At 46.0% G+C, this 60,948-nt stretch overlaps 1 protein-coding gene across 1 annotated transcript; it reads right to left on the bottom strand.

Annotated features, from left to right (window-relative positions):
- Positions 1-251: 251 nt before the first annotated feature.
- On the bottom strand, positions 252-30,584 carry FRMD1 (FERM domain containing 1). The gene is made up of 13 exons (XM_009480831.2): positions 30,489-30,584; positions 24,826-24,916; positions 15,546-15,625; positions 13,379-13,455; positions 11,540-11,726; positions 8,839-8,994; positions 6,467-6,532; positions 6,190-6,258; positions 5,825-5,999; positions 3,739-4,074; positions 3,470-3,598; positions 2,679-2,758; positions 252-539 (listed from the first exon to the last, which is right to left on the bottom strand). The coding sequence occupies exons 1-13, from the start codon at positions 30,582-30,584 to the stop codon at positions 252-254; spliced, it is 1,830 nt and encodes a 609-aa protein (XP_009479106.2).
- Between the last annotated feature and the right edge of the window lie 30,364 nt (positions 30,585-60,948).

Genomic DNA, 60,948 nt, shown 5'->3' with positions numbered 1-60,948 from the left:
GGTTGTGTCACTGCTAATGGTGCAGGCCACTTCCATTTTCTGCTCAGACAGACACTTCAGATGCCAACATTAAGTGCTACACTCCAGTTGATTTGCCCTGTAGTCAGGTCTGCAGAAGTGATGCCACTTACTGATTGTGGAGCTGAGTAACAAAGCTGCTCACAGTCTCCTGCAGTGTGACATCACATGTGTTAATGAGGTATATATTTCCATGATGAGCTGTTTCCTGGTATGGAAGAGCTCCAATCTCATTACACCACAAACTCCTCTGGGAGCTGGTCCTCTCCCAGAAGATCCAAGGAGAGGCAGTTCATGGACCGCTTCCCATAAAGGGCAGACTTGGTTTTACAGTCCACTGTGGAATAAACGCAGCCATAGATAGACAGCTTATCCTCCAGGCTGCAGCCAAACGTGTAGCTGTGGGATGTGTCCGAGGACAGCGTGGCACTTAGTGGTGGGTGCCGGTGCTTGTAAAGGCGGATGTCATCCAAACTCTGGCTGTGCTGGTCTGTGCAGCTCCTGCTTTTGGGCGATCTGACCTGCCAGTTCAGTAAGACACACACGTATAAAAACGATGAGCTCAGACACAGCCTAACGATGCTGGCTATGCATGCTACAAGTTTTCCTAAATTGTTCTTCCACTCCTTCAAAACAGCCCCACCAGCCTTCTGAAGGACATTGGCTTAATGAAAAAGCTGTGAACCATTAAGAAATGACAAGTGCATTAAGCTGCCCTGCCATGTTGAGCCAGATCCTGATCTCTGTACTGTGTCCTCAGTGTCCAGTAGACGGATGAAACACTTGACAGGTATTGACACCTGAATGACCTGACACTTCTTGGCAGATCCATGCAGCCATCCTCAAAAAGACAAAGTAACGTAACAAAAACCAAAAAAATTACCGCAACTGCTTGAACACACTGAGTTAGTGAAAGCCTAATGAGCTGAAAGGAAGGTTCAGAAAGCAACCACGCAAACTAATAGGTTACCGTGTCCAAAATTCACTAGTGCAACATACAGTTTCATCTACATAACATTGTTCAGCAATGAAGAGAACAGAAGCAACAAACCAGCAGTAATTCCCAGAGGCAGCTTCTTGCTACACAAGCTGTAGTGACTCGGCCTCTGTGGAGGAATTAACTGACCATCTAAGACTTTCCCACCTGTTTTTTCTTACTCTGTCTCTTCATAATCAGCTTTTAAATGCTAGTATTAAAGCTGATTTCAGGAATATCACTTTTAAACCAAGACACTTCTGTTGGCAACACAGAAAACTTGCTCCCAGTATCACTTCTCTCACCTCCATGGGATGGGAATTAAAACAACTACCCTGAGGAAACCCTGCGCTGGCTCAGCTGCACTCCCAGAAACAGGCACATGCTGTACAGTCTCTCCAACACTAATGAAACCCAGTCCTGCAGCATTTAGTTATATGGCTTTGGAAGGAACGTGGTGGTTTTTGTTGGGGTTTTTTGTTTGGTTGGTTGGTTGGTTTGTTTTAAAGATGCACCAAATATTTGATGCATGGAAGTGGCAGCCGGGTCTTTGCAATTGCTTAAACAGTCCTGTGTTGATCAGAAACATTCTTAAAACAGATGCCTCATGATCAATTAATAGCATAGGCATGTGTTGGTAAAAGCATTAATGTAAAAACATTACTTTAAGCAAGATGCCCACTCCTTGCCTTGTACTCTTAAGTCATTCCACTCAAGTATAGCAGTAAGTTCATTATGATTTGTACTGCACAGTCTTCAGCTTTGGAAAAAATAACCAAGATTTTATTTAAATCTCCTATAGCACTTTATGGACTATTTTGCTGATAAGTGAATATTTCTTATCACTTTTGACTGGGTCCAGGAAGAAGCATGAGAAGAAAAGAAAAGTCCTAAGAAGTGATTGAAATCCTTGTTCAGAAGAGTTCAGGGAGCAAAGGGGAAAACTATGAACAGATTTTTTAAATTCTTTTATCAGATAAGGCTAATTGGGATTCAGAGAGAGAAGAAATTGTAGAGACCTTATTTATTTCTTTGTTTTTTTCTTTAAAAACCCACACAATATTTCTACCTGAGTGGGTACAGCTATACTTTAAAAAGTAGTATTGTTTGGCCTTAAAAAGACATTTTAATAAGCTTTTTCCAAGCACAACTTATGATATGACATATTTTACCATATATAGTTGCCTTTTCTCAAGGGTTTGATGAAAATGTTGACAACAAAGACTTGAGCACACACATAGTATAATCACACAAGTGATAGTAATTGGAGCTTGAGCATCTGGTTTTGTTCTGATGTGAGCTCCTTCTGGCTTCAGGAGCAGGAAGATGATCAAGTTTGCAACCCACATCCAAACTGCATGGATGGTCTTGGCTCTATATTGCACTGACAATTTGCATGTGGTTTATTTTCCATTTCCTGTCTGGAAGCCTAAGGCAGACGATAGCTGGTTTGCAAGATTTCCATGCAGATTGCTCCAAAACTCTCTATGCTATTCTGGACCCAAACACTGCTCTCATCCTATTCCTGAGAGCAGTAGCTGGCCAACAGCTGGTTTTGGTTACACCATTTAAAATCAGTCAAATCCAGACCGATCAAGTTCACCTGATTTACAGCTGTCTTCATTACACTAGACCTTAGTTCAGTGCCCACACACAGACCCTCCTGCCGAGCACTCTGCCTTACCTGGTGAAGGGATTCCACACTTTGACCTCTCATTTTTATTAGTGTGACTTGCACCACAGACAGCGATTCCTGATTTATAGCTGCAAAGGAGAAGAAGGAAGTGAACAGCATTGCAGGTTTGAGGTTTTGTGGGCTAGGGAAAAGGGAAGGTGTTCTCACAGGCCACACTCAAGCAGTGCTATACCTGTAAATACAAGTATACATCAGTAAGCATCCTCAATGCTCTGGGAGTTTTGCTCACAAGTACTCCTTTTTGCCCCTAAGGGTCAATGTTTAAAAACTCTCAAGAAAACAGCTTCTCACCAACTTGTCCCACATTCACCCATCTTGCTTTGCTGTAGAGGCTGCATGACCCCATTGTCTGGCATTCCCTGTATCACAAGCCACAAAACTTTACCTATGAATTCCTGCGACCAGCCCATTAATCTGTGGTTGAAACCCTCGGGTGTTTTGTGGCCTACAAGATTTTAAAGCAAATTCCTTCACTACAAAAGGTTTACCTCAGTTATCTTTTTGCCATTGACTGAGTATAAACTTGACAAATTTGGAGAAGGGAGACCTTAAGGAGCACAGAGGAGAGCAGCACTGTACAATATAGGGTGCTGGCCTTTAACCTCCAGATGAGCTGACTTCAAATCCTGTTGCAGTAGGGCAGTAAGTAGCCCTGGCAGTCCTTTGGAAGAAGATACAGCTTTCTTAGATCCCTCAGATTATGCCTGGCTTGCCAAACATATCTTCCTGTTGCTAGAGCCTAAAGAAAAGCACTGAGCAGTAGCAGAAAGCCATCTCACCTTGGCAGCATGCAGCATCTAGAGGAAGAGATTCAACAGATTCGCCCACAGTGGCCTCCTCTAATTGGTCTCCCCCTAAAGGCGCATCTACAGGCACCTCCTCTGGCTCATCTACTGCCAGCTCAAGCTCTAGGAGGAAGAGAGCGATATGAGAAGGGTTAGCATCACACTTCTGCTCCAAGCTGCTTCACATTCTTTTACTCCCCATTCTCCTACAGGAGAAGACAAGAACGGGCTTAGAATTTGCTCCGCATCTCCAAATTCTTTACCATCATCCTGAGAGTCGTCTTCAGCCCGCCCTTTGCTGCCACTGTCAATGCCAGAGCTACCATAGCTGATGGTTGAGCTGCAGGATTTCTCTTTCCTGTGCACCCGGTCAATGCTGAAGGGCTCATCCACTGACATTTCCACTGACACCCGGTGCCTGGAGTCAGCCTCGATGCCTGATGTGTGAGAGCTGCTGTGACTCCCTGTGGACTGGCGCGAGAGACGGTTATCCCTCCGGCTGCCCCCGCTGCTCCCACTGCCGCGCGAGTTCTTATCACAGGGGTCCAGGTCCATGTCTAGCGTGTCGCTGATATAGGACTCCCGGTAGCGCTTCTTCTCTGAGGAAGAAAGATGAGAGAAACCAGGGGGAATTTTAAGCAAGACGGAAGGACAGCAAAAATAATCAGTAAGTTCTGGGACTGGCACAACCCAACAATTAAGAGACAACTGCTGAAGCTACTGAACAAATACAGGGACAGTTCTGTGTTTTGTTTGCTCAACAGATACTGGGATGCCCAGCTGGCTGTAAAAGAATTAGTCAGTTGTACTTGCAGTAAACCCAGCATCTCCTGAATTAGAAGAGGCAGGGAGAGGCAGTTATGATACAGAAAATAGTAGCTTCCAGAATGAAGAAAAGGTCAAAAAAAAAAAAAAAAAGGGAATTACTTAACTAACCTAAGTGCTCAAAAACAGAGTGCATGGCATTGATTGTTTCCTGAAACAGTCACCAGTGTGTGAAAAGGGCTAAGAACAGGATCCCCATGGCTGGCATTTATTAATGATTTATTAATTATTTCTCCCATGGCTTGTATCTGTTATCTAAAGAGAGGTGTGCTGAGGGTGGTCAAGAAATCCACAAGACACTAGTGGACACAAAACAACCTAGGGCCTTTTGCCCACACGCACTTGATCAGTGAGCCTTTCTACAGGTGACTGGCACGTGCCACTGGCTGCACCTGCACAGCTCAAGGGCACTTCTATAACCCCACTGAAGCAAAATACAGAAATAACGAAGCTAGATGAGACCAAGAGCTGCCTTGCCTTGTACACCAATTCCACACAACCAGCGATCACCACTTCAGAGATGAATGTAAGCTCCTTAAGAGTTAGCAGAGATGGCCAATAACCAGAAACAAGTTTCCTCCTGACTTCTCCGTGGAAGGAGTCAGCCTATGTCCTCAGACAAGAGGACCAACTACTGCTGGCTGACTTCTACTGACATTGAAGGTAACAACACAAGGCTTACAAACCCCAGAGAAGATAGAGAAAGTGTGAACGGAGAACACACGGAACAGCAGTCAGGAAAGAAGTAGGGGAAAAAAGTGTTCAGGAGAAGGCTAGAGGGAAGGGGACACAATCCTCTGAAAGAAGACCTATGCAATGCATTAAAAGCAGCCACTGGGGAGAGGTAGGCTGAGAAGTTGTAGGAGACCCAGCATGCAGAGCTGGAAAATGGAAGGGGTAAGCTGAGAGGTGATGAAATAACTGAAGTTTGCCTGGACAGATACCAGGGACTGTCAGAGTTCAAATCACTGTTCCTACAGGGAGGGGACCCCATCAGAAAGAGACAAATTCTGGGAGTTCTGATCTGCTCTCAGGCTGTTTCTGGCACCTGTAACTCCTGGCTCTTAACTGTCTGACACTATAGACTAAATTGTGTGCAGTGTTTAGTAAAGGGCACTAAAACATTAAGACACACGCACACAACCTGTACTGCTGCTTGAACACAGGGAGATCTTATCACAATGGAAAGAAAGCTTTTTATTTAGAATTACTTCCACTTAGAAGCACGTGTCAAACGTGCACAAATTGGGAGCACAGAGAGCGAGGATCTCCTCTTACTTAAAGGGAGATATTCCTCCTCCACTGCTCTCACCCACACTTTCTGATCACAGTCTAGCAATGTGGGAGCCGTAAACACTTGCCAGTAATGGACTTGAAACATATCTAACACCTCTATTTCTCTAACCAGCTTCCTGATAAGGCAGAAACACCATTAATTAGAGAGCAGCCACCATGAAGCAACAGCAAGGCCTAACATGCTGTACTCTTCCCCTTACCAAAGTCACCTGCTCTTTCATCACATACCTTCAGCCTCCTCCAGTTTTTGGATTTGCTTCAACACTGGCTGGATATTCAGAAAGAGCCGGTGGCTGTTGCTCAGGAGCTGCAGCAAGTGCCGCGACCTGAAGGGGCAACCTGTGTAGTAAACCAGTTTCCGTGCAGAGGGCAAACCATCTGGCTGGATCTCAAATTTTTTCCCCTGCATAGAGAGGAGAGATGCTAGTGAAATGACCAAGAGCACATTTTCAGCCACAGTGCTACCAGAGATAGCTGCGGTCTTTTGCGTATGAGTGACAGGACTTGACATGGCAGCACGGGCAGGCCGACAGCTTTGCCAGGTCCCAGGTTGACAGCCCACTGCCAGATGGCCTCCATTCCATCATACTCACCAGAAACGCCAGCTTCCCGATGTGCGACCAGGGAAAGTCGTAGAGGAGCTGGCGAACGTGATTCACCTCCTGCAACACATCAAACTCGGGGTGACACAGGGACTGGCAGGTATGGGGTGGAGTCAGCAATGTACAAAGAATTTGCAAACAACCAAGTATTTGAGATATGTGGAGCCTGGTGCTCGCAGGGGAGGCAGAGGAGCTGCGGTGGGGGGGAGGACAGGGGAGCTGGGCAGAGTTAATGCTACACCAGAAGGCTTTCACGGCAGTCTGTTACCTGATAGATGTGCATTCCTCTCAGGGTCAGGCCCAGGATAACTGTCGGGCGATCCTCCTTCTTATCCTAAAAGAACAGAAGAGCCTGGAGTCAAAGGTTAATCTACAAAGACCATGCTCTTGTTCTGGCACCTACTGCAGGAGAAGTAGCAGGACTGCTCATCAGGCAGATGCCATCAGCTCATTTGGTTTTTATTGTATTTGTAAAGTGCACCTTGCCTTGTTGACCCGTGAAATATCTACACCTAAAATCCCCTCATGGTGGGCGTCTCAAGCATTTCACCAGCAAACACCCTAGCTGCCCTGAACAGGGAGTCCTGGAGCTTTAGTTACTTGAGGGCACAGACAATTACTGCTCTCAGAGGTACCTTGTAACCTCTCATGCTGCCATGCACTGTCTCTGCTGTCCCCATGAACATGCACCACTCTCGCTCTCCAGGTGACAGAGACCCTGAAACAGAAGGGATGCCTGTCCCCTTCTCCTTGCCACAGAATCGCTGTTCCCATCCAGGGACTCGCTAGACTTTTGGTGTCCCTTGGCCAGGAGGGAGCTAATCAATGCCCAGAGTTACAGGGACCTTTTTTATAACCTTTTTATCTCAGTGCTGGAAACAGGTGGTTTTAAATGTTTGCGGCTGGGTTGGAATGCTGCCTTGTTTTTCCTCATGCTGTATCTTGGTATGACATACTCTGTCTCTAATGAGATTCCTTCGATTGAAGACCAAGAAATATCATTAACTAGTTCTTTCAGTCTTTCCTAGCATGGCAGAGTTAGGGAGGGGAACGCATACATTTCTTGCTAGGAGGAGCAGGAGGAAGAAAATTTGGGGGTAAAAATTTATGGGCTCACAGAGCTCAAGTTTTACATCAAAACTGTCTCTCCTCATCTGGCTTGTCAAGACACAAGCTTTATGCCATCACATTACCTCACCCTTTGCCCCTGGTACCATCCATGTCTCCAGTTTAGTCACTAAGAAATGCTTTCTGCCTCCTAAGGGCAAAGAGCTTCGTAAATCAGTATTAGTCTGGAGGAGAGATACAGGGCTCAGTGCTGTGTTTTCTTTCAGAGTTCCCAACCTCAGTAGCAGCCATGAGGACGGTGTAAGACAAAAGTGACTGCTTTTGAAATGTCAGGGCAGCCAGTGCACCGACACCTTCACCTGGCACCCCTCCACACTCAGTCAGGAGCTTTGTGACCCATGTGTCACCTAGGAAAAGGAGATCTCATCATGAGATGAGATAACTGTGTCACACGGCAGGAAGAAGAGCACATGGTGGATCAAACACCACATGAAGGAATCAGCAATGCATAAAATGTAAGTTCAAGTCAGACAGGAATTTGGATATTAAGAGCAACGAATTTCACAGCCCTGGTGCTTTCAGATATAAATTGTATCATATCCTACCAGCTGGATTTCTTATGGCATTCAAGTGTAACCAACCCTCTTATGACTGCATCATTAACAGCACTAGAAATCAAAACAGAGAGGACAGAGGAGAGGTAGGGCAAGCATCTGTGGTTTGCGAGGAACTGAAACTAGGCCTGGGCTACAGACCAAACTAGAACTTGTTTCCTCCAGAAAACGCGTGTTTCTCCAGTAACCAAAGCTGCTAGATCTGGTCAAAAGACACAGATACCCCCCAGACATAGTTTCCACTGAGCACAAACAACTGAGAAGTTTAATTATGAGTCTGACAAATGGCATATCCCCATTTGGGGAAAAAAGGTCCAAGCCATTCCTAATTGCATGAGCAGGTTTCACTCACCTAAGTGGAACAGGAAACTTTTCTTTAGTCCTATTTCTAGACCTAAACTCTCTTAGCATGTGAAAATGAAGCACACTCTGTTAAGCAGGCTTGGATAAGGAGTCTAAGACTCAGGGACAAGCAACAATCCAGGAATCAAAAAACTGACATACAGCTGAAAAAACGGCAACTACTGTGACAGGATTGGAGGGGGAGGTGGGTAAGAAAGTTGGGATGACTCAGTGTCACCTGCAGTTATTACTTGGGATTGGTGTGAAAGCTGGCCAACCTCTTGTCATCATTTCAATGGACTGCAACCAAAAAAAAAAAAGGCTTCTCGGTAATTTCCCTGGTGTGAGCCTACTGACAGGCAGGGACAAAAATTAAATTTTGCCATTCCTGTGGCCACTTTCTTGGCCAAGGAACAAAACTAGATTCCAGCTATACCTGTATATTGGCAACAGATTTTTTCGTGGGAACAGGCCTCCTTGGCTGAACATTCTAGACCTGTTTGGCCTCTCTGAATCAGAGGCAACCGTCTCTCAAATAAACAGAAAGTGAAAAACACAATGGTGTACCCAATTAATGATGGGAGAGAAGTTAAAAATGAGAAGCTCTTTGTTTAACCTTCTGCAGCCTGTAGAAGTGGACGGGCACATCTTCCAGCAGGCAGGACTCCTTAATGAACTTCAGCACTGCTTCCTTAGCACTCAGCCCTTGCTGTTCTCGGTGCATCTCTGGGGCATGTTTCAAGATGTAGTCACTCCCCCTCTTCGCAATTATCTAAACCACAAGGAAAACAAACAGGTCAGCAACTCTTCATCAATCCCCACGGGAGGCAGCTGTGATCAACAGCAAAGCAGAGACTGGAGGTGGAGGAGGTTCATACGGTTCCTCAAGATGTTAGTCCACATTCACGTCTACCTCCCTGGGACAGGCATTTAAAGAAGCCCAGATGATACCAATGTCTCCAAACATATTCTAGATGGCAAAATCATAACAAACCAAGACTACAGAGGTCATGTCAGCTCTTTTAATTTTTAAGGACTGGAATTAGTTTTCCTAACTCTTGGCATCCATAAATGCTTATGGGCAGATAACAAATACTGCTGTGCATGCCAACACAATCAACAGCAACATCCCCAAACACTGCAGAAGTGCTAGGTGGTCCTTTTAAGACCAGAAACTGCACATTAGGCTTATTTAGCACTTCCATCCTCAAAGGGGTGGATAACACTATCTCAAGGTATTTTTTACGTGTCGGGAGTGGTTGACAGGCACATGGCTTTGCTAAGCAGTAAAAAAACCCCACACTGGGCCTTTTGCTCTGGCCGTGTGAGTGCCCAGTTCCCATGCTTGTCCATGTGCCCTCTCTGCACAAGGCTACAGGGCAGCCTGGCCACCTCCTGTGCCAGACTGACCCCTTCCAGGCTGCAAGTGGCAGTGACAGATAAGAGGGGTGTTGGCTGAATTCACTTCACAAAATCCCCGACCACTGGGGGCATTTAAAACTAGATCCCACCAGGTATCCGAGAACATCCTGCCAGGAACAACCTGCCCTGGCTCAAAACAACCAGATCCCATCACCACTCAGTTCCCACTTCCATTTTATATTAAGCCCCTTCTTTACCCTGTTTGGTAACACCTCTGCATGCCTTGCCAGATTAGTTGCCCTCCCACAAGGAAGGCTGGGCTCAGTGGAGGACAACATCGACGCCATCGGCTGCGCAACGTCAGCAGAAAGAGACACGCCAGCTCCACAGTTCAAAGCCGGGTTGACTGCCCCGGGGCAGCACCGCCTCTCCTCGCTAGCACAAGGCTTGGGGCAGCCCTCGGCCAAAAGATCTCAAGCACATGTTGGAGGAAGAGATTGTGTTGGAGGAGGAGATTGCTCAGTATCTCCCCACGGGAGCCTGGGGGCAGGGAGAGAAGCGTCCCCATACCTGCCAGATTTTGCTCTTTGTAATGATGTAATAAATTACCCACATACTTGCTTGGGGTTGTGGCTCAGCACAGGTGAGCCAGCCTTTGCCTTGGCCTTTGCAATGTTTGCCAGATGAGCAATAGTCTGCGATAACACTTTTAACTGCCCCAGAAACAGCACGTGTGAGACCCACCTTTTCCAGCCCTTTGTTAGCTACCTCCTGCCGGGCGCCCCGTAGCAAGGAACAACATGGGATGAAAGCCTGTTGTCTGGGAGAAAGGTGCGTTTCTGCACAGCAAGGCAGGCAGGCTGGGACTCGTGCATAAAGGAGACTCTACCAGCCTTGCCTCCCCGATGCAACCCCATCACTGCTCTGAACCTTCTCCCCAAAGCAGGGGAGAGTGCCACCTTTCAGAGGAGGTGTGACTCATCTGGGGACAAGCAGCCAACTACCAGAGGCATCTGGGCTTTTCAACAGCTATCCCAAAGCACAAGCTGGGCTAAAATCTGCTGTGACAGCAGAGAAGGGGGCTCCAGAACGAAATCAGGTTGCAGGGGAGGGTCTGTCCAGGTCCAAGGGAACAACCTGCTCCAGCAGATGTCATCAGACATTACAATGATGTGTCTGTAGCAAAGCTAGCTTCCCTTTCTATTTTTGTGGACACTAAAGTGTGTATCAACAGTTTTCTTGACATTTCACCACAAGAGAAGAACTCCCTGCAGGTAACCAGCTCTGACAGAGCCTTAGCTTATTTGCCTTCATCTGACAACTAAACCAGCTCTTGGCTTTCTGAGCTGTTTGTAAGTCTTGAAAGGCACAAGCCCACATGCACATGCTTATAAACAAACATGCTAACCCATTTCCAGGCCCTTTTCACTGTTCTCTTATTGCAGCTGAGCCAGAGATTAATGACAAAGCAGGCACCAGAGGCACTGCACAGCAGTACTACCCCTTAGGGTTTGGGTCTATCCATCCTAGAGGTAAGCATTACAGAGATGGGAACAAAGGGCCATGGACTTGGCTTTGTGGCCTTGAGGTTTTCTGTAGAGTTTAGGTTGTGCAGATCTTGCTGATGTACCACTGCAAACACACAACGCTTTAAGCTATAGAAGAATTAAACAAAAACAGCCACACTGTTGGAGTTATTCATTTGACACCAACACATTCCCTCACCGAGGAAGGGTACACACCACCCACCTCACTGATGAGTGAGCCCAGGAGGAACAGGCACCTACATCCCGTGGAAAGAGATCTCCTGAGGGAAATTCAAGGTGACGCTCTACCACTCTGCATGATCATTGCAGCAGGAATCTGGGAATTTGCGTGGCTGCAGTTAGGTACCACCCTGACATAGCTCCTGCTGCATGCGCAATCTGTTGACAGAAAGATCCCCTGAAACTTACCCATTGCGGGAAATAAGCCTGAGGTTCAAAATATTTGCCAGCATGGACCTTCTCCCTGTAGTTGCCCAAGTCTGCCTGTAAGCTGTAGGCAGCCAGCAAGAAGTATATTTCTTCTTTGTGGTTGCACCGAGACATAAGTACTTGCTCTTTGAGATGGCAGTAGTAGAGCTGCCGTGCCACCTTATCACTGCAAGACACAAAGGCAAATTTACTTGAAGAAAGTTCAGGCTCAGATAAGGCCCCTCAAACACATCTTTCTTCTGAGAAGAGGGATTAACTTTGACATCCCTGATATGTGCCAATGCCACCTTGTTACAGTTACGTATGTGTAGGGAGCACCAAGCCAAGATCAAGGTTTCCTCCCACTAAGTGTTGTACAAACATGGGAAATGGTAGCTTCTGTCTTGAGGAGCATGAGATCTAAGAAGTTAGGGCAGAAGGTAGATGAAAGAAAAATCATGTCACACCTGTTTTGGAGACTGACTACATCAAGCACTTCTGTTTCTCTGGAAAGCCTGTAGCAGCCAGGAGAGTCAACTCCCTTGAATCCCAGTTCTGTTTCTTGCACACCTGTCCTCTTTTCCCCTCTAAACTTGGCACTGCTTTTTCATTTCACCTTGCCTTAGGCTCAAGGTACTTTTCAACAGCTAATTCCCTGCAAGGTAGATCAAAAGACACAGGAGCCTTGGGCTTGTTTTTGTCTTCTTCCTCAAGCCGCTAAACCTGATAGTCTGATAAGGCATAACTATCACGTAGCACTGATAACCCACACACCCCCTGCTGTAAGAGCTCATGGGAAGCAGGCTGCTGACATGTATGTGTAGATGAGGTGCTGGACACTACAGTCTACTCATAGAAGTGTGTGTGTGTGTAGTTTGAAGGGGCCACGTTAACTACCCCTGTGTGGCTCCACAAACCTCTCCAATTAAATTACTAGCGCAAGAGAAAGTTGCTTGTGACGCTACAGGATATGTACATCGGGGGTGGTAGAATGATATGCAATCTCCCTTTGTACCTAAAAGCAAAACTAAATACAAACCACTTAATAGTCAAACAGACTCCAGAAGAAAGACTCCCCTATATCCAAAATGAAAGACTATGGAGAGAGAAAAACAAAAAACCACCAAGCTTTGTTCAAGACGAGAACAAATGCCAAAAATTTGGTAAAGATTTTAATCCACCCAAATGATCCCAGCTCTTGGCTTGCCCCGGGGTCACAGCCATGCCAGAAGTGCTGATGCAAATTCAATCTGTCAGTTGTTCATTTTTAACTACCTCATCCTTTGTTCTGTACCGTGGGTGAGGGTGGTGATGTTTTGAGTGCAGCCCATATTCCATGTGAACGGACTACAAATGCAAAACTCTCTAACTTATGAAGTAATTTCTTTTGTCCACTTACAAAATTCCATTTCCAGGAGAAGACTGCACAGAGCACTGCTCAGATACAAAAAAACAGATCCAAAATTATTAGCCTGTGCTCTGGAATATAAATAGCTATTGTTAGTATATTCATCTGATGCTTTTCATACAACCAAAAGATGCAAGCAAAAGAGTGTTAAATATATCTTGATACTGTGATCATTCAACTTGCTCTCTAAATACAGACAGAAAAGTAGTCACAGTTTTCCTAGGGATAAGGAGTGTGATTCAAGGGGAAAACATTCATGGCTGGATGAGGAAGTCTGTGAAGGTCTTCAAAAAAAAAAAATCAAGTGGATTTTTTAAGCTTATTTCTCTGAGCTCACAGAGATGAGCTTAACAAAGAAGCATTATTTTTCCTGCCTTTAAGAACACAGTGAATAATTCAAAATACAGTAACTACCACAGAATGGAACTTACCTTATTACTCTTCCATTTTCTACGTAGTATTGTACTCTAAAGAACGCAACAAAAGGAGGGCTGAATTTCTCTGTTCCCTAGAGCAGAGACAGAAGACAAGTTAAATAACATCCAGCATCCAATATTCCCGTTACCCCGTCTGGTAACATTCTGCTCTCCCAAGCTTGCTCCCCATACTGCTTTTCATTTTCTACTCTTAGCTCTTGGCAAGTTTTGGGGGTGATCTGACAGTCTCGGAGACTCACAACAATGAGGCATCATAAAGCATTTAGACAGGCTGAATGGCAAAACGTCCCTAGGGAGGGCAGATTTTGGATGGGGAGGGGATGAGCAGGTATAAAAGAGTCCCGGCGTAGCCTGGGGATGCCCAGCCTGGCCCAGAGTTACCTAGCTCAGCACCTGGCAGCGCCGCAGATGCATTAGCGCTGAACGCAGCAAGTTTTACACGGCCTCCCTCAAAGCACCAGGCAAGGCAGCAGGGCAGCGTGCCACGCTAGCACGGCTGCCGCGTTTCCAGGGCACACCTAGGAGTAACTAGCTACCTCTGCGCCGCACCACATCACTCAGCAGGGACACACGCGCTGCTGCTGCATTCAGCATTTACTGCCCGAGGCTGAGGCGCACCAGCCTGATATTAACTCCTTGCCTTTTGTTTGGCAGGGCTCATGTTTAGTTATTCACACCTTCCTGCAGCCACAGACCAAAAGGAGACATTGATGTCTGCTTCACACTGAAGGTGTCTGTTAGAAGAAAGCCAGCAAGAGTTCTGTTGTTGTTTTAACTACAGCCTACCTTTCAGACTTACAGGCTTGTTTAAACAGGAGAAACAAGAAAAAAAAAAAAAAAGAAGGGGTGGGGGAAGGAACATCATCTCTTACTAGCTCATTCTCTCATCTTTCCTACTTTGCCACTCCTTTAATGTTCATACAGGTAACTTTGCTCGCACAGGCAGTTCCAAGGCTTTGCTGGTCAGACCCATCTCACTGGGACAAGGCATGTGGCATGCCATGCACATCTGATGCAGACAGCAACTTCTTGATCATCATGCAAATGTTTACATTTTACTTCTGGAACTTGGTCATAGTCACCCTATTTTATCAGCTAGACTGGCCTTTCCACCTGAAACCTCTTCACAGGAATTAAACCCCTGTCCGCTAACCCAGTCCGATAGCCTAACTCCTCTCAGACTTCAGTACTGCCAATGGCAACTCATTCAGCCTTTTATGATTCACCTCACACCAGAGGTTCGACACTTATCCTGACTTCAAATGTTGCAAGAATCCAACCTCAAAGCAACCACAAAGCGTACCCCATCCCGAGGTGACCAGAAACACCTGCCTCAGGAAACCCTCACTGGCTGGACAGACAGCCCTCCACAACACTGGCAGCTGTCTTTGAAGTAACCCTCACTTGTTTGGGAGAAGCCGTATGGGAACCTGAACTTCACTAGTCATCTGCAAGCTTCTCTAAGCAGCAGAAATGGCAAGCGTGCCTACTCTGCAAAAGAAAACCCTTAAGGAAGGTGGAAAAAGTCATAATGAGCTAATTAAGATATCTGAATATAATTGCATACTACACTTTGTTCTAGACTGCGGCTCCTCTAATAATGACACACACAAACAGGTATTATCATGTCTAAATGACCGGCACTAAACAATTACATAGGCTTGTCTTTTTTTCATGTAGCTTTTCCCTCCCTCGACAGGGCTGGCTAGCCTTAAAGAACTAAGACTCTTCTCGACCAAAATATCCTTCCTCTCGCTCCGTGTACTCTGGAAGAGTCACAGCTCCAGCCCTCTCCTTCATACCACGTTCAAGTCACAAAAGGGCATTTTAGGCTATTCTGTTAAGGATAACAATAAGGTCTCCAGACTCTTCACAGGCTTGGCTAAGTTCAAAAGGAAGACTGACCAACTGACCTTCTGCACTCCTGTAGCAGCTAAGCAGCAACCATGTGACTACTGTTGCTCAGGTAAAGTCATGTAAGGGCCTGGTTTAGCTCTTTTAATTAATTGTACAGCTGTACACAGGTCACTGCATCTTGCTACTGAACAGCATTCTGCAGACCATCTTCACGAAATGCTTTATGGACCTTAGTTTAAGAGCTTTCATTTCACTGTGTAGTCCAATACCAAAGCAGTAGCCTCTGAAATTAAACATGTCTTACTTTGGTGGTCTCTTTCTTCCACTCCTTTGAAAAGTATTTGCTAAGCTTCTGCTCCAGGTCTATAAAAACATACTCATTATCTAAAAGACAAGAAAAAAAGGCATTTAATGTTAAAGAATTAGAAATTCTTATCCATGAAATACTTAGATGACTATACAAGTTGTTTCCAAGCAATATGCTTTAAAACAAAGCTGACCAGGGAATAGACAGGGCAGGGAAAAGAGAGGGCACTAAGTCTCTTAAGTACATGTGGTACTCCAGACAGTATGGAAGGAAGGTCAGCTACGCCTTGATTCAAGAGATGCTGAGCTAAAGTTTCCCAAACACCTTAGCCAGAAATGCAGAATTCTTGCTTTATAAGCAAGAAGTCACTTACAGAAGGGAAACACAATCTTACCAAGCTAATTGTACTGTCAGTTTAGCGGACTCAGTTTTTATTATTATTATTAAACAAGCAAGCCCTACCCAAACTTCCACTCTGCCATCATGTAGCACCATGGTCCAACGTGGCATAAGCAAGTGGACAGTCAGGTATTTGACAGGTTTCATCCTCTACATATGAATGGGATCCTCTGAAATGGTGAAAAGGATGAAGACCAAACCCAAATGCCCTCCTCAGAAGGTCTGGCATCTCCTGTTCACACCCATCTTCTTTCATAGAGCAAAAAAATGAATGAAAAGAAGGGAAACCTGGCCTGCCTCAAAGGACCAGGACTTGCTCTCCACCCAGGTGAGGGTGAACAAGAGACAGCCTGAAGAGCACATCATTTTGAAAGAGCTTTGTGCTGCTTTCAAAGCCAGTGTTTTGTAACACTGCTTACCAATTATCAAATCCAAACAGCTCAGCTAGCGAAATATTTTCCCCTGAGTCTTCTCAAGTCTCTTGAAAAAAAGAACTGACGGGTGTTTCAGGCTTCAGCAGCAATGCCAGCTGAGCACATTCACCTGACCAGTCCCTCTACTCTTTGGTCTTGTCCAGGAGAGTGTTTGGACAGGTGACATAAGCGCCAAGTTGAAGAGCTTGTTCCTTAGACATGAAAGGGGTGAGGGGGGAAGGGGGAAAAAGAAAAAGAAAAAACAAAAACAAAAAACAAAACCTGAAACCCTTCACAAAATAACCTTCTGCCCCTGAAGACCAGCCCAGACTTCCCAGCTTTGGCTGTTGCTTTCTGATGTCAAACAGAAAAAAAAGGAAGGGGAGAACAGAGGTGAAATTTTTCTAATAGAGATTTACAACCAAATGAGAGCCTGCACTCGTGTCTGTACAGCAGACGAAGGACTGGCAGAGGCCAGTGTTACAGCAGGTATTCAAGGGGGCTCTGAGCTACCTTGCAGACATTCTCCCAGAGCATTCCAGTTCCTTACAGGGGCAGATACAACAAATACTTCCTTTGCAAGCTTTTAAAAAACAAGCAAGGAAAACAACCCCCTATCACCACCTCCTTCAGCTCCCACCCCAAGTGAGAGAAACCACACCTGGTGCTAGCTAGAATTGGTCCACACACCACACTAACGGGAAGTCTTACGTAAAATACCAGTAACACCGGACACAAAGAGGACAATCACCAAAAAGTCCTGTTTCCTTCTCTATGGTCTTTACTGCATTGTACTAATTGCAGCTGTAATTTTAATATGATTACACTTGTGTTTACCACGTTGCTTGACATGTCACATACATATACAAGACAGTACTTAACAGCACTGTTAAAACTGCTGTACAGAAATCCTGACAATTTTAGTGGTGGGAATTTAAGTGCTGTAGCACACAAGGTGATGTAGAAATTGTTTTGCTATTTTGACAAGGAGAAGAAGAGGTTTTAGTATCACAGAGACTGTATCTTGTACCTGCCTCTTCACTTATGCCTGTAAGATAGGGCAGCTGGGGGGCTATGCCAGCCCCAACCCTTGCTTCTCTAAGTCCATTAAGATCAGATAACGCTGCCTTGAAAAGGCTGATAGAAGTCCCAGTTGGTGAGAGAGATGGATTTGGTCCATCTCTTTGACTCATCTCTGTCCCTTGTCAGCTGTCAAGCTGATAAGCGTCTCTCTGCAAAGCTTTTCTTAAAAAGTAAATAGGAGCTCATTTAGGAAGCAGCTGCATAGCAAGTGACAGGAGTGGGATAACACGAGCACGGCACCCAGTCCCTCCCTGGGCTTCAGCAGTCCCAGGGCAGGGCACTCGCTCCCCTACGGTCTCCTGCAGCGGGACTGGGGCTGCTCCTGATGACGCAGCAGTGTTGGGTAAAGCCTGTATTGCTTCTGCCAGCACCACCGTGTTTAGCTGCCGTCTGTAAAGAGGGTAGGGAACCTGCACGGCTATAACAAGCTGTGGGGTGAGTCTTCCCTTCTTGCTCAGGAATGATCCTGTGTCCAGAGGTGTTTAGGGAAATACGTGAATTATTCCTCAGCCACGAGGGAAAGATGGCAACAGCAAGCGTGGTGATATACTCTAGGCCATCCCACCACACATGGATACTGGGACAGAAAGGGGAAAAGGATGACAGAGCAGTTCCACGGTAGTGAAGTCATTCGTTACCCACATCCCACAGGCCCTATTTGTCTCTGTTGTGTTAATTAGGTTAGAGAGATGACTCTGGGAAGGCCCAGATGCCAAGCCTGAGGACTCCAGGTCATTATCATGCCTACTGAGAGGTGCACAAAAACCCCAAGAACAAGCCAGGCTGAAGGAGGACACCCTGATGTATCAGCTCTCCCTGGGAGTCCTGCTCCTCCCCAGCCCAGCATCCTCCCCATCCTCCCTCCCGTGCAAGAATGCAGCGCTGCATTCCTGCTTTAATGAAGTTAATATTGCTGGAATGTCAACCTGCAGTGTAAGCCTCCATCTACAAAAACAAAGAGGTATTTCCCTCCCCAGCCCTACGTGGCTTGTGGGGTTCCCCCCCCCCCCCCTTAAACTGGATTAGTGGTGAAACTCAGAGATCTTTTGCCAGATGCTAAAACTGTCTCTGTTTTGAAAACAAGCATCTCTAACAGATATGAAGGCACCAAGCTGCAGCACCTCAGAGCAGTGCTGTAAAGGACAGTATAGAAATGCACAGATGGCTGCCTTTCTAGGGATGAACGTGTCTGATCTGGGGATCTGTGGGTCCAAACAGGGCCAGATACTCAGCAGGTATAAACTGTTATTGCTTCACTGGCCTCAGCTGAAGTACAAAAACTGAAAGGTACTAAGAAGCCGGCTTAGAAGCACACACACACACAAACATGCACCTGTCTACCTGCACATACTGAGCACTGTGTTCATGAATCTTGTCTCACCACTGTCAGTAAGCTTAAAAATATATCAGCTCCTCTTAAAAGGTTCCCTTGTATATGTGTGTACAGATACCAAATTAAGCAGTCGCCAGAAATGCAAACATTCAAGTGCTCCTGCTCTGCAAAATTAGCTTAGCATATTTACATATTTAAGCAAATACAGGACAGGCATTGTCACAAAAAAATAATGGGCCAGGTCTCCAGTCAGAAAAAAGTCACACAGTTCCAGTGAGTGATGCAGATTTACAACTGACCATATTTACACTGCAGGAAAAAGGGGAACAGAAGATTATGGCTGTAATACAGGGTCAAATCAGTTCTGAGTCACTGTTACTCTAAAAGCCATTATTTTGCATTAAGCAGTGCCTCCCCATTTTATTTTTTATGAAAGGTAAGTTCCCTGCAGAAAAAGTAAGTAATGGTGAATGCCAATAACCCGTTCTCCTCCTGGGTCCATTTTGGGCTAGGAGCACTGAGAAATTCCACAGCGGTAAGTCCTGTCCTACCAAGAGGCAGAGCCCAGGCCCTGCTAGCAGCCAGGAACATCCCATTAACTCCTTTGGTTGAGTCAAGTATATTTTAATATTATAACTATTTCGACAGTCCAGAAGATTAGGATTCAAATAAAATATAAGTTAGCGCAAAGCCAAACTTCCACATAGCACATAGCAAGCATTTTCTGCCTTAAAGAGAAGGGAAAAAATTATCCTTGGCTATAGCACTTAACTTCTCCCAGATGCTGCAAGAAGCCTCGTGGCAACACCACTATTTCCCTTGAGAGGCAACAGGAAAGAGACCAGGAGCAGAACAGAGGGACGCTGGGGTCAGGGGAGAGCTAAAGCTTAAAAAAACCCCAGTGCTCAAAAATACCTTGCAACCCCTGCTGTAGACCTCATAACCTGTTTAGCTTCCCTGAATACCAGCATGGATTTTTTTTTTTTTTTTCGTTTATTGAAGAAAAGCCAGCTACACACTCTTTTGGCATGTGGACCTCTCCAAGCTTCCAAGTGCTGGTGGCCTGGGAACATCATTATCCACATGGCATCTGTTCCCACCACCTCTACATAACTTCTCGATGCTCCTGGTGTTACCTTTCAAGCCAACAGAAAGCACTCTCATCCACTTTTCGGTACCTGGTTGATTAGTTTACTAAGGGGTCTAGAATAACTTGGTTCAAGATAACCTTGTGTTTTTAGCTTTAGCTGGCAAGTACACGTATCCCAAGGGAAGAAGGAAAGAACCACAACAGAGGCTGGGAGTAAAGCAAGGGAGGTCCTGGCTGAGGTCGCTTTACCTGGGATGGAGAGAAGATATATGGAGGGAAGCATGAAAGGAGGGAACATCAAGAAGCCCAAAGTTGTGTGGCTGTTAGGAATTTTTGAGGTCTGAAGACTCAGATAAAGGCTCAGTCATTCCTGATGATGGATAGATACTGCAGGAATTTTATGTTGGCATCTTACAGTTAGCAACAAGGCAAGCCCAGGCAAAGATCTTCCGACTTTTGGCAGTGTCACAAGGGATTCTTCTGCACAAGAGCTGCAGAACCATTTCCAGCACTGCTCTTCCAGGAGCAAACAAACCCCTTGCAATTCTCAGGCCAGAGAGCATTTGGCTGGATGTTGTACTGATGCTGAAGGAGAACCAACTGACAGCAGGTACAGTCAAAAAAAAAAGCCTTCCTAGGAAGAGACCATGCAAGTACTTCCGGAGTATTATATGCTTTTTGAACACCTGAACCCCCTGCAATTCCCTTTAGGTGGCACATTTCTGCACATGTTTTTCTTACACTGCATTTAACTCATTTGAGGTATCAAAGTCATTATAATAGAGCTGTATCTTAGGTTAAAATACAGAAGAAATTCATAAGGGAGATGCAACTATCCAAGCAGATATAAGGGAGGAGAGGCAGAAGCAGGGATAGTAGGGAAGGACTGGGCAGTAGAAATCATTGGAGGGTATTTTGGAGAACTTGTCATCTCTCTTCTTAAAAGACCCTTTGTTATAATAGATACCTACATTACAAAGATAACATGGTAGCGTATTCCGTTCATGAACTTCCGTACCGAAAGACACACAGATGCAGAAGAGCTAACTGGAGACAGAGTGATCTTGGCAGAGTTAACCACCAAGCTCCTTGTTAAGCGTGCGCTGGGAGGCATGGGTCTGGCCAGGTAAGCAGCCATAGCTGTAATAACTGAAGGATGATCCTTGAGGCAGGAGAGCTGAAGCAAAAGGATTTGGTTTTGTTAGAAAGCCAGCCTGACAAACTGGTAAGAGGACACAGAGAGACAGCGACAGGGTGTGGAAGCTGCAGCCTTGCTCCTTCCCAATCAAAGGCTTCCATCTGCTTGGGTCAAGCAAGGTTTGCTCCTAGAAAGGAGAAGCCTGAGATTCAGGATTGAAGGGCTCTGGGTTATAACAACAAAGGAGGCCTGGCTGTTCTTTGTCTGCTGACAATCAGTTTTGTTTTAGAAGACTGAATTGTGTTGCTGCATACTCTTTCTGATAACAAGAGGGAAACCTGCCGCAGGGCACTAGATAAGGTTGACCCTGCAGGAGGAGCTGCAATGTAAGACCCAGCTGCTGAAGCCTATAGAGCCAGCTTGAAGCTGGCAGGGTTACAGGGTCTTTCACTGAGCAAACTACAAGGAAAAAATGCACTTCAGCAGCAGCAGCACACAAGGTATAGCCTGCTTGATGATCTGTGACAAAACTAGCAGAGCAACATGTTCCAAGCTTTGTACCAGTGTGGCCTCCCATTAATATACACTCCTGAACTCAATTTTCAAAGTGATGACTTCTTATAAATGCAAGGCTTTTTTTCCCCCAAATACAGTTGGTTGAAGAGGTTTTCCTCTTGAGAATAAAAAAAATCTCAAGAGCAGAAAGGGTGAAAAATTCTGTTCTGCCACCATTACTGTTATCTTAAATCCTGAAGCTTGCCCTCAGCATCTGTAACAGCCAGAGGCAAAGGCAACAAATTTAGGCAACGAATGCTGGAAGACACGCTCCAAGATCTCACAGCATTCATGGTTTGCAGTTTGCATGGTGCTTTGTGGTGCCGTTTTCATTTTTGCTACACTTAGGGGTTAAACTTCTGTTTATGATTAAGCACCCCAAGCTCTCCCCCTCACACACATACTTACTATGAGACCAACTGAGCATTAGTCTATCTGTACAATGTCTGCAGGTCAAATGGGCTCCTAATCCAGATAATCCACCCAGTGTGATTGGTTACAGTTCTGTAGAAATCCTTTAATTTTCTCTCTTGCCACTGCTGACAGTCAGGGTTTTGTTGACAAATTAGTAGGAAGGTAATGGACACAGGTGGATTAGAATACCTTGTTTTGCATGTGGCAGCATCAGACTGACAAAAAGAAACACACATTAAGAAACCAGGAAATATACCCTTATTAAAACAGGGCAGTTTCTTAAAAAGCACAGAGGTGAAAGCATGATGCAGAAGAGGAATACTTTGAAATGCAGAAGCTTCCTCTCCAAGTTTTCAGACATCTAACCCACTCTTGCCTCACAGACCAGCCCCATGCCTTCCCTTTGCAGCCTCTACAGAACCTATACCAACTTGCTGCCTGGCCAAGGCAGTTGACTTAAGTACCCACAAGACAACCCTGGGCAATGCAAAACTTACCCAGGCCTCCCCACAACCTGACCAGGCTGCTTCCCTTTCTTGAGATGATAGCTTGCCATGAAACCAAAAATCCCTGAAAAGCAGGCAATGCCTTAAAGGCTGCTTTCAAATCCTGGAGATGGAGAGTGCTACGTTTGCAATAGAAGCAAGGCCTCACTTACGACTGGCAGCAGGGAGTATGATCACCAGTCTGTTGGCCAAAACAGGGGGGCAGGAAATCAAGTTGGGGAACAGAAAACCAACAGAATTCCTTTGCTACAGCTCTACAGTAATAAACCTGGAGCTATTTTAAAAACAAAATAAAGAAAACACTAAAACCCACCCAAGACTCCAGTCAGCAGCTTATTGGACTTTCACAGACCAAAGGCAGGGACCAGAGGAAGCAGTAACAAAGAGACCGGGTTTGCTCCTTCTCTGGAGGGCGGGCTGCAGCCTTCCTGGTGGCCGTGGCCACTCAGGCTGAGAAACTCACTACTGTCACTTTTCTGTTGTCTGGCCCCAACAGTTTCTTAAACAGAGGCACAAACAAAAACAAATCTCCTCCTCATCCAAAATCCTGACACTTGCCTAGGTGGAGAAGGGACATGGCTGTCAGGAGGAGCCAGGGTGAGCACGAGGAGCCTTCAATTAAGCAGCTTTACAAACTGAGCTACAGTGAGCAAGAGTGAGGAATAGTCAGGAAAACAAAACACAAGAGAGGTTAATTCAGGCTACTGGGCTCCTGCAACTCTTTTCCTTGACATTTTTCTAAGAGCTTTGCAAAGAATCAGCTGCTCTGAAAAGGAAGAACACTTTTGTGAAGCGAGAAGATTATGTTTAAAGCTACGGGCAATATACTTTAAGATCTAGCCAGCACAGCTTTATTATGCTGTTTGGGTTGGGGTAGTTATACTGCATTTCCAACAGGCTGAAAGGCATCTGCCACAATAGGGTATTCTGGGGCCAGAGACCCCATGCTTGACCAGGTGAAGGAAACTGCTCCACGCAAAAGGTAGGAGGGAGGGAAAAAGCAGGGTACAGAAAATATGAAACAAGAAAGATATGAAAGGGGAAAAAAGTGAAAGAAACACGAGGAGAGCAGGAGTAGAGCACCTAATTCAAAGAAAATGGGAATGAAATTGCCCTGTCTTACAGGGGAGGACAGGAGCTCAAGTTTCACCCAAGACATCCTGCAAGTGGAACAGGCAAAAACTGGTGTTATAAGCAGGTGGCAGAGAGGGGGACTCACAGGAACACAGTTGATTTGTGAAAAAAGTTAAGAGTATTCAAGGTCTTCCTCACACAAAAAAAATCCCTGTGCTGGTTTAAACACACAGATATATTTGTTAGCTTCCGGTTTAGTTACATTGATGGAATTTCTTGGAGACTCTACAAACCTTACGGAGATAAACAGCTTACACCAGTCTTCGTTTCAGTGCCGTGCTCAAAAAAAAAAGGCAAAAATTCTTAGAGAATGAGAGCAGAAAGGAAATTAGACAAGTAAACTTAAAAAAAATTATTTTATCCCACATACTCATTAGGAGGCAAAAGAAGCCTTGTTTAGAAGGACTCATAAAAGACTATTCTCATTTCAGTGAAACAATATCTAGAGTTGCAGTAGCAAATAACACACTTGAGAAAAGTTTTGGAGGAAAGAAAAGTCCTTTCCATGCTTTTGGAGATGTGGGAAGGCAGGATAAGGAGGACAACAGATGCATTTCTAATTACTAAGAGTCAGGGGGGGTGCCAATGCACACACCATCCTAGAAATGTAATATCTCGTATCAGTTTGCTCCTTTAATGCATCATCTTACACTGTTCCCTGGTCAATACTAAGCCATAGGACCAAGCAGACTGGACTGCAACCCACGGGTCTAGGAAGTTTTGTATTTCCCATGCGATATTTCAAAACCCAATGTCCCCCACACATGCATTCAGTACCCTCATCAAACCATTTGAGTTTCCTCCCCCTGGTACCACATTCTTTGCGTGTGGCTTCAGAAGATAAGTAACACTTTCATCCCCAAAGTCCTTTTAATATTCACCTCCTGTTCAACTACTGACAGTTTTGAATTCAGTGACAAATATGTTGGCTAGCAACTCAGCTACAGGAGAGAAAGAAAACCCCACAAAGAGGTGGAACGTAAGAACAAAGGAGGAGAACAAAAGCCCCCCCTTCTCCCAATTTGTCTGCCCACATACCAAAGATCAAAAGAGCTCCGAGAAGCCTGTGCATAATCTACATACTTTGTGACCTTATTACAATCAAATTCCCTGCAGGCACGGCCGCTGTGTATATATGCACACACTGTAAATACACAAGCAGGTCTGTGGATGTTTGCCAAGTCATTTGCTCCATGCATTGAGTTTGCTTACTTTTAACAATGCTGAGGCCAAAGAAGTGAGGCTCTTTAATCTTCACTAAATCACAAACTTGCTGAAAGAGCTCCTGTCCAGTGGCTTTGACCTGAAAGAAACAACCAATCCAACGTTACAGATGACTCATGCACCTGGATGGAGCAATTCTCCTTCTTTACATTGGCCAATACATTTTTGGGTACCACAGCAGGAAAAAACCCACAGAACAAGCTTTTTTTTCAGTATTATTATTGCTATCATCACAGAATAATAATCAACATGTCATTCCCCCTCCTTCACAGTGCAAAGTGGCTCAGCTCAGTAAGACACGAATTTAAAGTTTCCTGTCTATTGGCATCTTTGCGTAAGAACTTGGAGCACTGCTGGAGCCCTGATTTTGTGCAGTACCTGCCAGGCTATTTATAGGCGCTCTTACAGAAAGCATGTTTGTAATCACAGAAATGAAAATACTACTCTCTTGCAGAATTTTTTTTGAGTGGTTAAGCGGAAAAAAAAAAAAAGAAAAATTTCATTCAGGAGGACTAAAACAAAAGTACACAGACAAACCCAAGAGCGCATTGTTTGAGCAGAAATAACTCGTGGGTTAGAGAAGAGGTTGCTCTGTACCCCACACAGAAGAGCTTTTTCTGTCCCCTGCTGACTCCTGGTCACACAGCAATTAACATCTTCATCTTCTGGAGCTGTCACCGATGGCCTATAAGCTCTTGCTCATTTCCATGCCACACTGAGACCTTCCAGTACCCTTGCCCACCATGATGCTGTGCATGTACGGAGGAAGCACTGGGAAAGCAGAGCTGCCAGCATACGCTCCCGCAGGGGACCAGCAGCTGGGTAGTATTTGCAAGCACGGCACAGGGCAAGAGAGCGCCATGGCCCTGTGGCACAGCTACTGAATGCACTGTTCTAGCAGGGCTGCTCGGAGCACAGGCTCCTCCAGCAAGAGCGTGATCGTGGCTACCTGCATGTGCAGACTGTGATCGGAGAATTCCCCCACTAAATGTCCTCCCACCTATAGCCTCATTTCCCCCTGTCCCATCGCACCACCCCAGGAGCACAGACAGACAACCACAGGCACAAACGAAACTCCCCAAGCTCCCAGTGGCATACGGGAAGGAGTTTTGCGCACGAGCAGGTGTGGAGAGCAGAACACCACCAACACAGACAAGCTCAGCTCAGCCCTGGGTGCTACCAGCTGCAGCTGCAAAATGGGCCAGAACCTCTGAATTTCGTTACACCACTGCTGGACAATGCAGATTAGTAGCAGCAGGAGCAGCCTTCCCGAGGGGAGACAGTGCAATGCTGCCTTCACAGCAGCAAAGATGATGGGGCAGAAGTCAACTACTGAACTCTCCTACACACTGTTCACTGCCATCAAACTAATTGTCACCATAATTCTTCAAACCCTTTTAGTGCAGGTGTGCCACACTCCCCAGAAGCCGGCTGCGCTCCCCTCCCTGCCCCAGGATGTACCATGTCACTAGACATGGACAATGGGAAACTGGAGGTCATTTAAGTACTATTTTTCTTCTACTTGACAAGGCATCACTAGCCAGCCACTCACTACCACTTTATTGGGAGGTTTGAAACCTGCACTGCATCAATACATACATGCACGTGCATATACATGCTTTGGGAGGGGAGGAGGTAGTGCACAGTTCTGATAAGACCCAAAACCACATCGGGGGCTTCTTATGGGTCTCCATGTGAGACTGTACCCTTACAGTCTCACACCTAAATGCAGTATTTGCTCAGCTGCCAAGAACACGCAGTTGGAAGGGAAAATTGGGCGCAGATCTGCCTCCTTTCTCCTGAAAGCAAGCTCTGAGCATGTTCTCCTACCTGGGAAGGACTCACTAAGGAAGAGGTGACCTGCCCCTAGCCAGAATGGTTATGTGCATACAAGAGTCACTGGCAGCGCAGGACTCTATGTAAAAGCTATACGATTAGATGAATTTTGTAAGTAGCATGCTTTCACACCTAAGGGAAGAAAAACCTGCTTTAAGATACTTAGTTCTAGGGAACTGAGCACTTCAACATTTTGTGACACTCAGCTCTAAAGCAGTGATTTATTCAGATTTCTTGCACAACAGGTATGTGAGCTACCACCTTGTCCATTCTCCTTTTGGCAATTCGCTTCTGTACCAAGTTTTACTCCCAGCCTTCAAGGCTATGCAATACTGATTACACTTGCAATCGCTGTTCCCTCCTCCTGCCTTCTCCTCTGCTCAAAGCAACAAACATTTCCCTTTGCATTTTTCATCTGTGCACTTCTCTTTGGCCTTTCCTCCCTGTGCATATGGTGCCTGTGCCAAGCTCCACTCCAGACATGCCATGAATCATTCCTTCCCCTGATACTCAGCTTTTCCCCCATGTCAGACTCAGGGCTTCTTTACACATGAAATTTAGTCCAAATTGAAGTCGAGTGCAAGTTTACAGAAGGTAACTGCTGCTCCAGGGTCATTCTGTGTGCAAATATTCACAGGTGTTGGTTACCTATCTCCATTTTTCTTGGTCCATATGCTTTAAAACATCAGCTCTCCTGCTCACAGAACAACTAGAAGACTTCAGACCTATGCTTGCCATTCACCAACACACAGGATCTCACCAGACTTCCTCCCCTCCAAAAATTTCTGCTCACGCTCCCACCCTTTCTCCAGCAGCTAGGCAAGGAGCAACATTAGCTGTGGCTGCTTCTGAACTACCCAAACACATGTAGGGTGGCTGCCTGCCCTGCTCCCCTCGTTGGCAGCCAGACGTTTGCTAGCATAGGTCTCTCTCCTTTATTCAGCTGCTACCACCCCAGAAAATTTTCAGAAACCTACTCATAAAAACTAGTCAATATTGATCAACAGGTTCAAAACTATCAGGGAGATAAGCTACAATGCTGGCAGATAAACAAAACTGAACAACCTGGATACTGCTCCAAGATCTTTGGTGCAACTGATACTCCCTGGTACTCACACTCTATCTCCCCACTGGGGCTGCCTGGAGCAAGGCAAACTGCTTTAATCTGCGGTCTGATGTCTGTTCTCCCCAGCAGAAACCTCCCACTTCGCCTCGCTGTCCTCGGGACAGCTGGTGAGCTGCAGCACCCACTCATTCTCCTCACTGCTCTGCTTCTCCTCATGTTCACAGTTGGTCCCAGGAAGAGGGTCTTCCTCATCACCACCCTCTCAAATTCATCTATACATCCAGAAAGGTGGACACCAAAGTTAATTAAGAGATACCCAATTATGAGGGAAGAGACTATAAAATGGCTCCTGCTCTTCTCTCTTCAATAGCACTATCTGTGAAGGGCATAAGACAAATCCATTTTAAAGAGCAAGCTTCAATCTACATGTGACCACGTAAATCACATATAGGTGAACTCTTATCTGGAAGGGTGGAATTTACATGGCAGGGGGGAGAAAGGAATTACCTGCATAAACACTGTGATTATCACGGGAAGGATCTATAATTTATTCTGCTGAAAGGATAACTATTCCTACCTACCTCACTGAGCTGCAAGCTTGTTTAGTATTTGCATTCCACACTGAAGAGGTTAAAAGGCTTTGGAAATCTTAAGTAGTGGCATAATTATTCTAATAAATGCACAAAGTATCATCCGTGGTTGTGCTAATTAAATTTGGGTTCTACCAACATCACTAGAAAATTGGCTTGATATTCCTTTAAAAAAAAAATTTCTCCATCCAGCTGTGAAATCTTAATTTTGTTGTTGTTTTGAAGGGGTGTTGTGGTAAAGAGAGAAGCCAAACGAAAAGCTGGTTTTGGTGACTTGCCCAGCTGTAACAGGTCATGTTTCACTCTTTATGTAATTAGGACACAACTGTGCATTGAGGTCTCATGTTTTGGCCCAGGCTGCTATTCCCTTTCACACACAGGCATCTCCATGTACATATTTTCCCAACTTCCCAGCCACCAAAGCAAGAGGCAGCAGAAGCAAGGAGGGAAAATGTCTTTAAAAGGGCTACTGAGGGGTGCTGTGGCAGGGACCCCTCCGTGGGACAAGGCGGCAATGCTCAAGGCACCCCAACTCTTTGGAGGGGCAGCAGGCAGAAACAGTGAGGGGGACACAGCACCTTCCCTCTGTCCCTGCCAGCTCTCAATGCGAAAGACCATTTCTTATGCTTATTAAATACCCTGGAGGTATCTTAAAGACATGTAGATGTGGCACTTAGGGACATGGTTTAGTGGTGGACTTCGTAGTGTTAGGCTTATGGTTGGACTCAATGATCTTAAGGATCAACCTAAATGATTCTATGATTTTATGATAAACTGCAGGTATCCAGGATTTACTGTATGGTCTAAGCACTGCCTAAACTTAATATGGTGGAGCATGACCCAGTGGAAAGAGGAACAGCCGTGTGCCCAGCTCAGGCACAGGCGCAGCGAGAAGCGGTGCCAGCATCAGCCCTGCCAGCACACAGCCCTCCTGCACACCAGTGTGCACCTTCCCCGCAGCAGGGCACGCTCTGCTATCTCAGATCTTCAGCCTCCCTGATAAAAGCTGTAAGAAGGTGAGATTTAGTGTCAGCCACAACAGACCATTAGCTAGGCCCACGCACCTGTCACCAAGAACTTAATTAAATCATTGTTTTGTGGCTTGCACAAGAGCCAGCAGATTGCAAAAGCTTTCTGGGGTGGTAGATGGGCTGGGTTTGAACTGGTAACCTAGAAGCAGCGCGCCCCAGGTTTTGCTGTTAAAGCCTTGTTCCGTCCAGCCCTTGTGGCTGTTTCAGTTAACGATGCCACGCTTAAGCACAGCAGGTAGGAAAATTCCTACATGGATTTTGAAGAATAGCATGCATACTTTCAAAAGCCACCATTTCAATCAAGTGCTTAAAATAACAGTTCACGTCAACTGTCTTCTCCCTCTCCCCATCCCAGAGGGGGAAAAAAACCCCACCCAAAACAAAGCAAAACCTCCCCAGCCCACACATGAGTGCACACACACGCTCGCAAGAGAGCACTTAACTTTGAGGGTAGCTTGTCATCTGAACGTGAAGTGCCTCTGTCAGCTCAGTTTCTCACAAGTTCAAGGAGCAGCCGGCGCTGCACAAAGAGGCACCGCGCCGTGATGGACACCGTGCCACACTGGGCTGCCAGCTGACCTGGCTCTGCTGTCACTTGTGCACACACACTTAGGCATTTAGAAGCAGTGATCAAAGAAATTAAGTGACTTACCTCTAGTTTTTTTGTGTACAAGTACTCAAAGGAGGGAGAAAACCCCTCAATGGTTGTTTACTCTGCCTTAGACTCTTTGAATAGATCTGCAGACTATCAAAACCAGAAACAGCTAAAACGCTAAAGAAATGGTCATGTGTTGGGCACGCCTGCTAAGTCATCAAGGCATTTCAGGTTCAATTTTATAAAAAATTGCTAGATTATTAGTAGTGGCAAAAAAACTGAGAAAGAATTAAAAAAAAAGGAATAACAACAGAAAAAGAACAGAGGGCACCCCACCATCCAAAAACACAACCAGGACTTTTAAGGAACTCTGAAAATGAGTTGAAGCTGCCAAATTAGGAAATGGAACACCAATTACCCTAAGCTGGCTAATAGCCTTTCGGTCAGCAGACCCACACCAGGCTTTTGGGACAACAAAGGGTGCTAACAAAACTGAACCACTGCTGCGGTGCCCCAACCTCCCAGCCACTCACCCCGATGGCTATGCTGAGCTGCTCCCGGGTGGGCAGGAAGACGCAGACGCTCCGGCTCTCTGGCTGCATCCTGCCGACCAGCAGCGCCCTGCTCATGGTGGGCAGCTCCGTAGGGGCCAGGGTCTCCTCTCCGGGCGGGCGTCAGGCCTCCTTCACCCCACGTACCTGCCGAGAAGGTGAGAGCATCAGTGCCATGCTCCTGCCGGCGCTGGCAGCAGCCCGCAGCATGTGTTTGACAGGATGTTTTCCTGCTTGCTGTTTAAAAAAACCCCAAACTCATCCATTTTACGGCACCACAGTCAACGTTTCCACCAGCATCGCAGCACAAACAGGGCAGAGTCAACCTTTAAATAGCCCGTAAGTCCCAGGAGAGTGCCATAAAGCAATCGGGTTGCCTCAGAATAACAAACCAGACTCGAGGTTTCAAGACGCATGTAAATGATAATGGCAGATGACACCACGGACCGCTTCCCAAAAATGCATGAGAGGGAGGGGAGAGTGCCCCGTCCTTCAACCGGGTACCTTGCTCCTGCCTGAAGCGGGGGTTGCAATAAGCCGTCAGCAGGCACGTGTCAGTGCAGCGGATGACTTCTGAGCTGCCTTCCCCCTCTCCCTGCTCCTAGTCCCTGGGGAACTGCTGAACCCAAATCCTCTACACCTCAACTCAAAGGAGGAGGTGGAAACACATAAACTTGCAAGGCCGAGCTGCTTTTTTGTACTTTTTGCGAGGCAAGCACTGCCAGCCTCCCTGCAAAGGCTGAGCCCAAGCTGCACAAGCATCTCAAAACTGAAGTTATGATAATAATAGATATAAGAGACAGAAATTCAATTTATGCCCAAAAGCACAGTAGCCAACATCATGTTATAGCTACGTTAGACACAGTTTGCTCAGCAATTTGTGACATTTTATTTACAGCCCTCTGCTCCAACACTCCCCAGGGCAAGGAAGCATCCCATGGCTCCTGACGAATCCGGAAGGAAGGGGAGAGGCTCCTCAAGGGATAGGGATGAATGCCAACAGAGACCTGAATCGGCAGGACACCAACCAGTTACGGGGTCCGCTCCATCCCCGCACAAGATCTGATGTGGGCCAGCAAACCCTGGCTGCCCTGAAGTCACCCCAGCACAACTCCCTTTGGCCAGCAACACCCAGACACCCATCACCAGCACAGCAACAGAGGTGCTGCCGGCTGATGCCTGCACAAAAAGCCCCCTGTGCCCCCGGGCATGGGGACGTACCCCAGCAAGGGCAGCCAAACGCACGGGCTCCCGCAGCGCTGCCCTCTCCCATCGCCCACGGCACAGGCTGCCTGTGGGGGACAGGCTCCAAAGGGATGTGAGGGCTTTCCCTTCACTCTCCAAAATAGACTCAAGGAGGAGGGATCATAAGCAGCAAGGAAACAGGTCATGTTATGCTAACACACAACATACATACATATATGTACATGTGCATGTGTGCATTACATGTAAGTTTTAAAAGCATTTGGTATTTAAAATCACGTTTGTCCTGTTTCAGGGGAAAAACATGGCGGAATCAAACTCCTGTGTGGGAGATGGAAAAAGCAAACCACCACGGGAAGACAAAGTACAGTACAGTAAAAAGAACCTGGATTTACCCCTCTCCAATTCCATGCTCAAACATTATAGTTTTTTTTATTTTAAATCAAATACAAGAAAAAGAAAAAGTGTCCTTTTGCAAGCAAAAAAGCTGTTCCATGCAGCTCCTTCCCTGAGCCAGCATATACAATGCTTCTTAATAAAGCATTTTTTGATAGAAGTTCTTTATCTAGAGCATCTCTTATGAGACAGAAGTACAAAAAATTGCATTTATTGTATTAATGAAAAGAGGGGGTTATTAAAGGCTATTATTTTTTTTTAAATCAGAATTTAATTAAACAAGAACTAGAAGTTTTAAAAAGAAGATTGCTCTAAATTATAAGCAAGCAGGAAAGACACATTTGACTTCCTGGGACATGTGAAAGCTTCTATTAAATGAAATATTAAGATTTATCCTCTGATTTATCCTCTCTTATCAATATAATTATACTGATGAGCCGTCTTAGGCTTCAGGCTACACACTGCTAACAGCTATATATAAATTACAGATGTCTACAGAATGACTCGAGGGCAACAGGTCACCGTTATTATTGCCAGCTGATGTCATATGCTCCATAAACTTTATCAACAGCATAAAGACCTTGGAGTATGAGCTAAGGCTTCCCAACATAAGGAGGTTTGTCTTAATTGTCAAACCGCTGCCCTTGCTGGTATGCATTCCCACTCGCAAGAGGAGATCACGTTCAGCGAAGACATTCACACACCTCATAACAGAACCGAAAATAAGACAAAAAAGCAACCGTGAAAAACATGTGCGCACAATTTTCTGTGGGTAACTGAAGAAACTGAATCCCACTTCCAGTTTTGTTTTATAGAGGCTATGGGGAAAGCTTTTCCTCTGGTCTCACACCTGCTTTTTCCATTTGAATTTCGAAGAGAACAACTGCGGACCCCAGGAGCAAGGAAGTGATAAAGGACAGGGAGAAGGTATTTTTCTTCTTACATTTTAAAACAAACGAGCTTGTGGACTCTGCCACAGCAGGTAAGAGATTAAAGAAGCAACGTCCTTAATCTGAAGGGGGAGGTCAAACACAAGCCCATCTCAGCCTTCTCTTCTCTAGAGGTATGTTAGGATGTGATAAAACATAATGAATCATTAACTTGCTAGCATTGCATGTTTAGACTTTTTTTTTTTTTAAAAAAGAAAAGTTGTGAGCCTAGAGTAACTGCCCAATGAAAACAAGTGGCCAGAAGGAATGCTCTTACTTAAACATACACAATTTCAGACTGCCCATATGCCATTCTTTTGTTTACCACAGATTCCAACCTCTTAACCTCAATTAAACCCTAAAAGCTCCAGCAAATGCACTGCAGATGAATTAATAAAAGCTGAAGTCAATCATTGGCCTCTGGGACCTCCTACAGGTTGTTTGGTTTTGTTGTTTTGGGGTGGGGTTTGGGGGGGCAGGGGGCAGTTTGGTGGCTTTTTTTTTTAAATAACATCACTTCATGTTTCAGCTCCCAGAGAAGTACATTTTGAGATGTAATTGCTTGTTCAAAAGCCCCACAGTCTATCAATGAAACAGTCAAAGGCACTATTTATTTGTATTCTTCTGCTATCAGTCAGGAGGCTTATTAGTGCCCAGAGTGATGGCACAGCTTATTTAGCACTGTTTACTTGACCTAAACACACGTGCAGCGAAGCTTTGGAAAACAAGCCTGTCATTAATTTTGAGACTCCTCTGATTAAACACCTCAAACACAGCCACAAAAACTCATTAAGAAAAACCCTAATCTTCGCCTCCTCTCTCCATGGCCCCGTGAGCTGCCTCCCAGCACCGGAGCAGAACCTCAGCACTTGCTGGGTCAAAGCAGGAATCGCTGAGGTTTTGCCCCAGCAAGAGGGCAAGAGTGGCAGAGCCCTCCAAGGGAGGAGGAAGAGGAGACTATTCACTTCGGTTATCATCAGGATGGCTCGCTAAACCACCTCACACAGCCCGCATACACAACGGCATGAAGATGACCTGCCACCTCTGAATTTGGGGCTGCGCCACAACCAGCCTGTCTGGAAGCAGGTCTCATCCAAACAGTACATGGGTTCATGTAGCCTTACGAGCGCTGCTGTATTTTACGCATCCGTTCGTACAACCACAGCAAATTGGCTCCTAATCCTGATTTCAGCCTCTAGGTACTGCCACAACCACATCTCAAGGGGATAAAGCAAACAGATGAACGAGCAATCACCTACTAACTCAAAGCAGCAAAACAGAACAAAGTCCTCCTCTGTTAAGAAAAAAGCACAGGTAATTCTGTGCATCTCTCAAAAACACCTGAAAACATGCTTTGTAAGTTTCATTACAGTAAAACATCTTAGGAAAGCTGGTTTTGCTAGAGCTGACAGAAAATGAACATTCAGCATCTTCCTGATGAAACCTTACCAGAGTGGCCCTACGGAGTCCCATCAAAAACTGTCCAGAAACATTAAGACTCCTCTTAACATTTTCCAGACATTATCCAGAGATGTCTTAGGCTTCTAACACAACTAGACTCCTAGGCTGCAGTTTCACAATCAGCTTAAGCAGCTTTAATCAAGGCAGTCCTGCAGCAAGAGAGACAGACAACTGCCTGGAAACCAATCTGTCTTTGGCAGCAACCCACACTTGGGCTGCCTCGTACTCATGATGCAACATGGCCTTAAAACCGAGAACCTTCCTCACCTTCCAGGTATTTTGTCCCCTCAGAGGCATACTGTAGGGCACCAGGACTATCTGCAAAACAGATTAATAAAGAGCCTGAGCAAGTAAAAGATGTAATGATGGCATGTCTTAGCCTTTCCCGGTAACTTTAAGACCCCTCCTATCTCCTTTGACTATTCCCTGAGATGATGAAAATTTCTCTGGAAAGATGCATCAATCAGGAGGGAGGGCAAAAAAGTTGCTTGTCAGGACAGAAAACAGACAAAAAAAAGACTGAAGCTAAACAGCTTTATGTCATGGCTGCAGATGATGTGAAAAGTGCCACCTGCAACCAACAGCCAGGACAACTAGGTCGTGTCCTGCAGCGAATTCCCAGGTGCACATTGACTTTTCAAATGTATCTGCCTCAGCATCACTCCAGGACTAGCACAACATATCCAAGGGCAGGAAGCCACAGGGAGGTAAGGTTTGGTGTCCACACACTGCTTTTGGGGTAGAATACACACCTGCCTTCAAACACTGAGCACTACTTAGAGGGAAGCCCCTATTCAAAGCCAAGGAATACCAAGACACCTCCCAGTCACCTGTGTGCTCTGAAGGACTGGATCCCAGAACTGATGCAGCATGGCTACAGGACAGACACAACACTGGCAGCAAAGACAAATGGCTTTCAGTCCAGAGATGTGGGAGATGCAACTGCAGCAGGCCTTCTGCATCTGCTAGCAACACCTGTTAGATCCAAGTGCAGTCCTCTCACAGGGATGGGATGTGGGCCTGGCTCCCACCTTTCCTTTAAGATTTTCAGAAGGTACAATGGGAGGTGCCTCCAAAAACTCCAGGGCTGTGGAATCCTAGCAGACTTAGCCATCACCCTGTACCTTTTGGGACAGATGGGGAAATCACCAAGCCTTGGTCTTAGATACCAACCAACATCATCTTCCTTTCTTCCTGTATGAGCAGCACTCCCTGGTAACACCGAGCTTTAACAATAGAGAGAAAAATGCTTTCTCGTTAGTCTTCATCGCAGGATTAGACACAGCTCTTAGTTAGGCATGACTGCCCACACCCTACCTTTGTGTTGTGAAGTTTTCCAGCCTCATGTCAAGCAGCACAAGTGAGTGCCAGAACCTGAAACATGCTCTTGAGTTTGTAACTCTTCTGCTCTGCATCCCACACAACGTGGCTGGTGTGCTCAGGAAGAAGGGTTCTCCCAAAATTCCTGAGGACACCCATTCCTAACCTGGGCCCATGCTGCTATGCTACTCTGTCTGTAGGCTGCCCTAGTCCTTAAACTCAAAGACAGGGACAACTCTCCTGCCCAGGCATGGCAGTGTTCTCTGGTAGCCAAGTAAAAGTGACTCACGTTTTTGGGCACCCATCAGGCCTTACTGCTGCTAACTAATCCTCAAGTAGAGGAAAAAGGCTTAGGTGAGGACAGAGCACCAAAGCAGGTGCTCCTACAGTGCACGGAAGTGCAGCGGCAGGGCAGCGGTGGCAGGACTGTGCAAGGTGGCTGCCACGCTTCCATCCAGCTCACCTATGGGATGAAAAAGGCTCCGCAGCAGTTTGCTCCCTGTGAAGACAGCCCAGCATCAATTCCCTGAAACCAACACTGAATTCAGGAGAGAAACAGACAATGAGTATTAAAGGCTCCAGGCAAAAGGGGACGAATTGGGATCTCACAGGGACTACATTTTTCCATCACTTCCAAGTGATGGAAAGTGCCTTTGAATTTTTGTACACAAAAACATGCAGCCTTTTAAAATACATTATTTTACCAGAAGCATATACAAAACAGCAATGTACATGCTTTAAACAATACCCAAACAGTAAAGTCTGCAGCTAGAGCATGCACCTCCTTTCCAGCATGTCTTTTTCCTGGAGGGACAAACATTCTCTTGCCAACATGGGAATAGCAATGGATCAACTGATCCTGCCTTTTCATTGATTGGTAAAAAGTAGTAGCATGTACCCTATCACGTCTGACTACCAACATGAAGTTTCTCATTACAATGAATTTGTTTACTTCTGCATAACCTATTAATGGACTTATTTATTGATTACCAATCACTTATGAGGCTTCCTCATACTTCATAAATCAAGCACATTAAAGTTCATGAGTAAGTAGCAGCTGAAGGTACCGACTGGCCTAGGTAAATGCAGAAGCATAAAAAAGAAGAGCAAAATACAGGACAAGGCTTGAGCCAGCCTCAGTGTCCATTACACCTCATATAAAGCGGCTGCAAAGGAAGCCTGCTCAGAAGTGCAAAGCTCTGTTTTCTCAGCTGGATGACCAAGACAGCATTGCATGAGATCTTGCAAAGTTTAAGGGAAGTGAATTGCTTGAACAGCCATTCAGTAACAGCAAGCTTGCCTCCACTCAGACACATGGGCACATCTCTTTCAAGATGAACCCTTACAGAAAGCTTATTCATGGGCATACATATGCAGAGCCAGGAGTGCCGTGAAGAAAATGCCAGGGTCTGGTACCTCAACGTGAAGGACAGCAACAGAAGATCCTTCAGTTTGGCACTCCAGTGCTCGCCCTGCACACTTCTGCCAAGTAGTGCAATCTTTACTAAGGACTGTTCATCTTTTGCATCTATGGGAAACAGGACAGGCAAAGTACAGACGGAGAGCTGCAGCAAGGTCTTTAAAATAAGGGAGAGTCATGCTTCCTTCCCAGCCACTGCAACTGGCAGGAAGCTTAGGAAGTGCAGGGAAAGTGGCAGCAAGACCTGGTCTTTCTACTAGCAACTCAGGAGAGAAGCATCTTTCTGTATTGTGCAAATTGCAAATGCATGAGGTCTCATGACCCAAAAGCCTACTGGTTAACTCTCCAACTGGAAACATATTCCTTTTTTAAGTCTACCAAGGCTATAAACAGGATTTCTCCCAAGCAGATCCACTATACTCTTGCCTTAAGCACAACAGCTGAGAGGCACTCTTCCACAAGACCATCTTTGCAGAAGTTACTCCACAGTGATGGTATTCTTGTATTTGAGCTGGGCTGGACTGAATTGGAACAGATCACCAAGCCTTCTGAAATATTTTACAGAGCTGTCCAAAGAAGTGTGAGTAAACTCCTCCTTCATTTTCAATTCTCACCAAGATCTTGTAACAGTTCTAGAAGTAAGAGGACTATGATTATTTTTTTTTTTTAAAAAAAAGCATCATTATAACTTCACAAGCAATACCTGGAGTTGCAGTACAAATAAGAACAGACATGCTTTTACCAATATATCATGTAAAGAACTCTTCTGAGCAGGAATAGCTTGGCTACCAGTAATAACCAGGTAAAAAAAAAATTGGCTTACTTCCCCAGAGGAAGGAGAAAGTCCACTGCTGATCTCATGGCATTTGAATCACCCTCTAAATATTCAGACCAACTAAACAGCTTCTGCATCAGTTGCTTCTAACTTTTCCCCCTAAAGTGTACAGCTAGTCGTGAGATATTCAGAGCAGAGAGGAATATTGATTTATGTAAAGTGGACAGACTTCCAGAAAGAATAGCTAAAACTCTGCCTGGAACACAGCTTGACTCTATTACAAGTGTGAAAATGCCAATCCGCCAATACCTTGACAAAATTAACACAAACAGCAGGGTCTTTATGATTAGATGCAGCTTCAGAGACTGCTGACAGTACTGCCAGACATCAGCTTCAGCAAAGTGATGGGGAGACTGAAGACACAGCCCAAAAAAGAAAGAGAACAAAAAACCAGCTTTACAGAGTGTGCTGCATTTTTGAGGTGCTGCCGAATTTTGCAAAAAGAGGAAATAGAGCAAAAAAAGAAAAAGCAAGCATAAGAAATAGTTCAACAAGAAGCAGATTACTTCCTCCTGCGATTCTCCAAGGAGCAGCTCCTCCTTGTCAGAGGACTGCTTTTGGACCGAGACCACCGTTTGTCCATGCTGTTACTAACCACACACTACAAATTAAGGTACCACTGCTAAACACCACCAAGATAATCAAGGAGCAGTGCAGTAGCACAGGACTTTCCACAAGGAAAGAAGTGTAACCCTGGAGCACAGTAAGCATGCAAGTAATGTACATTGTCTTGCATTGGACGAACAGTAGGGCAACAACTTTACCACAAAAGCTAACTGATACGGAGTTAACCACTGGATTCATACACTTTTTACCTGCAGTGATGGGAACAGAAAAGAATGCTGTAGCTTTAAAGCACTATCAGCTTTGCCTTTTTTTTTTTTAAAAAAAAATTTACATGGCCCTTACTTGCTATCAAAAACTTCCTCTGTCAAAACAGATTTAAATTGGAAAAACACATCAAAATACAATTTTTTTTTTGTTCGTTTTAGGATTGTTTCAGGAAAAAAAGTGACACAAATTTATTTGTCACTGGTGTTTATCCCAGATTATCACATTCATATAAAAACCTAGTTAACAACAACAAAAATCCCTAGGGGGAAAAAACCTGTCCAAGAGCACAGACAGTATTTTTTGGTAAACCACTGAAAATAATCTCTACAACTCAAGGTCTTCAATAGCATTTCGTAGACTTATTTTTGCTTATATTTGTCATACCCTTTTTTTTTTTTTGCCCCCCCCCCCCCCCTTTTTTTCTTAAGGTGATCTCTGCAAGAAAACATTTTTTTTTTCCCGTTTGGATTCTATTTTCTTCCAATTTGGCATTCCTCATCTGAAGCCATAACACTGCGTACTATACAGACTCTCAACATCAACAGTGCTGAAAACAGAACACTTTGATTAAGAGCGCACAACAGTTAAATGGGAGGAATAAACAACAGAGTGAGGTCAAGGCATTCTGTTGTCATTCCAAGTTTTCCAGGAACAAAATAAAAAAAAAAAAAAAAAAAAGATAAACGCTAAACAAATGAATGGGAAACCAATGTCCAAAAAGTTGGGTTTGGTTTGTTTGTTTTTTTTTTTTAAAACATTACTCCAGAGATCAGCAGTGCTAGAAATACATCCTCATTATTTCCTCTGGGAAAGTGCCCTGTGCTTTTTAAGTGTTTATTTTCAGGGCCTGGGCATCACAGTGGTTCTCTGAAGAAGGTTCAGACAGCACCTTACAGTTTCCTGGTGTGGTGGAAAAAAGCAGGCGGGCATTTTAAATGCCTCAGGGGACATATAACCTGGGAGCCCATCACTGCCGAGCAGCGGGAGAAATGCAGAGGACGCCGATTTCTCAGCACAGGAAACCCAGAGCCTTTCCCTGTAAATCGTTACCAAGCAAGAATTCAAGAGGTGGAGAAACACTGAAGTATGGAGACTTTTTCCTTCCCGACACCCGCCCCTTCTCCCGGGCACATACACCTGGCCGGGACGCTGCTCTCCCTCCCAGTCCTGCCCCGCACGGGTTGCTGAAGGGCTGTCACGGCGGGCGGACCACCCAGACCCGCCCCAGACCCGCCCCAGGGGATGCCTCCGGCCCCTGGCCCCTGAGCCCGCCCCCGAGGCGGTGGCGGCAGGCACTGGAGGAGCTGCAGGTGCTGGGCCCCCTGCCCCGCACGGCTCACCCCGCCCGAGGCGCCACGGCGTGCCCAGGGACCTGCCCCCAGCTGCGCCGCGCTGGCCCCGCATCCGTCCCGCACCGCCCGGCCACGGCCGCGTCGCTCTCCCGCAGCACCTGCAAGGCAGGCGGCGGCCGCCCAAGGGCCTGTTGGGAAGCGTCGCTGACCCCCGGCATCTCCTGTCCCAGGGGAGCGCTTTGGGAGGCGGGCACCCGCCCTGGGGCGCGCCGGAGGCCCCTCTCCTCTCGCCGCCCGCCGTACAGCTGAGCCGGGCAACGCGCCCCGGCACCACCGCACCGCCTAGCGCCGGCCAGACCTACCGCTGGCAGCGGCCGACGGCAGGGCACGAAGGAGCTGCCCCGGCTCCAAAACTCCGCCAGAGCCCCTCGCCCTCCGGCTTCCCGCCAGCGCCTGCCCACTCCCGCTGCCGCCGGCAGCCCCAGCTCCGAGCTCTGAGGCGCACACGGCCTCAGCCCTGCGCTCAGCGCTGCCCCGACGGCGAGATTCCCCTGAGGCACCCCAGCCGAAACGCCGACCTCCCCTTACCGACAAAGCCGTGACTCCGCTTGTGCGCCGCTGACGCGCCCAACAGACGCACGCGCGCGGAAACCCACCCGCGGGCAGCAGGCACCTTCCCGAGCGGTGCAAAGTGCTCCGCCACTCGACCTGGCCGGCCGCAACCGGGCGCTTCGCCGCTCCCGTCGTCCAAGGCACCTCCTGCAGCCGCGCCGTCCCCACGGGCTCCCGAGGGGACCGCGTCCCACAGCCGCCGGGGCAGGGGCCGGCGGGGGCAGGTGCCGCTCCCGCCCCGCACTCGGCACCCGTCCTTTGTCCGCCGGCAGCTCACCGGAGCCGCGCCCCCGCTGCCACAGGAGCCCCGGAGAGACGCGGGAGCCCCGGGAGCTCCCCGCGCCGCTGCCCCGCCGGCAGAGCCCGAGCCCCGCTGGCAGCGCGGCGCCGCCCGCGCACTTACCGCGGGGCAGCCCCGGTCGCGGGGCTCCGCCGTCCTCTCCGGGCCGGCATCCAGCGCCCGCCGAGCCGAGCCGAGCGAGGCAGCGTCCCCGGCGGGGCGGGCGGCGGGCGCACGCCGCTGCCCCGGAGGCGGAGCGGCGGCGGGGGCAGGGCCGGGACACGCCCCCCCGCCCCGCCCTTCGCCCGGGACGGCCGGCGCCCGCGGGGTTCCCCCGCCCCGCCACACACACACCGCGCCGCCGCCTGAGCGGATTGGCGGAGCCGGGCAGGGAGTGGGCGGGGCGGGCTCGCGGCGCGGCCTCGGGTTGGCGAGCGCGGCCGTCAATCCGCGCCGCGGCCGGCGGGCGGGGCCTGAGGGGAGCGGGCCGGTCGGTTGCGGCGGGCCGTCCCGGCCGGTAACGGCCGCTGAGGGGAGAGAGCGGGCGGTGGGACGGGGGGTATAGGGGGAGCCCGCCTGTGGGCGGGGGCCGAGGGGCTGCCTGCGGGGGTTTTGTCGCCTTTTGGAGGCGGGTTCGTGCTTGGCAGGGTACTGTCTGCTCTGCGCTGGCGGCAATAAAGTCTGCGCCGGTGAAATTTTAATTACGGGTGATCACAGCGAGGCACGAGAATGGGGTGTGGGTCGCTCTGCCGTAACCAGGGTGGCTGGGCGGGAAATGGTAAAAAGTGTAAAAAGATGCAGTCAGAGAGTCGGGGTCAGGTTTGGAAACACCGAGCGCCCTGTCGGGTCTGGGAGCCTGCGTGTGCAAGAGGCAGCGTACGTGGGAAGGAGGTGCTGTGTTGCACGCGTGTTATAAATCTTCTTGCCTCCCTCCCTCTTTTATATAATAATTTTCTTTATAATGTAGCAAACTTCTGAAAGAAGGCTGACATCATCTCAGGTTCTGTAGTGTTGCCCCCTCTCCCTCACAAGTAGGCCGCTGCTTGATTTCCCCACGTATCCTGTTGTTTTTGACAGTGCAGCCCGCATGGGAACTGGGATGGCAGCAAGCTGTAAGGGGAGCAGGTGGGAAGGCTTTCGTACAGTGTTGCGCTACTCTGCAGGAAAAGAGTTGAAATTTGCCCAGGACGGAGCACAAGAGCGAGCCTGACTTGCTGGTGTGACATGACCACCTGACAGGGTGAGGGAAGCAGGGCATGAGGTCACCCGTCTCTGCTTCCAGGTTTTTCTCCTATGTTTTAGGTTGGACATGAGGCTGGATAAATCTCAGCCTTGCCAGCATGGATGACAACTTACCTCTGCCTCTTCCAGCTGTAGTCTAATAGTGAGGCTGCTCTGTGAGCATAGGCAATGTCTCATCGTCAACTCTTTCTCTTCCCACAGCGGTCTTCTGAGAGAAAATATTGGCATCTTACTCATTATCTGAGCAAATGTGCCTCATTTCAGGAATGGTTCCAGGGCTGTGGGTCCTAGATGGACAGAGGTGACCTCCAATGACCAAGGTTAAGTCCTTCGTGGCTTCTCCTTTTGTTAAGACCGGGCTGATTTATACAGGTGCCCTCTCAGCATGCCAGCTGTTTCTAATGCTGTTCTGAGGTGCCTAACGTGTCGTTTCACGGGCAGCAGAGCTGACATGCCAGCTCCCCTCTGCCCACAGAAAAATGTCTTGCTGTCCTCTCCTTTTTACTCCTTCTCATCTTCAGTCTTCCGTCTCTTTCACTCCCTTTGCTCGTGGCTATAGCACCTCCCTTGTACCAGCACTGGAGCACTTCAGACTGCAAAGCTGGTCAAACTCACTAAAGGGACAGAAAATTCTACCTTTTTTGCTGGGAGAGTGGTCTGTCATGTTGGTGAATTAGATTGTCTCATGGAGTGGTCCAGCCAGTGTTGGAGTCAGCATTTTGTAATATCATCACCTACGTCTCCTCACTTACCTTCCAGCATGGATTGCAGGATTGAATGCAAGGGCAGGGAACCTGGTGCCCAAGCGTAGGCTCTGTTGTTGAACTTGTTCGTATTTAACCTGCCCCATACCACACATGAAGCCTGCAGCAGAGCCAGCACAGTGCTCTGATCACAGTAGGACTTTCTGTCATGCCCTGACAGCTACTGGAGAACTTGAAATGTTAGCAAACAGCTCTGAACAGTTGCTGCAAGCTTCTGGGTTTTGATAATTCGAAAAAGAGAATGTTACAGTTGTTTGTAAATTCATAGCTTGGCTTTCTGTGACAGGGTCCTTTAGCTGTCACAGGAGCAAATGACCACGTCTAGGCTGTTGAGACAGGGGTGTGCTTCATGGCACGCCGCGTTAACCTGCTGTCCTTGTCGTTCCCGCCAGAGACCTTGGGGCTTTCACCTTAGGGCTGTGTTCCTTCCCACAGAGCCTGAGTAGGAGGGTGAGGAAAGCGTGGGTTGTGTCTGGCCAAGGCTCCCAGCCTAGGCACGGTCAGAATGGAATATAGTACAGTATATCAGGTATGGTTACCTTAATTAGAAGTATAGTAATTATCCTGCATAGCTGGTCTCCTGGGATTGGCAGACCTTGTGTGTCACCCTAGAGAAAACAAGCTGCATTTTGAGAAACATCAGAACTGCAGGAAAATGGAGATAGCATTAGCCTGTTTGTTTTTGAAGGAGACATCAAAGTGTTGGAGACTGAAGATATCTGTGTTCCAAGGAAATACCGCTGCGTGTTTTCAAAGCATCAACTCCAGCTCTCCTTGCAGTGCAGATAAGCGATTTCATCCAGCATGCTCTGTAAAGTGGAAGCTGGAGAGGGGGATTTGTGGAAGGATTCTTATAAACCAGTGTCTTGATTCAGAAAATTCAGGAAATAGAGCCCCTTTTGTAAGCCTATGTCTCACGCAGAGTCGTGCCAAAGTCAGAGGGACCACATGCAAAAGTAAAAGTTTGCATAAGCAGATGTCTTTGCTCATGGTCTTGTCTGCATTGCATGTAGACAAAAAGATTTCCCACTGCAAAAGGGAAAGCTGGGGTTTGCCTTCACAATCTTGGAAAAGTATCCCTTTCCTTTTCTTACAATAATTTTAGCAATGCATACAGGAGATCATTTTGTTGCTACTATTTGTTATCTAGTTCACAAGCAGCACCTAAGCTTGGAGAGAAATGGGCTGTTTGTAGAGTCTAGAAACAAAAGGAGTTTTCACTAATGATCTCTGGGGAGCCGAAGCTGGCTTCAAGCTGTTCAAGTCATGAGAGGATGACTCAGAAGTCAGAAATTTGAGGCATTCTTATGTCTAGCGTTTAATCAACAGGCAAAGCGTTGGGAGGTAAGCAGAGGAAATCAATAGCAAATCAAAGAAGAATAGGTCAGCTATTCATTAGAGAAAGGATTGATCTCGGGGATATTAACAGAACGGAGGGCATGAAATGAATCCTAAAGAAAGTTTGAACTAGCTGTGGCTGCAGTGAGCTGACAGTCAGGGAGCCTTAAAAAAAAAAATCACTTAACTGTCTTGCATGAAAGGTTATTTGCAGAACTCTGCATTCTCCATTTAAATCGGTCAGATTTAACCAGCTGCACATGTTACGGTTCCAACCATAATGCAGCTCTTGCAGGAGTAATAATTATTTGTGTATTTTTGTCGCTGTGTATACAGTCATCATAGGTATTACACATGAAATGATACCAATCTGCTTTCTATTAGCATACATGCTGAAGCAAAAACTTATTTTGTGATGTTTTCACTGCATGTTAGAGCTTGATTTTGCTGGCTCTTGCCTTATTCCTAGAAAATCATTGATAGCTTCAGTGGGACTATTCATCATGCTAGGGCTTTCATGATTAGCATGTTGCAAGATCAGGTTTAATTTTGAGCTCTGGGACATGGAATTTTTTGGAAAATATTAAATTTGTTGTATTGTAAAATATTGTAAAATATCAAATCTATCTACAATAACATGCAAACAATAAAAAATAAAGTTGCAGGGTGGCTTATATGCTAATAACAGTATTGATTACATTATTAGTAATAATTAGTCATTATTACACCAAAAGCTGTGTACAAGGTATAGATGTAATTGGTGAGGTTTGAGACACCAGTTTACATTAAATAAAAATCTAGTGCTCATTATGGTGATCATCGACCACGTTGTGCTGCAAATGAGGCCAAGGTACAGCTCTGGGGCCATAAACTGCTTGTGGGCGATTGAGGCATGGCTCCTGTGCTGCGGGTGTGCCATGGGACTGCAAGGACACAGCAGACGTTGCATTATACCTTGTTGTGGCTGGTGTCTTATATGCACTGGGTGTTATATCTTCCATCCCAGAGGGTCCTGATATGCTTCCTCAGTAAGTTTTTTCATTTGCCATTGAAACAGAGACACCTTCAGGTAGTAAGGGAGCAGCTGCTTAACATTGCTCCATCAACAGCCTTTGGAAACCATGTGGGGAATCTGGGTAGGGAGAATGGATTCATAAATCAAATTTGGCCCTAGAGCACAGAGGCTGTAACTCTTACCCTTGGCACAGTCTCCGTGGGACTGCATTTGCTAAAATGGTCATAAGCTTCATTTTACCTCTAAAGCAAAACAGAGAAATGGAGTCTTTCAGTAACACTAAATCATTTAACATCATTATAGGCTCATGATTTTATTCTAACTCTGACCAAATTCCCAGGGCCTTTGGCTTCAAGATTTCCTAACCCAAGCTCTAATCAAGCCCAAACCTGAATTCATTACACAGCCTCCTGAGATCACAGCTAGCGGTGGCATGGCCGCTGGCCGTGAGGAGTTTAAATCACGTTCTCTCTGATAGGACCCATTTGACGTATATTTGCCTATGCAGGTGCTCTGGCAAGTTGGTATCCGTAGCTAAATACAGACAAAGTGCATAAGCTGCTGGTGTGAGTTCCTTTTCGGGGTCTCAGTGATGCCACTTCCATGTACCTCATCAAATAAAACGTAATAGATCTACAACAGCTCTTCCCCAGTGGGGTTTGTCAGTGTTTAATACTATAATGACACAGGAGTTGCCTACTTATTTAACAACACGCTGCGGTTTGAACTGTGAAGTTCTGGTTACTTTCAGATGGCTTTGAAACCATGCCAGAGCTGTTAAATCCCTGCCCAGGGTTTCTCAGTGCTAATCATGTCTGTGCTAGGCTTCGATCACAACGCTAAAATAATTACATGTCCTCTGCATGGCAAACATATACACACACTGTCATTCACTGCTTAATAAAAAAATCTTTCCTGCTGTCTGTTCCCTGCAAGTTTTCCTCTCTCAGCTCCTAAGGACAACAACAATCCTGCCAAAGCTGTACCTCCCAAAAGAGTAATGGCCTCTGCTGTCTCTGAAGATGTGTTTCACAAGGGCTTTTCCCTCGATTTTATTTTCTTTCAGGTATGTGTTGGTTTTGCTCTGATTAGAATGACTTTCTGTAATATTGTTTTCCTATTGTTTTCCTTTTGCTGTCTAGCTTACTTAAATATTTTTAATCCAAAAGGAAAAATAACACCATTAGATGATGGGGAAGGGTAGGTTTTGGTTACAAAAACTAAACAACTTTTGAAATATTTGGAACAGTATTCCCCGGTTAAGCTTTTTTTTTGATATCAAATACAAATTTTATTTCTCATCTGAATTTCACTGTTTTACCTTTTTCGTATTTTTCATCGGCATTTCTGTGTTATTCCCTAGATCAAATAATGGAATTGTCTGCCATTACAAAGCGTTAGAGTATTAATAAAGAGGCAGTAGAACCAGGAAAATTCTTCTACAAAATCACTGGGTTGTTTTTTTTTTTGTGTGTGTGCCAAAAGCATTGCCCTTTCCTGTTTTTTGAAAACATACGTGTTCCCTCTGATCCACGCCCCCCCCAGCAAATTGGGATATGGAAGAAATGTAATCTTGGCTGCTGGGGTCCTGGCTGCAGCCTCCTGCCTGGGGAGCGCCTTGCGCCTTCACACAAAGGAGAGCTGGTGTTTCTGGTGGGGGAATGGGGAGGGGGCCTGGAGTGCATGGGGAGGGAAACGTGCCTGGGAGCAGCTCCACAAGCTCCAAAATCCTATGTGCAGGAAACAATCAGCTGAACAGAGGCCACCCCTTGCAAATGCCCCGGCCCTTTCTCTACCTCCTGCAGGCAGCACCGCAGATTCGCCCCCACCTCGGGAAATCTTGCGCCTATATGAGAAAACACTGGAAAAAGTGGGGAGAAAGCCCCAAATGAGGATACAATACTTCAGGTTTAATGGAAGAGAATAAATACCCTTCTGTGCTGTGTCACCCTGCTTCTTGAACGAGAAATGGGGGATGAAAGGGAAAAAAAAGGCCACATTTAGGCTGAACATTTCCATGAAGTAATGGCACTAAGACGATTTGAATTACCCACAGGATGAATTTGGCCCGACATGTAAAATCTATTTCTACCATTATCACTGCTAACCTAAGCCTATTCACAGATAATTACAGTCAAGTGCCTACCCTGCTCTTGCTCATCTGTTTTTCCCTCCTGCCCATTTAGTAAATGCATGAGTTATGTATTAACGCTGGTATGCAGTGTTTAAAAGCAGCAAGTGTTTCAAAGCAGTGTTTCAAAGCAGCGAGAGCTTTGAAATTCAGCAGCCGGAGTGGAATATAATATAGCAGCAAAGAACCAGTGAACTCTGTAAACAAAGGGTTGTAAAAATGGTAATTAAAAGTCAGTTATGTTCTAGTAAATTAAGATCTTAGAGTGAAATAATTTGAATTTACAAGAATGTCAATGCAAATGGAGGTCAAATGTAGGAACTACGGCTAAAGCATGTTTCCAGTTTTGGCATTGCTTGGGGCAAACAGTTCCAAACATGAAGAAAAAGGCATTGCCTGTACCTGACTTAAAAAGCTATTGAAAGTCACAAAAAGTTATTTTCTGCTATACTGTGTGCATCTCCTGCAAAGATAAATTCCATAAACATTCTTCTTCTCTCCAGCATGTTTTGGATAAAATTACTAAGGGGCATAGGTCCCGTCTGCTTCCTTCCTCCTCACATTACCTGGGCACTGAGCAAGGGGTTCAGATGAATTCCCAGCCCCTGTGCAAAGCCGAGAGAGATCACTGGGAAGACTGCTATGACACCTGCCCATACAGGAGGTGACATTAGGAAAATTGCCTGAAAGATGGGGTTTATTCCACCAGAGAGCATGTTTTGAGGTAAATTAATAAAAAGAGGCGATTAGGTGTCCCCTCATTGCTGGCAAATGCTTTCTGAGTGGTTGGGTGGATGTCCTGGGGTGGAGTTAGTCAGGCTTTGCTCTCGCTTCTGAAAATGGGGGTCAGGGCTAAAGGTGCTCCACAGGCTCCACACAGCCCACCTCTTACTTACAGGTAGAGCTCTGCCCCTGCCTGAGTAGCACCGCTCTGGTCAGGGGCTTGGTAATAATTGGGCCTGTAATAATAGCTCCTGCCTATCTGTGTTTTTTGCCTTGGCTCTGGAGGGGACGGTGGGTCTTTTAATGCCTGAACAAAACCATTTGCTCAGCATTGAATGTTTCAGCCTGTCATTCTCCAGGAAGGAAAAATGGCTTGTTCCTGAAAAAAATCAGAACTGATTTGAAAGCTTATATCAAGAAATAGAATCACATTTCACCAGACTGAAGTAGTTTTAGAGGCTGCCTGGAGGTGTTAAAATGTCTGCTGTAACTCTCCTCGTTAAAGTATTTCTGAATTGAAAGCTATTTCATCACATTATAAACATTTCATCAAGTTATAAAAACAACCAAGGTATCTTATAAGTATAAAAAGTCTTCAGCACTGAAAACCCCTTGTAAATAAAGAATGTGGCTATGAAATATAATCCTTGGTGGGATTGGTTTCTGTCCTTTAGAAAGGACATTACCTCAAGACAGGCAAAGACAAAGTAAAAGCTGGAGATGAAGGGTGGGAAGTGGAGAAAAGCCTAAAGTAATAAAAAATATACACACGGGGGTTACTAATCCACAATGGCTGCAAGCATGTCTCACTGTCTTCAGTTCTGAATAAATCATGCTATCTCTACCAAGGTTATCTCCTTTCGTCATCATACATCAAGTAAAGATGAGAAGCACAAGTCAGCCCGGTTCACTTAAAGCTGCTTCCAAAATTTATTTAAAAACTTTAAAAGGTAAGAAGTGTTCTCTAATTGTTTGTATATATCAGTTATGTCCCATAAAAACTGTTCCTGCTATTGATTATTTTTAATCTTGTAGTTCAAAGTTGAGGGTTGAGTTTTGGTTGGGTTTCTTTTTCTGTGGGAAGATGTCCACAGCCTCTTGGAAATGATCCCATAAAGAACTGAGTCCTACTATTTAAAAAATAGCTGGTTCTGTTCCTTCCATTAAAGTGACAGAGGAAATACTCGTCTTATAGCAGCAAAAGCAACTTTTGGGAGTTATCCCTTGCCATCTCCAGTGATAAAGCTGAGCTCTAGCAGAGGGAAGCTCTGCTAGTATGTAAGAGAGTTCCTTGGGGGGGATCTCATTCTCAGGGGATGCAGTGGGCTCTGGACACTGCCCCAGACATAGCGCTTGGTCAGGTAGATATGAGCAAGTAAGCAAGCTGCTGGAAGAGGTTGTTTTAGCACAGGGTCAAAGGATGTTCAACCAGGCATCTTAGCCTGCGGGCTCTCCTTTTTCAGGCCATTGAGAAGTCAGGTATGTAGCACATTATAATGCCCGCCCTATATTTTTTCCAGTTGTTCGGCTTGCTTTTAGACGACAAATACTTTTTTTCCATCAGTTTTTGTGTTGAAAAGAACTATAAGAAAAGTAGAAATAGGTATTAACTTCTAGTTACCATGCATATGCCAGTTGTGTGCTCATTAGGTTTTTGATTTACTGTATTGTGACTCTACAGGGGTAAAAATGAGTAGGATAAGTGCTTTTAAGTAAATAGAGGTACCTTTGTCACCCCCTCAATCATATGTCAAGTGCAGAAAGCCAGTCCAGAGTCTTTCTAACAGGTATAAAGTACTTTCAGATACCTACAGCATTTTTGCTGTCTAGCTATTTAGCTCTTCCCCCTGCAAGCTCACCTCTCTGAAACAGAAAATAGTGATTTCCAAAATAATTTGGACTTGATCACCTCATTTTACTTCATGCATAAGTACCTATGTGCAGGCATCCAGGCATGTCCTACATCTTGAAGGAGGAGGGGAGCGTCACTGACACTGATGTACTGGGGATGGCCATGGTAAAGATTGCTCTTCTGTGTTGCCCACACATGACCCGAAAGCAGGGATGTCATGACCTGCTGAGGAGGCAAACAGATAGCATGGCTCATTGCTGACTATGTCACTGCCATGTGGTCTAAGCATTGCTCCTGGGTGGCAAGGGCGCAAATTCCTGCTATCTGTGTTTAAGGCACCTAATTTATGGTATGGTTTCAGGTTACAGATAAGCTGGTCCAGCCAAAAGGAATGCTCTGCTCCTCTTCCTCTCTCTGCTGTACGCTTCTGCTGCTTCTTTGGTGTGCATCGTAGTGATTGTACAGCTGCAGGGTGAATCCATCCATATGGCCAACCCCAGAAGACTGATTCTGTGGAAAAAATGGACTATTTTTATCACTGAGCCAGCTGAATTGAAGCACCTTGCTCCCATAGGATGTGGGAGGGATGGCAGGGACGCTGCAGTTGGAGACATTGCAGTGGCAAACCATCTCTTCAGCAGAAACCCACTGTTTTAATCAGGTTTACTAAAACATCAAGTAGCACCTAACCCACAGAAAGAAAAGGCTTAAATCTCTGGGCAATTGCACGCTTGCTAGATCTGATGTGGAGCAGGAGAGTGGGAGCGGGTAGCCAGGGTAGCTGCAGCTGGGAGGTCAGTCTGTGTCCCTAACAGAGGCAACAGAGATGCTGCTTAGGAGGCAGGATTCTCAAACTTTTCATACCATGCCTCTTCTCTTCTGGAAGAGATTTGGGCCTCCATATATATCCACCTTTCCCAGAGTACATTCTCTTTCCCTCTCCCCTGGATAGGGCACATCAGCCAGTTTGGGAAGGAAGCCTAAAACCCTACCTCTGACTGGCCCTGGGAGGCCTCTCTCCCTTCTGTGACTGTACAGGTTGCCTCACCTAAAATTAGGCAGCATAAATAGCTGTCAGTAGTCCAGGTCTGCATTACTGTGTACACACCTGATTTCAATGATTTGAATTAATTTGGACATGTAAATAAGACCTCAGTGTTTGTAGATCTGGACCTTAAGTATTTGCTCTGCACTGCTAACAAGGAGAATTTGGAGTTTCCTGGTTAATTGTAGGTGGGATGAGAGAGATGTTTGGGTATGCAACCCTGGCCATGACATTTTCGAGTTTCTGACAGGAATACGGAAGACAAAAAGAAGCTTGCCTGAGTCCAAGAAAATATGCTAAGCCACATATACATTTGGATAAGAATTCTGGCTGTAGATAGCACTTGCAGATGATTGCAAGGACTAAGGTTAGGGATCTCACTATTGAGTCTGAATACTTTGATTTACAGAATTCCCCCTGCATGGGGCACAAGTCTTCATGAGGACAGGTAGATCCCTTACTGAAATTGTCAGTACCTGGTTGGTGATGCTAATTTACCAAAGGTAGATACTGCACTGTCACTGTAGGTGCTCAAGCAAAGTGCAACCTCTTCTTTGTCGGGACATAAGCTAAATGGCATCATCCAGCATATATTAACCTACCCTTGGTCTTACATGAGGATAAACTGATGAATGAAGCCAAATACGATGAGATAGTGAACAAAAAACAATGTCAAGATTTATTTGCATTTAGTCAGTAGCCCAGGAATGAGAGCTGTGGTGGTTGTGGCGATGAACCGGAGGAATGCTGCTGGTATTGAGAGCTCTTTGCTGTGTCACACATTCCTGTATTTTGCAGTCACGTTAGGATCTGAAGGAATTAGCCTTAGGAAAGCTCAGAGTTTATTTCAGGTGGGTAAACTGTGTTTTCTGGTCTTTTGGTCAGCGGTGGGAAACTTTCATAGCGACTGAAGAAAAGATCAATGGGCTAGATAAGAGTTTGTTATCTTCCAGATGTCAGGTTATGAAAGCAGAGAAGAGGGCTGCGTCTGTCAGGTGTAGGCTAGGAATGACAAAGAAATTTAACTCCGTTCCAAAAATGTTAACCATATTGTTCACGCTCAGCAGTAAGGGGGCCTGTGGCTGCTGTGAGATTAACCTTGTGACCCTGACAAGAGTTTAGACCAGCCTGTCAAAAGCATTATGCTTGAAGGCAGTAATCATTCTTTATTAGAAGGACAGTTACTTTGCCTGGTTTCTGCTGCCCACCTATGGACTGCATTTTGGCTGCAGCACCACCTTTAGGAAATGGTGTGTAGTTTAATCATTAACAACAGCGGATTCCTAAAGGCTGTGCACAGCCTCTTCAGTGGCGTTTAGTTCACCCTTAAAAAGTAGCCTGACGTAAAAATGTACTTATCTGGTATAACAATGATTTTCCATAGGGCTGTTACAGGGATCGGAGTAGTCTGTAAATTATTTCAGAGCATGTAAATGTTTTTATTAAAGGAATTAGGGAAAGTTTGAGCTTATAGTTTCAGGCAGACTTAAGAGCTAAGTTTTCAGAATGGTTGTGCTTCTGTTTATGGCCATCAATTTCAGATCAGGCCTTTGATACATCCTCTGAAAGACACTGGTCTGAAGAGTTGCAATGTTGAAATTGTTGCAGCCTCGGTGGTCCAGAGAAGTGCTATTGGGGGCAGTAACAGCTCATACAGCTGTAAAATGTGAGCGTGCTTTTGGGCCCAGAGGCTCTTCAATAGATCTGCAGAGCATCCCCAGCTGCTCCCGAGTGCTCAGCTTCCATGGCTTTGTGGAGCTGTGGCTGCTCTGCCAAGTCTCCCAACAGAAGTTAAAATTGTAATCGTTTCCCAGAGTGGTGGGGTTTTCACATTCTCTGTTGACAAGTTCTTTGTAAGATAAAGTGTGAAGCAATTTAGTGTCTCATTCAGCAGGCTGATTCACTACAGTATTGCTCTGTAGTGGTTCAAATAGTCTCTCATGACCGTATCACAGCATGTACTTGTAATAAATATGCACTGAACACTTGTGAACAAGAAAATAACTAATATAGGCAATAGGATATATGTATTGTGGTCATAAAAAACCAGTATCAAAATAGATGACAAGCATTTTGTTAAACAAGAAACACTCCTTTAATAATATTATTTCATATGGAAACCCCTGCAGAAACCTTGTAGCCACAGCAGACTACTTACATAGTTTCCTGCAAACATCTGGATCCTTACTGCATCCACTTGTCGAACTTTTAGTCTTTCTGTCCCCACACGCTGTGCGGATGCTGAGAGTGACATTTGGGAACATCGTGACTGAACACATGTCATGCTTCTTTTTTTAATAACATAAAGGAGGAAGACAAAAGATGTCATTTCTACTTCTCAGGAGCACTGTGGCTGTTCATACTAGTAGAGCAGTCTGGAAGTACAAACTCCTACTGTTGCTGACTACTTATGCCCTAGGAGAAGCTAAAACAGTGGTATTCCTCTAAGTTCCCCTTTCCCAGTTTCCATGCCGGCCACTTCGAGGTGCTTGATTTATCCCTGTGTTTATTTTGTTGGGGATGCTGTCACCTGCTTTTTGCAATCAATAGATGCTGCCAGCGTGCTCATAATAGGGCACGTTCAGCTGCAATCTCCCTTGGGACTGGTGAGTATCTCTCTCCTAGCCTTTCAGGACAAAAAGCTGCAGTGAAGCCATTCATCTCAGGGCACAGGCATTACACCACAGGGGGAGGTGCGGAGTTTTTAATGCATGAAGTCACTGCCATTCACAGTGAACTAATGAAAACACTGTCTTCAGCTATGTTTAAAATCCCTTGGATGCCTCTGTGTGTGCGTGCGCACTGAGGGACAGATGAATGATACTGTGAGGTCTTTGATACCTTTTTCAATGAGGCTAATTGTCTCTGCATAATTTTTGGACAAGCCTGCAATAATGATGTTTGGTTGCTGCGCGGGATTAGCATGTTTAGCAATAGGAGAAGGAGAAAAAGGGAGAGATGGCATCCAGTACCTAGGTGATGGGCCCAGCTCAGTGACATGCATCTGAATGAGACATGCCTATTTAACCCTAGAATCATTTTTCTAGCTAATCATGGAATGTGCATGACATTTGTTATTACTGACATTATAATGCATCCATTCACACTACTAGCACTGCTAAGCTGTTCCCACTGAAAGTAATGGGAGCTTTGTGTAACCTGAAGGGAAGCAGGATTGGGTCTCACCAGAGCAGGTCAGGAAGTTTCTCTACTCAGCTTCATTTTTAGGGAGCTGGTTAACTGAAGCAGAAACCCTCCTGCTGCAGTTTTGGTTGGGACACATGGGCAGACTTAAGATTATAGGCTTTATATTCATCTGTATTTCCACATTATAAGGTTATTTTAAGAGTATCTTTGAATTTCTTAGCTTTCAAGCATGTATTTGTTTGTTGCTTTATTTGATTTTGCTTTATCTTTATTACGGAGAACACTGTAATCGAGTTTTCATTGCCGTCAGAAGCACTGTGTGATCATGAAATCACCTTCCTGCATGGCAGGTGAGCTAGGAGGCTGGGGGAAGAACCTCAGCCCTGGCCCTCCTGAAATCGAGGTGTTCTTCCACCTGCATCCATCGGCTTCTTGTCCCATTTTTGTCACCGACAGTGAGGTATGACCAGAATACTAGCCCTTTTGTGTACTGACTTTGCACTGGGTAAAAACATCATCACTGCACTTGACTTGCCTGCCTCACAAAAGTGCTACAGGAAAAGTCTGAGATCATTTGACAAGGTCCCAGTAACGAGAGATGGAAAGGACCATGGCCCAGATTGTTAGACACTTAACTCACTGATGCCTATATGCGTCTTCCGGCACCCTATGTATCTTTGAAAAGCTGGGCCAATACATGCTAGGACAAGCTGTCTGTATTAAAGCACTCTGCGGTCTGCAAATAGGTATGGAACTGGGATGCCTTTGGTTCCCAGGCAGGAGTTTCCTCAGTCCTAGTTGGAGTTGCATATTGGTTTGCTGTTGCACAACCGAAGTACACTGTAAAGATTGTTTTGAACGTTGTGTATTTTCCGCTTGCCTTTTTTTAAATATCCTTTGAAATACCTCCCCCAACTTCTTGTTGAGAACAGAAACTAGGCTCACAGAACAGGCACATTTCCGTTGTTTCTCAATCAATCTGGCATGTGAGTGGTCTGATGCTGAGATTTTCATTAAACCCAAGGTGTTGTTAAGGAATTGGTTAGTCCCTGGAAAGCCCTGATGTGTTCTGTTTCTGCACTTTATATAACTGAATTTAGACAGCCATCTAATAAATGGATTTTAAACGTAACAATAACATTACTCTTTCTTTCTGAAGCTGGTGGCAAACCTCCAATTCCCCTCTCAGTATTCATTATCTGTAGAACCCAGCAAAGCTTCAGGGACAAGAATAATCTTTTTTTAACATTTACACAGCGTTAGGTCTACATCAAGTCATGGCTCCCTGGAGCCTAAGCCTCTAATCGATATGAAGCCGTATCTCTTGAGGATACAGTGCTGTGGAATTAGTTGAATTTTTTTTAGTTGAAAACGGTGGGTAAGAATTCAGCTGTGTCCATAGCTGGGGTATGGGTCTGAGAGGACAATCCTTTTTCTTACTGTGCAGCAGTCCCTTCAGTCCCATACTCAAATATCAAGAAAGAAAAATATTCCAAAAAGAGCTTCCTGACTGTATCCCGGAGGTCCAGGTAGGGACGCATGGGTGAGCGAGTTAGGCTGACATACCGGTAGCAACACCCGAATCCTGTCCACCGCAGAGCTCCTGCCACGCTTCCGCTAGGGCCATTGCCACGGTAGCAGTAATGGCAGGGTGGGCGAGTAGGTGAAATACGGCAGTGAAGGTGCAGGCCCGAGCGAGGCAGCCTTAGTGGGAGTCAGGCAGCCCACCCTTTGAAGTCAGGGAACAGTTTCCAAGTGCCATTTGTGCCCCTGGCTTAGTTTGCATACATGGCATTACATCACCCGACAAAGCAGCCTTCAGCCAAAGCCCGCACAATGGCGGGGGCTGGCTGCGCTCAATGGGGGGCTAACAGTTGCCCTGGGAACGCCGCATTCCAGCATCAGCTGCTAATGTGCAAAGCATGCTGCTGGGGGCTGGCCCGAGCGGAGCATGGGAACATTCTTGCATACTTTATGAGACAGAAACAAACCGACTTTCAACAGAACAACAGCCAGGCATAATCCCCCCCAGCCCCTCGCCCCACCGCCTTTGCCCACCCCTCTGAAACCAAAACACTCCGGACCTTTGTGTGAGGGCTGGGAGGTTCATAGTCCAGGGTATTTTACCAATAAACCAAACCAAAGATATGTTCTGATCCAAGAGTGAATTTTCTACATCTTGGGAGGAGAATGGCCTTCGTGTTGAATGTCTTAAGTGTAATTTCATACAGACTTTTAGGCCAGTGCATCCAGGCAGTCTTGGCTGGGCCCTCACGTGGAAGGTTAACACCTGGGACGAGTGGAGCACCAGCTGACTTAACATCATGAAACAACCTTCTGTCTTTCTCAAGCCTTCTTTCTCTCTTTTTCTGCACTGGCAGCTTACCACTTGGAATAACAGCACAACAACATTACTTTGTTGCCCCCAGAGCCCCTATTCACGCTGAAGCAGCCCACTTATTTACCACAAGATGGTAGTTTTGGATACCACCACAAGTCTTTTGTGGGGAAAAAAGCGAGGCCAAGGAAGGCAAAATGATGCTGAGGACAACATCTCACTGCAGGGTTTAGTTAAGTGTGAGTGCATTGGTATGTGCATGCATGGGGTTCTCACCTTACCCCCTCTTATGGGCAGAGCTGGCTTTCAGCATGGCAAAACTGGTTCATCTTTGATTAAGAAGAGGCTAAACAGTAACTTTATCGAGTGAGTAGTTCAAGGCACAGCCTCCGTGTCTCTGTAGCGTGTTGATGTAGCAGAAGGATTGGTGGTGTGGAGCTCCTGTTGGCGGGATGCATTAGCAAGCCCAGTTTTAATACTGTTCATGGTCCTCCAATCACACAAGATGTCCCCATGCAGCAAAGTTACTTGTGTTTCTTCTTTGACACACAGAAAAATATACAGCATCACCTGTGTAAGGCAACCTGAGTCGCATAAGGCAGCTTGCATCCTTTTGCAGGTGCTTTTCGTGAGGAGTAGAGCACTGAAGTATTCCAAACGCCCACTGTGTTTGCTTCATAAAGCATCTTTTGGAGAAATTGACGGGCCAGGTTTGTGTAGCTGGTTTGCAGTTGTTGACCATTGGGGCTGCAGGTCCAGTCTGCCAGTGACAATAGTTCTCAGATGCTGCAACTCAGTGTCCCTTGATGCGACTACTGGAAAAGAATTTGGTGACAAGCCTTTGCCTGCTGGTAATCTAGTAAATAGTGTTTGTTCCTAAACCAGGACTTTAAGAGATAGCTACTGCTGCAGCATCACATGGCAAACTCTTTAAAGGAACATCAGTTTCAAATCTCTCTGTCTCATCTGTGCTGTGCTGGTGCTAATAGCTGCATTCTGTACACAAGGCTCTTTTAACTAAAGATTTGAGAGAAGGTTTGCTTTTGTCTCCCCAGTTTGCTTACTTTGTAAACATGATGTTATGCATTGTCGGTTCAGCTATTTCCCCCCCCGCTGCAGTCTTGTTCTGGATATCTTGCTTTCACACAGCATCTGAGGAGAGAAATTACTGTGCCATATGCCTGTGAAACTGTTACAGTTAGTAAGTGGGCTGGATAGTAGATACAGCACTTACTGCTACTTTAAACTTTTTTTTTTTTAACTCCTGTGGCATGAGGATGCAGCATTTTTGATCTTCTGAGAGCCCTAAAGCTGGATTTACAACATCACCAAACTATGGCCTGGATTCTTCTTGGGGCCCTGAATAGTGTGGGATACATCTGTAGTAAGTCCCTTTCATCTCCAGTTCAGTGCTTTCAAACCATGTTGGTCATGACTGAATACTGCTATTGCTCCTTGCCTTCTGACACATCTCTTCATCCAGTTGCTCCCCAGTTGAGTGGTTGCACATGTTTTTGCAGGCCGCCTTCCCCTTGAAGGAAGGAGAGAGCTGTGAGAGACCAAGCCTGGCCATTTGCAACAGTACACAGATGTCCTACGAGAAGTCTGGAAGCAGTCCAGCAATGTTTACACTGTATTGAATTTGAGTTAACAGTTTCAGATGTCTCTGCATCGTGTTCCCCATCATGTCTGATTCTGTTCCCACGGGTGAAAACAGACCCAAAGTCTGTCTTGTGGTGTTCACAGCACACCCCAAAGGAATAGGCCAAGTAGCATGCAAGGTGAGCCTGTCCTCCAGGACCCTCTGCCCCCAAGCACCTGCAGCCTCAAGGATTCATCCTGTTCAAAGTGCAGGCAGAGAGAAAAGTCTAGAGACTGCCAGTCCCGCTCCCCGTCTCCTTAAGATGTCTCCACACCACCACCTAAGCCACAATCAGCAAAAAAATAGCGTCTTTCAAAGAATCAGCATATGTTTGCATTAAGCAAAAGGCATGCCTGGAGACATCTGCCTGAGTGTTAGCATCAGGCAAAATCTGTTCCTAAACCAAACAAGAGGGAAACATACTGAAGAACACATTTTCTCTATAAAATGCCTTTCTGGTGAGCACTCTTCCCCAGTGACTGTGAAAGCACACTGGGATTTTCAGCTGGAGGTCCTTCTGTTCACCACAAGCTTTTTGACTATCCATTGCTGCAAGAACAGCTACTGCTATTCAGAGCTGACCAAACTGTGCAGACCACCCCAGGGCTGGAGCTGATGGCTGTGGTGGCTGTTGCATTTGTGAGGTCCAGCTTTGGCTGCCATGTTGTGGGGAGTAGTGACAGACAGCCCAGAGAAAGCCCACCAAAATTTAGGAACAAAATGTAGTGCAAAATTTAGAAGCTGCTTTGCTTAAGGGTGTAAAGGAACTGCTCCAGTTCCAGTATTTCTCTGCATGGAGAGATTGGGCTGGACCATGGCTGAGCTGTTTGCTTTATGAAAAGGGAAAGTTATTACTAAGGGACTCTGCAGTGGGCTGAAGGGCTGAGTAAAGGAGGCAATCTCACCAGTTCTGGGAGAAATACCACTCCATCAGTGACGGTAAATGCACCATTGCTGTGAACATTGCACAAGCACATTCCCTCTTGGCAAATAAAAGTCCACCTTTATCACGCTCTCTGGAATTTTGTAGTATTTAAATCTCCAGTTCACATAGCAGGGTCTCTGATATTCCTGCGCCGCTGACTAAAGTAAATCAAAACCAGATTTTGTTTGGCTTTCCCATGCCTCAGTAGTCCCCAAAAGGTGTTTTTATTATTTTAAGTATTAGGCATGTGCATGGGAAAGAATTTTGTAAGTTCAGCTGGACCACTCCCTGGGAGTTTTCTTGGCTCTCTCAGTGTCTCCTTACCCTCAGGCTGCTCATATCTTTCAGCAGATCTTGCTACTGGACTCGTCAGCTCTCCTTTTCCTTCCCTGCCTCTCAGTGCGGATCCCAGCAGGGCTAGGCACCCACCACCCGCACCAGAGAGTGAGAACCTGTGGCCTTTCACGGGGAGGGATCTGTACTTTTCAAGGGCAGAGGCTGTAAGGGTGAAACTCTTGGTTGCAGGTAAAAGCCAGTACAAAGTTTGTGCACTGCTTAGATCCCCAACAGATTTCAGACTCGATTTCAACCTATATGTAATTAATATAGAAGACTTGTGCTGGCCTTCTGCATACTAGTGAAATCCATTGCTTGCCCTTTATTCAAATACACTGTTTCTCGCTTGATCTGTCTCTTGCCTGAATAACAACAGTGCAGCGTAGTGCTTTTCTCTGGCTAAACAGCAAGTTGACCACGCTGCATTTTGCACCATGTGAATTTTTTTCCCCCAATTTCTGCATACTGGGTGGTAGCTGAGCCACAATGGAAGGGGCAGGCAGATAAATTCAAATGGGAAATAAAGACCATGTTTGAACATCAAAACACATTCAGGGTAAAACTATCAAATACTTTTGGAGCAGAAGGGCCAAAATGTTGTTCAGTAGTTTCTTAAGGTCCGTATGAGTCTAGTCTACTGAAATTGGTGGTGAATAATGGAAGAAGAGATGCTGTAGGCAAACATAATATTGCAAACCAGTTCCTTCCTATTTGTGTTTAATACTGTTCATATTACTTGAACAATATGCCTCAGTTCAGCAGAAAGCGTCATGCTGAGATTTCTCCTGGGCTCCATTAGCTTGTCAATCACCAAACAGGAAGCCACAAGCTGCCCTCAGTTGTGCTGTTCTTTGTCAGAGCTGGCTGGGTTCACAACATGGGCACAAAGATGAGGCAACCCTCTTTTGTTGAGCATGTCCAGGTGCTCTTTGCTCACCAGACTCCTGCTGTGACTTTATCTTTTGTTAGCTGGAAGCCTGGGCTCTCACAAGGCCGACCTGATCAGGTTAGGCAGAACAAAGAATAAATGTGGGTGAAGTGATGAGATACAAGACAGGGTAGAAAAGCTGGTCGGTCTGTTGAAGCACTGGTCCTCTGGTGTCACCAGGGCAGCGTCTGGAAGATTATTTGCAAAGGGTGAAAAGAGGCAAAGAAAGCAAATGCCAAGTGATGTGGTGTTACTGGCAAAAGAGTCTCAGCTCAGGAAATTTTTACTTTAGTTTGTGGCCAATTAACACAAGCTTCTAATCACTGATTTGGATATTGAGAAAAAGAAAACATGAACAATTAAACAAACACTTGGGTAATCAACTTCCTTTACTCTTCCCCAGGCACAACTTCAGTTGAATACCTCCATCCTTC

The sequence above is a fragment of the Pelecanus crispus genome, chromosome 3 (assembly GCF_030463565.1).
Source record: "Pelecanus crispus isolate bPelCri1 chromosome 3, bPelCri1.pri, whole genome shotgun sequence".
Taxonomy (NCBI): Eukaryota; Metazoa; Chordata; class Aves; order Pelecaniformes; family Pelecanidae; genus Pelecanus; species Pelecanus crispus.
This window is presented reverse-complemented; position numbering and strand designations above follow the sequence as displayed.

What these genes read in the sequence shown, in the direction of transcription:
- FRMD1 (XM_009480831.2), bottom strand. Translation starts at nt 30,584, where the DNA reads ATGAGCAGGGCGCTGCTGGTCGGCAGGATGCAGCCAGAGAGCCGGAGC. An exon ending in AGCTCAGCATAGCCATCGGG is followed by an intron (nt 24,917 to 30,488) that starts GTGAGTGGCTGG and finishes TGTTTCTTTCAG; the next exon opens with GTCAAAGCCACTGGACAGGA. An exon ending in ACTTCTACAGGCTGCAGAAG is followed by an intron (nt 6,533 to 8,838) that starts GTTAAACAAAGA and finishes CTGTTCTTTTAG; the next exon opens with GATAAGAAGGAGGATCGCCC.